Source organism: Mobula birostris, chromosome 3 (genome assembly GCF_030028105.1).
Source record: "Mobula birostris isolate sMobBir1 chromosome 3, sMobBir1.hap1, whole genome shotgun sequence".
Classification (NCBI taxonomy): Eukaryota; Metazoa; Chordata; class Chondrichthyes; order Myliobatiformes; family Myliobatidae; genus Mobula; species Mobula birostris.
The window spans coordinates 230,549,160-230,621,248 of record NC_092372.1 but is presented as its reverse complement, the minus strand read 5'-3'; the positions used below and the strand labels follow the sequence as shown (position 1 = coordinate 230,621,248).

General features: G+C 44.4%; 2 protein-coding genes across 5 annotated transcripts in view; one reads left to right on the top strand and one right to left on the bottom strand.

Moving 5' to 3' along the window:
* The window catches only part of LOC140195646 (fucolectin-4-like), a 26,066-nt gene extending 25,674 nt beyond the window's left edge, over window positions 1–392 (bottom strand). The window contains exon 1 of one of the 3 annotated variants that reach the window (XM_072254334.1): window positions 344–392. Coding sequence is in view for 1 of the 3 variants with exons in the window: in XM_072254337.1 (XP_072110438.1) it covers window positions 246–264 (19 nt within the window). In the remaining 2 variants the exon portion in view is untranslated. Of the gene's footprint in view, window positions 1–245; window positions 280–322 lie in introns of those variants that run through there. The other 2 variants (XM_072254336.1, XM_072254337.1) reach the window with 2 other exon arrangements.
* A 55,156-nt stretch (window positions 393–55,548) lies between these two features.
* LOC140195644 (fucolectin-1-like) lies at window positions 55,549–68,521 on the top strand. 2 transcript variants are annotated; one of them, XM_072254330.1, is made up of 5 exons: window positions 55,549–55,649; window positions 59,027–59,159; window positions 62,527–62,794; window positions 64,154–64,318; window positions 67,844–68,521. In XM_072254330.1, the coding sequence occupies exons 2-4, from the start codon at window positions 59,093–59,095 to the stop codon at window positions 64,311–64,313; spliced, it is 495 nt and encodes a 164-aa protein (XP_072110431.1). In that variant the 5' UTR covers window positions 55,549–55,649; window positions 59,027–59,092; the 3' UTR covers window positions 64,314–64,318; window positions 67,844–68,521. The 2 variants fall into 2 exon arrangements, with proteins under 2 accessions (XP_072110431.1, XP_072110432.1); XM_072254331.1 differs by lacking the exon at window positions 55,549–55,649 and having other exon boundaries at window positions 59,025–59,159.
* The last annotated feature ends 3,568 nt before the right edge of the window (window positions 68,522–72,089 follow it).

Here is a 72,089-nt window from a genome sequence, read left to right as displayed (position 1 = left end):
TCCATTCCAATTTCTCTCTTCTGAAGATGGTACAGGAGCTTGCAAGCCTGGATAACGGGTGAAAGAACATTTTTTTCTCTATTGCTATCAGACCTCTGAACCAGTGAACCCTTTCCATTCCCTTTCCTGCGCGTTTATCATCCCCATTACTGGTGCTCGAACTTCACTGATTTCCTGTGCAAGACATTGAAAGTGGACACTTTGAACCGTGCCCCCAACATACACACACAAACACAAACACATACACGACCACTTCTTGTCCATTCCACGCCACAGCCCAGCGCATTCGTCAGATACGGAGTTCCCGGAAAAGGAAACCTACAGAATATAGAATGTCGCTCACCTCCCAGCGGATCCTCGGAGGAGTGCGCAGTATCCAATTACTGCTAATTTTTGTAGGGAGGCCCAAATACGCCTCATAACACAACGGGTCATCGTCAGTCGTCTCAGTTTCCGGTTTGTCCGACGTCAGCCGTGCTGAGGGAGGTGCGATCACTTTTGGTCACACCATTGGTGGCTCCGGTTTAACTGCAGACACAGACTAAGGAAATACAAAACGAGAGAGAGAGAGAGAGAGAGAGAGAGACCCCAGTCTGTCTCCAACTTCAAGAGCCAAGACCCCAGCCTGTCTCCAAGGTCAAGAGCCAAGACCCCAGCCTCTCTCCAAGTTCAAGAGCCAAGACTCTAGCCACGCCCTGTCCGGTAGCCATGTCATGTCCTTGCCTAGTTCTGGGGTCCGAGCCTGAGGCAAGACCCAGGTCCTAGGTGCATGTCCAGTCTCTGGCTCGGAGTCCACGCCCAGGCTCCTAGTTCGTTATGATTATGATTATAAGGGCACGCAGTCCCCTTTTATTGTCATTTAGTAATGCATACATTAAGAAACGATAAAAACGTGTTACCAGAATGATGTCACGAAAACACATAACAAACCGACTTAAAAACTAACAAAAACACATAATTATAACATATAGTTACAACAGTGCAAAGCAATACCGTAATTTGATAAGAACAAACCATGGCACAGTAAACGTCTTAGAGTCTCTCAAAGTCCCATCATCTCACGCAGAGGGTAAACCCCCAGCCCCGCCAACTTGCCCATGCAGCATCCCGGCAGCATCCCGGAAGCATCCGACCCCAATCCGACTCCGAGTCCGTCTGAAAAACTCCGAGTCTCCGACCACCTATTCGACACCGAGCACCGAGCACCATCTCTGCCGAGCGTTTCGAACCCGGCCCCGACAACAGGCTATACGCAAAGCCGAGGATCTGGGGCCTTCGTCTCCGAAGATTCTCGATCGCACAGTAGCAGCGGCAGCGAAGCAGGCATTTCAGAAGTTGCTCCAGATGTTCCACTGCGCTTTCACGGCCGTCCCCATCAAATCCGGATTGATGCATGGCCCCCTAATTACATATACTAATATTCAAACGGAAAGCCGCGAGCGCTGCGTCGCGCCGCCATTTTCTCCTCCCTGCTTGTTCATAGTTCGTTGTCTGGGTTCCCTGTGTCTTGTCCATGTCCTAGCCCAAGTCTGCGTTCTTGTCCCTGCTCCTCGTCTGTATTCTGTAACGTTGCTACTCTAGTCGAGTCCTGTTCCTCGTACTTCAGTGTCTGTGTCTTGCATTTGGGACTGTTCCCAACGCCCCCATTGTGACACTCGTATTTTTCAGAATTCTAGACAACATACGCCCAGAGTCATCAAACGCTCTTCATATGACAAGCCAGTGAATCGTGAAATAATTTTCATGAACCTCCTTTGTACCATCTCCAGATACAGCACATGCTTCCCAAACTAAGAGGCCTAAACCTTCTCACAATACTCCAAATGCTTTACAAAGCCTCAAAATTACATCCTTGTTTTCAAATACTAGTCTTCCTGAAATGAATGCTAACATTGCATATGCCTTCCAAACTATAGACTCAACCTGTAAATTAAACTTTGGAGAATCCTGCACAAGGTCTCCCAAGTTCCTTTGCAGCTCAGTTTTAATTATATTTTCTCTACATTTAGAAAATAGTCAAACCTTTCATTTTTTCTACCAAAATGCATGACCACTTCCCAACACTCTACATAAAAAGAATCTGTCCTAATCCAGATCCCTTGGGAACACCGTTAGGTTTATTCACGACTACTTTATCCATGCTAGAATATTTCCTGGGCCCAGAGCTTGTAAAGCAGGCTCATGTGTTGCATATTGTCAAAGGCAATCTGAACATCCAAGTACGGAACGTCAATCGATTCTCCTTTGTCTATCCTGCGTGTTATTTCTACGAAGAATTCCAACAGATTTTTCAGACAAGATTTTCTCTTGAAAAAGTCCATGCTCAGTCGGCCAATTTTATCATGTGCCTCCAGGTACCCTGAGGCCTCATATCCTGAATAATTAATAATCGATTCCAACATCTTTCTAACTACTGAGGTCAGACTAACTGGTCTGTAGTTTCCTTTCTTCTGCCTCTCTCTCTTTTTGAAGCCTGGAGTGACATTCGCAATTTTCCAGTCTTCCGGAGCAATTCCAGAACCTAGTAATTATTGAAAGATCATTATTAATACTTCCACAATCTCTTTAGCAATCTACCTCTGAGCTCCGGGGTGTACACCATCTGATCCAGGTGACATATCTACCTTCAGACCATTCGGTTTTCCAATAGCCTTCTCTTTAGTGACGGTAACTTCACACACTTCATGTCTTCTGACACCAGGAACATCCACCATACTGCTAGTGGCGTTCATAGTGAAGACTGATGAAAAACACTTATTAAGCTCATCTGCCATATCGTTATCCCTTATTACTACCTCTCCCGATTCATTTTCCAGCGGTCTGATATCGACTCCCGACTCCCATTTACACTTTTTATATCTGAAGAAACTTTGATATTCCCTTTAATATTATTGATTGGCTGCTGGATTGGGTGTTGTGCAATGATCCAGAGGTAATAAGAGAGCTTAAGGTTAAAGAACCCTTAGGGAACAATGATCACAATGTGATCGAGTTCACTTTGAAATTTGAGAAGGAGAAACTAAATTTCGGCTTGTCGGTATCTCAATCGCATGAGAGGGAAACTGGCCAAGGTTAGATTAGATTAGATTAAGTTGACTGGAAAGGGACACTAGCAGCAAGGACGACAGAGCAGATATGGCTGGAATTTCTGCGAAAAATGAGGGAAGTGCAAGACATATATATTCTAAATAAGAAGATATTTTCGAATGGAAGAAGGACACTACCGTGGCTGACAAGTGAAGTCAGAGCCAAAGTAAAAGCAAAAGAGAGGGCACACAATAAAGCCAAAGCTAGTGGTAAGATAAAGGATTGGGAAGCTTTTAAAAACTTCCAGAAGGGAACTAAGAAAGTCATTAGGAAGGAAAAGATGAATTATGAGAGGAAGGTGGCGACTAATATCAAAGAAGATACTAAAGACTTTCTTAAGCATATAAAGTGTAATAGAGAGTTGAGGGTAGATATAGGACCAATAGAAAATGACACTGAAGATAGTGTAATAAGAGATGCAGAGATGGCAAGGGAACTGAATACGCATTTTGCATCAGTCTTCACAGTGGACAACGTCTGCAGTATACCGGACATTCAAGAGTGTGAGGGAAACATAGAAAACATACAGCACAATGCCGGCCTTTTGGCTCACAGAGCTGTGAACGCTTTGTGGAGTGAGGTACGTGCAGTGAAAATTACGACCTAGAACGTGCAAAGGAAACTTCATGCTCTGAGGGTGGACAAATCTCCTGGATCTGATGGAATGCACCCTTGGGTTCTGAAGGAAGTAGCTGGAAAACTGCGGAGGCACTAACAATGATCTTTCAAGAATTGGTAGATTCAGCATTGTACCAGATGACTGGAAAAATGCAAATGTTATTCTTCTATTTAAGAAGGGTGGGAGGCAGCAGAAAGGAAATTATAGATCTCTTAGCCTGACATCAGTGGTTGGAAAGTTGCTGGAATCGATAATTAGGGATGAGATTACGGAGTACCTGGAGGCACCTGACAAGATAGGCCAAAGACAGCATGATTTCCTGAAAGGAAAATCCTGCCTGACTAACCTACTGCAATTTTTTTGAGGAAGTTACAAGCAGGATAGACAATGCAGTGAATGTTGTATACTTGGATTTTCAGAAGGTCTTTGACAAAGTGCAGCACATGAGGCTGCTTAGCAAGACAAGGGCCCATGGAATTACAGGGAAGTTACGAGCATCCTTACAGCATTGGTTGATCGACAGAAAGCAGAGAGTGGGAATAAAGGGATCCTATTCTGGCTGGCTGTCGGTTACCAGTGGACTTCCACGGAGGTCTGTGTTGGGACAGCTGCTTTTTACGATGTAGGCCAATGATTTGGACTATGGAATTAATGGATTTGTGGCTAAATATGCCGATGGTACAAAGATAGGTGGAGGAGTGGGTAGTGTTTAGGAAACAGGGAGCCTTCAGAGAGACTTAGATAGTTTAGGTGAATGGACAAAGAAGTGGCAAATAAAATACAATGTTGGAAAGACATGAATGAAGGAACTGCCTGCATTATAGTCAGGTTTACAGACGATAAAATGAGAGGGAAGGACAGATCATTATGGTGGGAGGGAGTCTGCAGAAGGACTTGGAAAAGTTAGGGGAGTGGGCAAAGTCGCAGATAGCATACAGCTTCGTGCAGTGTAGGTGTCTTACTTTGGTAAAAAGAATGAATGAGTTAGAATTTAGACATCATAAATGTCAAGGGACTTGGAAGTTTTGGTTTTGGTTGAGTTGGTAGTAAGGAAGGCAAGTTCAACGTTAGCACTTCAAGATCTCTAGGAAGAGGTACAGTCGACGTTTCGGGCCGAGGCCCTTCGTCAGGACTAAATGAAAGAAGAGATGGTAAGAGATTTGAAAGTGGGAGGGGGAGGAGAAGATCCGAAAAAATAGAATGAGACAGGAGGTGGAGGGATGGAGTTAAGAGTTGGAAAGTTGATTGGCAAAAGTGATACGAGGCTGGAGAAGGGAGAGAATCATGGGACGGGAGTCTTAGGGAGAAAGGAAGGCGGGGGGGGCTCAGGGGATGGGTAAGGAGAGAGATAGAAGGACAAAAAAAAGAGAAAAAAGGGGGAAAGAGAAATAAATGGATACATACATAAACAAACAAACAAACAAACAAACAAATAAATAAATAAGGGATGGGATATGGAAGTTAGAGAAGTCAATTAACGGAAGTTAGAGAAGACAATGTTCATGCCATCAGGTTGGAGGCTACCCAGACGGAATGTAAGGTGTTGTTCCTCCAACCTGAGTGTGGCTTCATCTTTACAGTGAGGAGGCCGTGGATAGACATATTAGAATGGGAATGGGACGTGGAATTAAAATGTGTGGCAACTGGGAGATCCTACTTTCTCTGGCGGACAGAGCTGAACACCTGCACTATTTTTTTTCTCTTCCCCCCTTCTTTTCTCTCTTTTTTTCCTCCCTCTATCCCTCTCACTATAACTCGTTGCCCATCCTCTGGGCTTCCCCTCCCCATTTCTTTCTCCCTGGGCCTCCCGTCCCATGATCCTCTCCCTTCTCCAGCCTCGTATCACTTTTGCCAATCAACCTTCCAACTCTTGTCTCCATCCCTCCACCTCCTGTCTCATCCTATCATTTCGGATCTCCCCCTCCCCCTCCGACTTTCAAATCTCTTACTATCTCTTCTTTCATTTAGTCCTGACGAAGGGTCTCGGCCCGAAACGTCGACTGTACCTCTTCCTAGAGATTTTGAAGTGCTAACGTTGAACTTGCCTCGCTTACTACCAACTCAACCAAAACTTCCAAGTCCCTTGACATTTACGATGTCTAAATTCTAACTCATTGATTACTTATACCAAAGTAAAACACCTACACTGCACGAAGCTGTATTCTATCTGCTACTTTCCCCACTCTGCTAACTTGTCCAACTCCTTCTGCAGACTCCCTGCCTCCATAATGATCTTTCCCTTCCTACCATTTTATCGTCTGGTCTGCAAACCTGACTACAATGCAGGCAGTTCCTTCATTCATGCCTTTAATGTATAAAGTGAAAGGTGTGATGCCAAACTGAACGCCACTCACCACTGGCAGTCATATTAGAAAGCACCATTTATCCCCATTCCTTATCTTCTGTCACCTAGCCTGACTTATACTTGAGTTTAACATCGTGTATGCTTATCTTGGTAAGCAACCCTGTGTGAGAGAAAGGCTTTATGAAAATCCAAGGATATAGTGTCCATTGGTTGGTTTGCTTATTAGACCATAAGCCCAGTAAACCGTAAGACCATAAGATATAGGAGCAGAAGTAGGGTCCGCCATTGATCAAGTCTGCTCCGCCATTCAATCATGGCTGATCCAATTCTTCAAGTCTTCCCAACCCCCATCCCCTTACATGCTCCCTCGGCCTCTCGCCCCATGATCCTCTCCCTTCTCCAGCCTCGTATTCCTTTAGCCAATCAACTTTCCTGCTCTTAGTTCCATTCCTCCCCCACCCCCCGTCTTCTCCTATCATTTCCGATCCTCCTCTCCCCCTCCGACTTTCAAATCTCTTACTATCTCTTCCTTCAGTTAGTCCTTACGAAGGGTCTCGGCCCGAAACGTCGACTGTACCTCTTCCTAGAGGTGCTGCGTGGCCTGCTGCGTTCACCAGCATTTTTTGTGTGTTTTGCTTGAATTTCCAGCGTCTGCAGATTTCCTCGTGTTAGCATTTCAAGAGTTGGTTATTGACTTCAGTTTATATTCTATTTTATATTACACATATTTATAACATGAATAAGTGGACGGGTGGAAGAATTCTTAAGTTTACAAATGACACCATAACTGGTGGTATAGTGGACGTTGAATAATGTTTCCCTATGTTCCTGCAGGAGATGCATCAACTGACAACGTGGGAGAGGCACTGCAGATGTAGTTCAACATCATCACGTGCAATGTGATCATTTTTGGTAAGTTAAACCAGGACTAGGCATAGACAGTAAATGCCAGGCCCAGATGAGTCAATTTGAATGGAAGCACCGGGATGCCTCAACATGGCATCATCGTTGGACAGGCATGTGAAAAGGAATATGGCTTGCTTTATTCGTTGACCGTGGCACCGACTACAGTAGCTGGTTCATTAATGCACAAGTGTTCAAGAATTTGGCGTAGTCACACTTGGATTGTTGTATCCATGACTAGTCGCCAAGCTGTAAGAAGGTGTGATTAAGCTCTAGAGTTTGCAGAAAAGAATGGTAAGAATCTTCGTAGAATGGAGGGCTTGAAATCAAGGGGAAGACAGGAAAGGATGGGATTCTTTTCCCCGCCGTGAAGGAGGCTGAGACACGGGGTGGGGTCTGAGCGGTATTAGGACATCTTCTCCGAGCATCGTCACCTGTCGTGGTGGAGAGGCTTGTGAGTTCCAGAGATATCGTGAACGGAAGCACCTTTAGGTTTAGCCATCCGGAACTTAGCTCCCAGTCGGATCAGCCACAGGCACTAAGATCAATGGGGAGGTTCCAGACAAAGAGCGATCCAACTTCAACGGTGGAGCTAGTGGAAGATCACAGCGGCAGCAAAGCCGGAGGAAAGCTGCAGCAGTGAAACGACCCCAGTCGTGTTGCATTCAATGCCATTGGATCCTGACCATGATCTGCCAAGGACCGCGTGGTGGCTGCCCTTAGATCAGCCTCTCCCCACGATGAACAACACACGAACAGGCGTTCTCTGTTTAGGGACTGCACATAATTAGGATATTTTGTAGCTTTATTACGGGGTCATTATGTCAAGTATATTTGCCGATGGCTGAAGTTTGTTTAAAAGATTCAAAATAGTGGATTGTTAACAATTTGTGGAGGCTTCACTGATGTAATAGTACTATATTGTTTTACTGGCGTGACATTTAATCCAGTCGTATAGATATTGTTTTTAATATTCCGTGTTGGAATTGGCCAGGAATTATAGAAACATAGAAACATAGAAAATAGGTGCAGGAGTAGGCCATTCGGCCCTTCGAGCCTGCACCGCCATTTATTATGATCATGGCTGATCATCCAACTCAGAACCCCGCCCCAGCCTTCCCTCCATACCCACTGACCCCCATAGCCACAAGGGCCATATCTAACTCCCTCTTAAATATAGCCAATGAACTGGCCTCAACTGTTTCCTGTGGCAGAGAATTCCACAGATTCACCACTCTCTGTGTGAAGAAGTTTTTCCTAATCTCGGTCCTAAAAGGCTTCCCCTTTATCCTCAAACTGTGACCCCTTGTTCTGGACTTCCCCAACACCGGGAACAATCTTCCTACATCTAGCCTGTCCAATCCCTTAAGGATCTTATACGTTTCAATCAGATCCCCCCTCAATCTTCTAAATTCCAACGAGTACAAGCCCAGTTCATCCATTCTTTCTTCATATGAAAGTCCTGCCATCCCAGGAATCAATCTGGTGAACCTTCTCTGTACTCCCTCTATGGCAAGGATGTCTTTTCTCAGATTAGGGGACCAAAACTGCACACAATACTCCAGGTGCGGTCTCACCAAGGCCTTGTACAACTGCAGTAGTACCTCCCTGCTCCTGTACTCAAATCCTCTCGCTATAAATGCCAGCATACCATTCGCCTTTTTCACCGCCTGCTGTACCTGCATGCCCACTTTCAATGACTGGTGTATAATGACACCCAGGTCACGTTGCACCTCCCCTTTTCCTAATCGGCCACCATTCAGATAATAATCTGTTTTCCTATTTTTGCCACCAACTCACCCAGCCTATCCAAGTCACCCTGTATCCTCTTAGCATCCTCCTAGCATCCTCCTCACAGCTAACACTGCCACCCAGCTTCGTGTCATCCGCAAACTTGGAGATGCTGCATTTAATTTCCTCATCCAAGTCATTAATATATATTGGGGTCCCAGCACTGAGCCTTGCGGTACCCCACTAGTCACCGCCTGCCATTCTGCCATTATCCTATGTAAATTGCATGCTCCCAGCGATGTAATTACCGTTTACAGCGTTAATGCGAGGAAGTGAATTCCGAAGTGTGCTTTAATAAAGTTTTGTCAGGGTTGAGTGTATAATTTAATTATTGGTGTTTGCTCAATGAAATTGCTCATCGGCACATTTGTTTTCGTTTCAAGTATCTGAGTCAATATAATGGGTCCATTATAAGCTGATCCTTGAGAGGAGATGCTGGGGAAAATGTGAAATAGACAAATATGTTCGTGAAATTATGAATTGGCAGTGGTACAAGAATCTTGTGATTGAGTTTCAGCGACATTTGCTAATCTAATGGCAATGCTAAACTGGTGATCATTACTACGAGTACTCTCAGGTGAAGTAGATTTATAGAGTCATAGAACATGAGAATACAGAAACATGCTCTTCGTCCATCTACCTCCTGCCGAACTGTTATTGTGACTATTCACTTCGACAACACTTGGACCATGATCTTCAGAACCTACCCTCGAAAAGTGTCCGAAATATTGCAATTGAGCTCGCAGCCAACAGTTCGTTTCACACTCGCACCACTTTCTGAGTGAAAAAAGTTTCCCTTCAAGTTTTCCGTAGATATTTTACCTTTCACGCTAAGCCTCTAAGCTCTAGTTCTCTTAACACCCAATCTCAGTGGGAAAAAAGCCATCTTGTACTTACTCTATCTATATCCCTCATACTTTTTTATTCAGGCCTTTCGTTGCTCAGGGTTGACAATGGACGTTCTTTCCTAGCATCTACGTGAAACGCAGGCCCAGAGGAAGCAACGGAGAGCAAGCTGTTCCTCATGTAGAAGTTCCTCCTCTCCACGTAGCTGATGAATCCAAAGGAATGGCGTGACTTATATAGTTTGGCATGAGCGGATTCGCAAGAGTTACCAGTCAGCTTTGAACTCAAAATATGGACCGCCTTGGGGACTCCAGCTCCGGATTTTTCCTCGGAGTTTACTCCCGAATCTTTTACCATGAGTGGGTACAGCCATAACGTAGAGGAAATGTGAGATCAGAATTGTCTTTTTCCTAGATGCGCTGTCAACCATAGCTGACGAGCCCCAAGTGCCCGAAACGGCTGGTTTGAATGTGCCAGTACCTCGCATTTGCCATTTCTCCGGTCAGTAAAAACACCTCCGACGGTCTTAGTAGCTAAGCCACACGTGAAGGCCAGGACTTGGCTATCAGAGGCTACTTGAGATGCACGCTATTGGAAAAGTGTAGTACGTAGTAGGAGATAATCCTACTACCTTCCCCTCAGGACCTATACCATAAGGTTCAGGAACAGTTATTACCTCTCAACCATCAGGATCATAGAACTGGAGGGGATAACCCCACTCAACCCCACTCACCCTAACACTGAAATGTTCCCACAACTTATGGACTCACATTGAAATAGACAATAGACAATAGGTGCAGAAGTAGACCATTCGGCCGTTCGAGCCTGCACCGCCATTCTGAGATCATGGCTGATCATCTACTATCAATACCCGGTTCCTGCCTTGTTCCCATAACCCTTGATTCCCCTATCTATAAGATACCTATCTAGCTCCTTCTTGAAAGCATCCAGAGAATTGGCCTCCACTGCCTTCTGAGGCAGCACGTTCCACACCTCCACAACTCTCTGGGAGAAGAAGTTCCTCCTCAACTCTGTCCTAAATGACCTACCCCTTATTCTTAAACCATGCCCTCTGGTACTGGACTCTCCTAGCATCTGGAACATACTTCCTGTCTCTGTCTTGTCCAATCCCTTAATAATCTTATATGTCTCAATCAGATCCCCCCTCAATCTCCTTAATTCCAGCGTGTACAAGCCCAGTCTCTCTAACCTCTCTGCGTAAGACAGTCCAGACATCCAAGGAATTAACCTAGTGAACCTACGCTGCACCTCCTCCACAGCCAGGATGTCCTTCTTTAACCCTGGAGACCAAAACTGCACACAATAGTCCAGGTGTGGTCTCACCAGGGCCCTGTACAAATACAAAAGGATTTCCTTGCTCTTGTACTCAATTCCCTTTGTAATAAAGGCCAACATTCCATTAGCCTTCTTCACTGCCTGCTGCACTTGCTCACTCACCTTCAGAGACTGATGAACAAGTACTCCTAGATCTCTTTGTATTTCTCCCTTACCTAACTCTACACCGTTCAGATAATAATCTGCCTTCCTGTTCTTGCTCCCAAAGAGAATAACCTCACACTTATTCACATTAAACGCCATCTGCCAAGTTTCTTCCCACTCACCCAGCCTATCCAAGTCACCTTGAATTCTCCTAACATCCTCATCACATGTCACACCGCCACCCAGCTTAGTATCATCAGCAAACTTGCTGATGCTATTCACAATGCCTTCCGCTAAATCACTGACGTAAATCGTAAACAGCTGTGGTCCCAATACCGAGCTCTGTGGCACCCCACTAGTCACCACCTGCCATTCCGAGAAACACCCATTCACTGCTACCCTTTGCTTTCTATCTGCCAACCAGTTTTCTATCCATGTCAATATCCACCCCCCAATGCCATGAGCTGTGATTTTACCCACCAATCTGCTATGTGGTACCTTATCGAATGCCTTCTGAAAGTCAAGGTACACCACATCCACTGGATCTCCCGCGTCTATCTGCCTGGTTACATCCTCGAAAAAATCCAATATATTAGTCAAGCATGATTTGCCTTTGGTAAATCCATGCTGGCTCGGCCCAGTCCTATCACTGTTATCAAGATATGCCGCTATTTCATCTTTAATAATGGACTCTAGCATCTTCCCCACTACTGATACTACTAAAGATTCCTCATTTAATGTTTTTGACATTTATGTCTATTTATATTTGCTAAGCTTGTTGTCTTTGGCACACTGGCTCTTTGACCTTCTTGAGAACGGTTTTACTGGACCATTATTGCCGCTCCTTCCCATTTAATGCCTCCCGTTCTATCATTTCTAAATCAAAGGAATTTCTGAGAGTAACTATTATCATATTGGATAAAATGCTGAATGAAAATTATTGTGGATTAGGTCAAAAGGCAAATCCAGCGATGGATTATATGAAATAAACAGAAACAGAGGTGAACATGTTGATGTGTTGACGTTACGTGTTCCGATATTATTTAAGTTTCAGTTTGTTGTGGTAGATGCTAGGTCTTGACAGAGAATATTGAGTATGGAGCAAGGCTAAGGAAAAACGATTTTTAAACTGTGGTTCTTTGGATACGTTGAGATCAGCGGAGGTTAGCGTACTCCGTTAGTGCGAAAGAGGAAGAAACGAACGGGTAAAGGAGAAGGACGAAGATAAGCAAAAGCTGTGTTTAAGGTTATAAAGTTGAGAGTTCTTGCTCTGAGTTGCAGCAAGAGCTATTGGTTCTGAAGGTCAATAGATAAGGACTATTTTTTTCCAAGTTCAAATGAGCCATATCATGAACCATGAGTGAGAATATTAGCGACATTTTCTATACAGGAACTTTGTTAATTTTAAAAAAAATAACTTTTATTTTCAAGACAGAAATTAACGTTTTTGCAAAACTGCAATTACAAGATGTCTATCGTGAGTTAAATTCAGGGTCGAGAATAAAGAGGAGGGTTGGTATCAGCAGAAGGTAATTGGAATTAAAATTGGTTTATTATCGTCAGGCATACCAAAATATTCTGAAGCGTTTGTCATGCATAATGTCATACAGAACGAATCACTGCACGGGCCTTTGGGGTGGCTAATGGAGGTACTATGTAAAACATTAACAATGCAGAATGAAGTGTCATAGCAATAGAGAAAATAAATAAATGTTCCCCATAAGACCAGAATACCTAGGAGAAAGTTAGATAATTTGATCCACCGAAGTTTTTCCGCCTATCCACCATGGCTGATTCATTATACCTCTAAATCATGTTCTCCTGTGTTCTCCCCGTGCCCTTTGACGCCTTATAAAACCTCAACCATACTTTCTTACTTTAATATTATAGCCCTCTCGAAACGGACGCTGAAATTTCATTTGCCTTCCTATCCACCGAGTCAACCTGCTGGTTAACCTTCAGAGAACTCTGTACGACGTTCCTAAATCCCACTGTGCCTCTGACTACTGTATTTTCGTCCTGTTTAGAAAATAGTCTATGCATTTTCCACCAACATGATTATCATATATGCCCATACACTATATCCCACTTGGCATTTCTTTGCCCATTTTCCAGATCTGCATTTCCCTGCATTATATTGCATCGACCACTTCTTTGCCCATTCTGCTCATCCATCTAAGCCCTCCCGTAGCCTCTTTGCTTCCTCAAAACTGCCTGTCCCTCCACCTTTCTTCATATCGTCCTCAAATGTGGCCACATAGTCATCAATTCCGTCATCGATATCATTGACATATAACTTAAAAAGAAACGGTCCCAACACAGATAACTGTGATACACCACTAGTCACCTGTAGCTAACCAGAAAGGGATCCCTTTATTCCTATTCTTTGCCCCCTGCTAATCTGCTAGTGTTCTATACATGCTAGCATCTTTCCTGTAATTTCACTGGCTCTTAACTTGTTAAGCATCCTCGTCTGTAGCACCTTATGAAAGGCCCACTGATAAACCAACAGCCGCTGGTTCTCGTTTCTATCCTACTTGGTGTTTCTTCAAAGAATTCCAACAGATTTGCTATGGAATATTTTCCTTTATGGAAACCATACTGACATTGGCGGATTTTATTGTGTACCTCCAAAAACCCCAAAACTGCATCCTTAACAATCGACTCCAACACCCTCACACGCATTGAGGTCAGATTAACTGGACTATAGTTTACTTTCTTCTGCCTCTCTCCCCTTTTGAACAGTGGAACGACATTTGCAATTTTCCAGTTTTCTGGAACTATTCCAGAATCTAGTGATTCCTAAAAGATCATTACTAGTGCCTCCACAATCTCTTCGACCACCTCTTTCTGAACTCTGGGATGTAGGCCATCTAGTCCAATTGACTTATTTGCCTTCAGACCTTTCAGTTTCCCAAGAACATTTTCCCTCGTAATGACAACTTCACACAGGTCCTCCCTCCCCTGACACTCTCGAACTTCCAGCAGTGAACTGTGATGAACTCTTCCACAGTGAACTCTGATGCAAAGTGCTTATTCAGTTTGTCCTTGTACCCATTAGTGTTTGTCCAGCATCATTTTCTAGCGGTCCAATGTTAGCTATAGGCTCTCTTTTATACTTAATATATATGAAAAGAAAGTTTGGTATCCTCTTCAATGTTATTGGCCCATTTAACTTCGTATCCTATCTTTTTCCTTCTTTATGACCTTTGAAGATGCCTTCTGCTGGTTTTTAAAAGCTTCCTAAACCATTAATTTCCCACTTTTTGTTGCTCCATTATATGTCCTCTCTTTGGCTTATTTTGTTTTGCTTCGAATTCTTGTCAGCCGCTGTTGCGTCATATGTCTTTAGAATTTTGAATTTCTCCCAGCAATTCCAACCATTGTCGTTATGCCGTGATTTCTGCTAGCGTTCCCTTCCAAGTAATTTTGGCTAGCACTTCTGTCATGCAACTGTAATTCCCCTTTCTCCAGTCTCATACTGACACATCTGATTTTAGCTTCTCGTTAAATCGCAGTGAGTATCCTGTCATATATAATCGTTATCTCCTGAGGATTCCACTTTCCGTATCTTGGAAGTCATCTCTCCCCCAGTGTCGACCTTAATGTCGACATCCAACATGGCGGCGCGACGCAGCGCGCCGCGGACACTCCGGTGGTGAATATCTGCTATTTGTCAAGTAGGATGCCGTGCACAATCCTGATTTGATGGAGAGGGACATGAGAAGCACGGAGGAACATCTGGTGAAACTTCTGAAATGCCTGTTTCGCTCCCGCTGCTACTGTGTGATCCAGAATCTCCGGAGGGGGAGGCCCCGAATCCTCGGCTTTGCCTGTTGCTTGGCGGCCGGGACCGGGGTCAAAGCGCTCGGCAGAGACGGTGCTCGGTACTCGGTGTCGGAGGCCCGGTCGGAGGCCCGAAGTTTTCGGACAGACTCAGAGTCGGCTATGGTCCGGTGCTTCCAGGGTGCTGCATCGGCAAGTTTGCGGCGCTGGAGGTTCATGGCAGGGAGCGTTTCTTCCTGCTACCATTTGCGTGAGATGATGGGGCTATCGGGACTTTGAGATTTTGTCTTACAGTGCCCATGGTCTGCTCTTTATCAAATTACGGTATTGTTTTGCACTTGTATAACTATATGTTATGTTGTCAGTTTTAGTCTTGGTCTGTCTTGCGTTTCTGTGATAGCATATTGGAGAAACATTGTATCATTTCTTAAGACATGTATTACTAAATGACAATAAACAGGGACTGAGTATCCTCATAATCTAAGAAAAAACATCATCTTAAATGCGCTGGAACAGCTTTTGGACGTCTCTGAACAAGAGTCTTTCATGATCGTGACATCCGAACAGACACCAAAATGTTAGTGTACAAAGCAGTGATGATCCCAACGCTCCTGTATGCATCGAAACCTGGACAACATACCGATGACATCAGAAGGCACTTGAAAAGTTCTATCAACGCTGTCTTCGAAACATCTTAAATATCAGCTGGGAAGATAGAAGAACCAACGTCAGCTTGCTAAATGAAACAAAAACAACAAGCATTGAAGCCTACGTCATCAAGAACCAACTAAGATGGAGCGGTCATGTTGTTCGGATGAAAGCTGAACGTTTGCCGAAACGAATCTTCTACTCCCATCTTAAAGAAGGTAAACGTAAAAGAGGTGGACAACACAAGAGATTCAAAGGCGTCTTAAAAACCAACATGAAGAAATGTAACATCGACTTCAACAATTGGGAAACCAATACCAAGGACAGGAAACTCTGGCAAGCCATCATCAGAGAAGGAACAGCAACTTTCGAAGCCAACGGCTGTGCAGGATTAGAAGAAAAGAGAAGAAAATGGAAAGAGAGGCAGCAACAACCAAAGCCCAATCTGCCATCTGGAACTGCCTGTCCTGAATGCGGAAGAGCTTTCAAAGCCAAGGTTGGACTCATAAGCCACTTGAGAGCCGATAAATAGATCAACAGAACGAAGACAATCATCCTTGACCTTGAGGGATAGCCACGACCATGATGACCTCAGTTAACTCCTGCTCATTGCACAACAGCCAATCCAGAATAGCTGAGCCATCAGTGGGCTCAACGAGGAGCTGCTCTAAAAAGCCATCTGATAGGAATTCTAGAAATTACCCTTATTGGGATCCAGCACCAACATAATTTTCCCAATCTACCTGCATGTTAAACTCTTCCATGACTACCGTAACGTTGACCTTTTGACATGCATTTCACATTTCCCGTTGTAATTTGTACACCACATCTTTACTACTGTTTGGGGGGTCCGTATTTAGCTTCCATCTGGGTTTTTTTTTACCTTGCAGTGTCCTTCCTCTACCACTACAATCCACAACTTCCGATTCTATGTCACCTCTTCCTAATAATTTGATTTCACTTTTTACTAATAGAGCCACCACTCCCCCACTGTCTACCCACTTGTCCTTCGAGACAATGTGTATTCTTTGACGTTAAGCTGCCAGTTGTAGTCATCTTTCAGCCACAATTCAGTGATGCAAAAAATGCCATACATGCCGATCTGTAACTTTGCGAGAAGTACGTCTCCTTGTTCCGTACAGTGCGTGCATTTAAATATAACATCTTCAGTCCTGTATTCGCTCTTTTAAATTTATCCACTCTTTACATTTCAACTCATTCCGCTGACTGTCATTTTGCTTAATCAGCAGCGCCTCCTTGTTGGCAGTCTCACTCTGTATTTGTAAACCAACCATCCCTTCATCAGCACCATCACTCCGGTCCTCCACCACCCCCTCCCCCCCCCCCCATCGTATCCATGGGTCCATATCCTTCCATTTCTGTGCCTATCTAAACATCTCTTGAAAGTCCCCAACAAAGTCAATGAGTCCATAAGACCATAGGACCATAGGATATAGGAGCAGAAATAGGCCATTCGGCCCATCGAGTCTGCTCCACCATTCAATAATGGGCTCATCGAATTCTTCTAGTCACTCCCACTCCCCTGCTTTCACCCCATACCCTTGGATGCCCTGGCTAATCAAGAACCAATCTATTTCTACCTTAAATACACCCAAAGACTTGGCCTCCACAGCCACTCGGGGCAACAGATTCCACAGATTTACCAACATAGAAAACAACAGCACATAATCGGGCCCTTTGTCCAACTACAATGTCGAAATCATATAAACTGCTTACTCCCATCGATCTGCATTGGGACCATATCCCTCCAGATCCCTACTATCCACGCACTGATACAAACCTCTCTTAACTGTTGAAAGCTAGTCCGTAAGCATCACTTGTGCTGGCAGCTCATTCTATACTCTCACGACCTTTCGTGTGAAGAAGTTTCTCCTCATGTTCCCCTTAAATCTCCCAGTTTTTACCCTGAAGCCTTGACTTCTGGTTGTAGTCCCACCCAACCTCAGTGGGAAAAGACTGCTTGCATTTACACTATCTATACACCACCATATAATTTTGTAGACCTCAATCAAATCTCCATAAGACCATAAGACATAGGAGCAGAAGTAGGCCATTCGGTCCATCGAGTCTGCTCCGCCATTCAATCATGGGCTGATTCAATTGTTCCAGTAATCTATACTCCCCTGCTTTCACCCCATACCCTTTGATGCCCTGGCTAATCTCCCCTTAAACTTACACATTCCAAGGAATACAGTCCTAACCTATTCCATCTTTCCTTATAACTGAGGTCCTCCAGTCTCGGAAACATGCTTGTAAATTTTCTCTGCACTCAGTCAACCTTGTTTACCTCATTATATAGGTAGGTGACTAAAACAGTATACAATATTCCAAATAAGGCCTCACCAACGTCTTATACAACTTTAATATTACATCACAACGACTGTATTCAAAACCTTGATGAATAACGGCAATGTGCCCAAAGCGTTCTTTACGATCTTATCTATCTGTAACGCCACCTTCAACAAATTATGGACCTGTATTCGCAGATCCCTTTGTTCCACATTCCTCAGTGCCCTACTATGCACAGTGTTAGACTTACCTTCGTTGGTCACACCGAAGTGCAAATACTCGCACTTGTCTTATTAAATCTCGTCTGCAATTTTTCAGCCTATTGTTCCAGCTGATGCAGATCCCCCCTGAAAGCCATGACAGCCTTCCTCACTGTCAACTACATCCCTAATTTTGGTTTCATCCGCAAATTTGCTCATCCAGTTAATCAAATTATCATCTAGATAATTGATATAGATGTCAAATAATGGAGGAATCAGCAGCGATCTCTGCAGCACACCGCTAGCCTCAGGCCTCCAGTCAGAGAGGCAGCCCTTTACTACCACTCTCTGGGTTCTCCCACACAGCTATTGTCTAATTCAAGTTACTACCTCGTCCTGAATGCGGAGTGACTGAACCTTCTTTACCAGCCTCCCATGCTGGACCTTGTCAAATGCCTTACTAAATTACACGTAGACAACATGCACTATCTTGCTTTCATCCACTTTCATGTTTCTTTGTACAAAACTCTGTAAGATTGGTTAGACATGACCTACCACGCACGAGGTCATACTGACTAACCTTAATCCGTCCATTTCTATGCATATACCTTTATAACCTGCACCTTAGAATACCTTCCAATAACTTTTCCTCAACTGATGTCAAACTCGCCGGCCTATAATTTCCTGCTTTCTGTTTAGAGCACTTTTAAAACAGCAGAACGGCACTGGCTATCGTCCTATCCCCAGGTCCCTCTCCTGTCTATCTGTAAGGATATTACAAATATCTCTGCTAGGGCTCCAGCTATTTTTGCACTTGCCTCCCGTAGGGTCCGAGGGAAAGCTTTGTCAGGCACTGGGAATTTATCCACTCTCTTTTGCCTTACAGCAACGACACCTCCTCCTCTGTAATCTGTACAGGGTCTATGACGTTGATGCCCCTTTGCCTCAGTTCAATAGATTCTCTATCCATCTCCCGAGTGCATACAGATGCAAAGAATACACTTAAGTTCTCTCCCACCTGTTTTACTGATTCTGATCTTCCAACGGTCCACGTTTGTCCCTTGCAATCCTTTTGCTCTTAACAGATCTGTAGAGAGCCTTAGTATTCTCCTTCACGTTGTCTGCGAGAATAATGTCATGTCTTCTTTTATCCTTCTCGATTTCTTTCCTAAGTGTTGCCTTGCATTTTTGTACTCCATAAGTACCTCATTTGTTCCTACTTGCCTATACCTGCTGTGCATCTCCTTTTTCTGTCTTAACCATGGCCTCAATATCTCTTGCTGACAAACTCTTGACAGGCACATACAAGCCTGGTACTCTCAACATTTTGTTTTTGAAGACCTCCCACTTTCTATGTACACCTTTGCTAGAATATTGCTTGTCCCAGTCCACATTTGTCAGATTATTTCTAATACCATCAACAATGGCCTTTCTCCAAGCTTAGAATCTCAGCACGCGGACCTTATCTGTCTTTTTGCATATTGACTTTGAAGCTAATAGTATTATGGTTATTGGATGCAAAGCCTTTCCCCACACAAACGTCTGTCACCCGCCGTGCTTCATTCCCTAATAGCAGATCCTGCTGTAACACCAAGCCAGGCAGCGCATTGCAGGCACTCACCACTCTGTATAAAAACCTTCCCCTCACATCTCACCTGAAATCCATGCACTCTGGTTTAAAACATTTCAACCCTGGCAAGTGGATACTGTTTTCGTACTCTGTCTACGGCTCTCCTGATGCTATAAACCTCTATCAGTCTCCTCTGCCCCAGAGAAAACATCCCAGACTTGTCCACTCTTTGGTTATAGCACGTGGCCCTAACCCAAACACTGGTTCAAGAACAGCTAGTCCCTTCAACACTTCCGTTCTTTAACCAAACGGCAAAATCCCATTCACTACAGCTTAACAAAACCATGATCAGATTGATAATTTTGCACTAAAATGGCTTCATATTTTTGAGTATGATTCGTGTTTTACTTGTGAATGCTGCCTGGGTGATGCTACGTCATAGAGCTACAGTAACATCTAACATAACAACATGCCCTTCGATAATCTAGTCGGTGCCGAACTATTATTCTGACTAGTCCGATGGAACTGCACCTGGAGAAAGCTTCCCACGCCTCTCCCCTCTGAGTAGTTATTGAAATTTCTTTTAAATATTGAAATCGAACACGCATACACCACTAATTCTAGTATTGCCCAACCTCAGTGGAGAAAGCTAACTTGCATTTTCCTATATAGACCCGTCATAATTTTATATAGCTCTATCAAATCCCCCCTCATTCCATTATTGTACAGGGAATAAAGTGCTAAACTATTCGACTATTCCCTTATAAGGCAGTTACTCAAGATTCGGCAACATCCTTGTAAGTTTTCTCTGCACTCTTTCAATCTTATCGATGTTAGTCCTGTAGGTAGGTGACTAGAGCTGCACACTATACTATAAGGTGAGCCTATCCAATGTCTTATAAACCTTCAAAATAACATCTCAGCTCCTGTGCTGAATAAAATTATATATGACCCCCAATGTGCCTGAAGATCTCTTTACGACCCCATCTATCTGTGGAGACACTTGCAAAGAATAGTGGATCTCTGTTTGTAGGTCCCTCTGTTCTACCACACTACTCAATGCCCTAACTTTCACTGTAGAAGTCCTACCCTGGTTTGTCCTCCCAAAGTGTGTCATCTCATACTTGCCTGCCATTTGGTTTTTCTGTCCACTTTTCCAGCTGGGCCAAATCTAACTGCAAGCGTTGATAGTGCTGTCCACTACGCCCCAATGTTTGTGTCATCCACAAATCCATTAATCCGGTTTAGCGCACTATCATCCAAATTATTGATAAAGATGACTAGCAACAACTGAATCTACACGGAGACCTGCGGCACACAGGTCATAGTCATAGGAATCTAGTCAGATCGTGCCCTGATCCTCCTGCAGGGAAGTTGTTAATTGCAACAGTGCACACGAGTACTTGTGTGTGTGACAATAAAATGGACTCATTAATTTCTAATCTGTCGGGAATGTGTGATAACCTCAATTGCTATTGGATGTAAAAAGGTGATTAGATCCGTTCGTGAACCGGTGAAGAATTTATACAGCCTATTCAAGGATCTCGAAATTCTGACAGTTTGCAGTTTATTCTATTGGGTACCTACATATCAAGTTATTTCTCTTATGAACGACTTGTTATAGCAATATGCCGTCGTGCGATGGAGTGTGATCACTGGATTATGCTCTAGCTACTCATGCGTGATAACCTCATTCGTGCATATGACTGACATGGCTTTGGAGCATCTCATGTGCTGTGACCATGGCCGAGTTATTGCGTTTCTGGAAAATAGAACATAATTCGTAGATGCAGATCAGTTGACCCAACTGCGCCGAGTTTACTAAACCAAGTCGTTCTATGATTTAATCACAAACAAGAGATTATCTGCAGATTCTGGAAATCCAAGCAACATACACACACATGCTGTAAGAACTCAGCAGACCAGGCAGCATCTGTGGAAAACAGTACAGTCGACGTTTTGGGCCGAAACACATCGGCAGGACTGAAGGGAAAAAATCTGAGAGTAGATTTAAAAGGTTGTTGGAAGGAAGAGAGAAACACAAGGTGATAGGTGAAACCTGAAGGGGGAGGGAGTAATTAAAGAGCTGCGAAGTTGGTTTGTAAAACGAACAAAATGTCATGGAAGAAAGAGAAGGGGCAGGAGCACCAGACGTAGGCGATGGGCGGGCAAGAAGGTGAGAGAGGGAACTGGAGAAGGGAAACAGTAAATGCGAACACGAGGAAAGCTGCAGGTGCTGGAAATTGAAGCAACTCACACAAAATGCTGGTGGAACGCAGCAGGCCAGGCAGCATCTATAGGAAGAGGTACACTCGACGTTTCGGGCCGAGAACCTTCGTCAGGAAATTATGGGAAATAGTAAAGGTGTGGGGAGGGGGGGGGAGTTGGGTCATTACCGGAAGTTCGAGAAATCGTTGTTCATGTCATCAGGTTGGAGGCTTTCTAAACGGAATATAACGTGTTGTTCCTCCAACCCAAGTGTGGTTTCATCACAACAGTGGAGGAGGTCATGGATAGACATATCGGAATGGAAATGGGAAGTGGATTTAAAATAGGTGGCCACTGGATGATCCCGTTTTTCGCTGGCGGACTGACCGGAGGTCCTTCGCCAAGCAGTCTCTCCACCTGCGTCGGGTCTCACCGATATATAGGAGGACACATCGGGAGCATCGGGCGCAGAATATGACACCAACAGACACACAGGTGAAATGTCGCCTCACCTGTCACGACTGTTTAGGGTCCTGAATGGTAGTGTAGTGGAAGAGGAGCTGTAGGGACAGGTGCAGCAATTGTCCGCGTTCAAGGATAAGTGCCGGGAGGGAGATTGGTGGGGATGGACGAATGGACAAGAGAGTCACATAGGGAGCGTTCCATGCGGAAAGCAGAAAGTGGGTGGGGGTGGGGGAAGATGTGCTTGGTGGTGGGATCCCGTTTGAGGTGGCGGAAGTTTTGGAGAATTATAAATTGTGTGCTGGACCCGGAGGATAGTGGGGTAGTAGGTGAGGGCAAGAGGAACTCCTTCCCTGCTAGGGTGGCGAGAGGAAGGGGTAAGAACAGATGTGTGTGAGATGGAAGAGATGCGTTGAGGTCAGCGTTGATAGTGGAGGAAGGGAATCCCCTTTCTTTGAAAAAGGTGGACATCATTTCACCAATCGACTTCCCTGCTCTTTACTTCATCCATCCCCCTTCAGGTTTCACCTATCACCTTGTGTTTCCTAAAGGGATTGGACAGGCTAGACGCAGGGAGATTGTTCCCCCAGTTGGGGAAGTCCAGAACGAGGGGTCACAGTTTGAGGATAAAGGGGAAGCCTTTTAGGACCGAGATGAGGAAAAACTTCTTCACACAGAGAGTGGTGAATCTGTGGAATTCTCTGCCACAGGAAACAGTTGAGGCCGGTTCATTGGCTATATTTAAGAGGGAGTTAGATATGGCCTTTGTGGGTAAAGGGATCGGGGGTATGGAGGGAAGGCTGGTACAGGGTTCTGAGTTGGATGATCAGCCATGATCATACTGAATGGCGGCGCAGGCTCGAAGGGCCGAATGGCCTACGCCTGCACCTATTTTCTATGTTTCTATGTTTCTGTCTCTCCTCCCCCACATTTTAAAGATACTGTTCAGCTTTTTTTCTCCAGTCTTGCCGAAGGGTTTCGGCCCGAAACGTCGATTACAGTCATTTGTATTGCTGCTGCCTAGCCTACTGAGTTCCTCCAGCATTTTATGTGTGTTGTTCTATGATTTAGTTTAGGTTGGTAGTAGTCAACAATTGTTCGCCCACCTTGTTTTGTCTTATTACACCAACATGCTGACGATACTATATCGATTGGACTAATCGCAAATAAGAACGACGCAGGCTGCAGAGAAGAAGTCATTTCCCTCAACGTCGCAAAGACAAAGGAGCTGGTTATGGATTACAGGAGCAGTGGACACAGGCTAACCCCTGTTGTCATCAATGGATCTGGGGTTGAGAGGGTGACCAGCTTTAAGTACCTTGGTGTACAAATCGCCGAGGAGCTCACATTGTCTGTACGTACCTACTGTGCGGTGAAGAAAAAGCACAACAGCGCCTCTTTCGTCTCAGACAGTTGAAGAAGTTTGGTATGAGCCTCCAGATATTAAGGACTTTCTACAAGGGCACAACTGAGGGCATCCTGACTGGCTGCATCACTACCTGGTATGGGAACTGTACTTCCCTCAATCTCAGGACTCTGCAGAGAGTGGGGCGGACAGCCCAGCGCATGTGTAGATAAGAACCTCCCACTTTTCAGGATATTCACAGAAACAGGTGTGTAAAAAGGGCCCGAAGGATCATTGGAGACCTATGTCACCCCAACCACAAACTGTTCCAGCTGCTACCATCCGGAAACGGTACCGCAGCATAGAAGCCAGAACCAGCAGGATCAGGGATAGTTTCTTCCACCAGGCCAACAGACTGATTAATTCATGCGGATACAATTGTATTTCTAATCTATATTGACTGTTCTGTAGCACATAGTATTTATTACAAATTACTATAAATTGCGCATTGCACATTTAGACGGAGATGTAACGTATATTACCTCCTCATGTATGTGAAGGATGTAAGTAATAAAGTCAATTCAATCCATTTGCTTAAATTAAACGTTATTGAGTCATAGGTTCATAGCGTAATAGAGCACAGGAAAAAGCCCTTCGGACCAAACTGTCTGTGTCAATTAGTGTGCCCACCTATGCTGCTCCGTTTTTGCCTACATTTGGCTCATAACCCTTTAAACATTCCCTAAACTCTATTTATCAAAATGCCTTCTCAATGTGTTATTGTCCCATACTTGGCGCTGGAATCTCATCCAATATACGCACCACCACCTGCGTCAAGAAATATTAGTGTATTCTCGCTACGCAGCTAAAAATAATTCACACTGTGTATATTGTCAGGTAAACTACTGACGTCATATAGCGGAACATTTGTGTCAGTATCAGCTTTATGTTACAGCAGGTGACCATTGTGGTCAGCGTTTACTGTCCATCCGTCGTTACTCGCAATATATCAATGCTGCGCAGACTTTTACCACTGCAATCCTTTCAGTGGAAATGGTTCCTCTTTGTTCGGGAGCACCAGGTTTCTAATCCAGTAAAGGCAATGATCAAATTTTAATGTGACATAGAAGAGAACACAGAAATGGTGTTTCCTATGAGACGCTGCTCATATTCTCCTTGATCTTAGAGGCTGTGCTTCTTTAGTAGATGGTTTCTGAAGAAAGTTTGTATGTTGCGGCATTGCATTATTTGACGGTGATAATATTGCCGCGCACTAGCGGCGAGAATGGGGTGAATCTGAAGATTTTCGGTGAAGATTGGTGTGGTTCCTGGTGGCCGAGTCTAAACCTATAACCGAGATAAACTGAAGAGTCTTGTAAAACCATTTCAGAAGGCAACCGAATTGTTACACGCAGACATTACAAATTCCAAAATCAGAATCAAAACCAAGTTTATTATCATGGACTTCAATGGCGTGAAATTTGTTATTTAATGGCAGCGGTACAATATAAAATTATGAAATTACTGTGAATTAAAATCATTGGCTCTTCACTTAGCTGTGGAGATCTGGACAGTGAAGATGCATAAGTCAGGATGTTCTTCACTAATTTCAGCTCTACATTCAACACCTTTATCCCCTCAAAACTAATCAATAAGCCCCAAGACTCAGGTCTCAATACCTCCTTGTTCAACTGGATCCTCGGTTTCTTCACTTGCAGACCCCAGTCAGTTCGGCTTAGCAGCAACATCTCCTCCACAGTCACCATCAGCATAGGTGCACCACAGGGCTGTGTGCTTGGCCCCCTGCTCTACACTCTTCACACTCACGACTGCGGCTAAGCAGAGCTCCAGTGCCATGTTTAGGTTTACTGAAGACACCATTGTTTTGGCCCAAACAAAGGTGGTGATGAATCTGACTATAGGAAGGAGATTGCAAATCTGGCTGCATAGTGTCACTACAACAACCTCTCACTTAACGTCAGCAAACCCAAAAAGCTGGTCTTTGAGTACAGGAGGAGGAAACCGGAAGAACCGGAACAATCAGGGGATCAGAGGAAGAACGGGTCAATAATTTAAAATTCCTCGGTGTTATCATTTCACAGGATCTGTCCTGCGGCCAGCACATGTTCCACTAGAAAGATGGCATGATAATTCATCTACTTTCTGAGAGGTTTGCAAAGGGTTGGCATGTCGTTTCAGAATTTGACAAACTTCTATAGCTGCGCGGTGTAGAGTCTACAGATTTGTTGCATTACTGTCGGGTACGGAAACACTAATGTCATTGAACGGAAAAGCCTACAAACAGTAGTGGACACAGCCGCGTTCATCACAGTCTGTCTTTGATTGCGTAGTTTTTCATTTATTTTATTATTTTTCTTTGAATTTATTAAGAATTCCAACAAGAAAGCGAATCGCAGATGGGATATGGTGACGTGTATGTACTTTCATAATGCATTTACTTTAAACTTTTCAATTACAGAGTTATAAATTCATAGAACATAGAAATATACAGCACGGGCCCTTCGGACCACAATGGTGTGCCGACCATATAACCTTCTCTAGGAACTGCCTAGAATTTCCAGAGCGCATAGCCGTCTATATTTCCAAGCTCCATGTAACTACCTAAGAGGCTCTTAAAACACCCTAGTGCACTCGCTTCCACCACTGCCGCCGGCAGTGCATTCCACGCACCCACCACTCTCTGTACGAAACACTAAGCCCTGACATCCCCTCGGTACCTATTTCCAAGCACCTTAAAACTACGCCCCATTTTGTTAGCTATTTCAGCCCTGGGAAAAACCTCTGGCTCTCCACACGATCAATGCCTTTCGTCACCTTATATACCTCTTTCAGGTCATCTCTCATCCTCCGTCGCTCCAAGGAGAGAAGGCCAAGTTCCCTCAAGATATTCTCATCAGGTAGCCCTCCATTCTAGGCAAAATCCTTTTAAATCTACACTGCATGCTCTCTATTGTATCCACATCCTTCCAGTAGTGAGGTGACCAGAACTGAACACAGCACTGCAAATGGGGTCGAACCAAGGTCTTATATAGCTGTAACATTACCTCACAGCTCTAAAATTTAATCCCAGGATTAATCAATGCCACACACCATACGTCTTCTTAACAACACTGTCAACCTATGCAGAAGCTTTGAGTGTCCTATCAACGCGGATTCCAAGATCACTTCGATCCTCCACGCTGCCAAGAGTTTACCATTAATATTATGCTTTGTTCTCAAATTTGATCTACCAAAATGAACCACTCACAATCATCTTGGTTGAAGGCCATCTGCCACTTCTATCAATACCCCCCCGTAACCTCTGACAACTCTCCAGAGCATCCACAACTGCCCCGACCTTCTTCATTCAGGTCATTTATAAAAATCACAAAGAGGTGGGGTCTCAGAACAGATCTCTGCGGGACACTACTGGTCACTGACCTCCATGTAGAATACGAATCATTTACAGCCACAATTTGCCTTCTTTGGTCAAGTCAATTCTAACTCATTCAGTACTACATCGCAGAAAAAAGACCTTCATCCTTTTTAGCCCATGCCGACCTGATATTCTGACCAGTCCCGTCTATCTGTACATGGGCAACATCCCACTAAACTTCTTTCATTCATGTACTTACCTAAATTTCCATGAAATGTTACAATTGAGTCCGCATCTATCGTTTCCACTGGTAGCTCGTTCAATAATCTTTCCGCCCTTTCAGTGAAAAAGTTTATAAGGAGAGTCACAAGGAGAGGCTGCAATGGCATAGATTATTGGCCAGGCCTACAGTGTTTTTCTGTGATCTTACTCAAACTCGTACAATCATGAGGGCCAAATATAGTCAAGGTCAAAGCAAATGTATCATCATCGTGCGAATATGTCACCGAGGTTCACTTTCTTACAGGCATTTACATGAAAATAAAGAAATTCAACACCATTTATGAAAAACTATAAATTATTTTAAGCCTGCCAAAATGTACAAAGTGGCATATTGTGCAAATAAATACTATGTAAAAATAATAGTGTGTCTATAGGTTGTAGAGACCTTGAACGTGAGTCTATACATAGAAACATAGAAAATAGGTGCAGGAGTAGGCCATTCAGCCCTTCGAGCCTGCACCGCCATTCAGTATGATCATGGCTGATCATCCAACTCAGAACCCTGTACGAGCCTTCCCTCCATGCCCCCTGATCCCTTTAGCCACAAGGGCCATATCTAACTCCCTATTAAATATAGCCAATGAACTGGCCTCAACTGTTTCCTGTGGCAGAGAGTTCCACAGATTCAGCACTCTCTGTGTGAAGAAGTTTTTCCTCATCTCGGTCCTAAAAGGCTTCCCCTTTATCTTCAAACTGTGACCCCTCGTTCTGGACTTCCCCAACATCGGGAACAATTTTCCTGCATCGAGCCTGTCCAATCCTTTTAGGATTTTATATGTTTCAATAAGATCCCCCCTCAACCTTCTAAAGTGCAACGGGTATAAGCCTAGGCGATCCAGTCTTTCATCATATGATAGTCCTGCCATCCCAGGAATCAATCTGGTGAACCTTCTTTGTATGCTCTCTATGGCAAGAATGTCTTTCCTCAGATTAGGGGACCAAAACTGCACACAATACTCCAGCTGTGGTCTCACCAAGGCCCTGTACAACTACATTGTAGAATCATTTCAGAATTGAGGTGAGTGACGTTATGTACAAAGATTCCGGAGGTTGATAATTGGAGGGTAAAGCATGAACCTGAATACAGGGATCAGGGGATCTACTGTCGGCGTCACGTCTCTCATACCCGATGGCTGTAGCGAGAAGATAGTACGATCTACACCGCGGGGATAGTTGATGACGGACATTCACCATTTAGGCTGTGCGCTCTTGTCCCAATGCTCCTTGCAAATATTCTGAATAGTGGGGAACGCTTAGACTGCGATGGCCTGGGCTATATCAATCACTTTCTGAAGACTTTTTCTTTCCTGGGCATTGAGTTCTCCAAATGAAGCTGTGATAAAACAGTAAGACCATAAGATATAAGAACAGAAGTAGGCCATTCGGCCCATCAAGTCTGCTCCGCAATTCAATCATGGGCTGATCCAATTCTTCCAGTCATCCATACCCCTCTGCCTTCTCCCCAACCCCTTTGATGTCCGTACCAATCAGGAACATATCTACCTCTGCAGGAAATACACCCAATGACTCGGCATCCACAGCCGCTCGTGGCAACAAATTCCACAGATTTACCGGCCTCTGATTAAAGTAATTGCTCCGCATCTCAGTTCTAATCGGACGCCCTCTTGTCCTAGAATCCCCAACCATGGAAAATAACTTTGCCATATCTAATCTGTTCAGGCCTTTTATATTCGGAATGTTTCTATGAGACCTCTCATTCTCCTGAACTCCAGGGAATACAGCTCAAGAGCTGTCAGATGTTTCTCATACAGTAACCCATTTATTCCTGGAATCTTCTTGTGAATCTTCTCTGAACCCTCTCCAGTGTTAGTATATTCTTTCTAAAATAAGGAGCCCAAAACTGCACACAGTACTCCACCTGTGGTCTCACGAGTGCCCCATAGAGCCTCAACATCACATCCCTGATCTTATATTCTATACCTCTAGAAATGAATGCCAACATTGCATTCGCCTTCTTCACAACCGACTCAATCTGGAAGTTAACCTTTAGGGTATCCTGCACAAGGATTCCATGGTGCCTTTGCATCTCTGCATTCAGAATTCTCTCCCCATCTAAATAATAACCTGCCCATTTACTTCTTCCACCAAAGTGCCTGACCATACACTTTCCAACATTGTATTTCATTTGCCACTTCTTTGCCCATTCCCCTAAACTATCTAAGTCTTTCTGCAGGCTCTCTGTTTCCTCAAAACTACCCGCTCCTCCACCCATCTTTCTATCATGGGCAAATGTAGTCACATATCTATTAACACCGTAGTCCAAATGATTGACATACATTGTAAAAAGCAGAAAGCAGCAGTCCCAACAACGACTCCTGTGGAACTCCACTGGTAACTGGCAGCCATCCAGAATAGGATCCCTCTATTCCCATTCTCCGTTTTCTGCCGACCAGCTAATGCTCCACCATGCTGGTAGCTTATCTGTAATTCCATGGGCTCTTATCTTGCAGTGCAGCCTCATGTGCGGCACCTCGTCAAATGCCTTCTGGAAATCCAAGTACACCACGGCTACTGCATCTCCTTTGTCTATCCTGCATGTGATTTCCTCAAAGCATTGCAGTAGGATTGTCAGGCAGGATTTCCCTTTCAGGAAACCATGCTGGGTTTGGCCTATCTTGTCATGTACCTTTAGGTACTCCGTAATCTCATCCCTAACAATCGATTCCAATAACTTCCCAACAACTGATATCAAGCTAACAGGTCTATAATTTCCTTTCTGCTGTCTCCCACCTTTCTTACATAGCGGAATAACATTTGCAATTTTCCTGTCATCCGGTACAATGCCAGAATCTATCGATTCTTGAAAGATCATCGTTAATCCCTCAATTTTTCCAGCTACTGTACTTCAGAACCCAAGGGTGCACTCCACGCTCAGACCATTAAGCTTTCTGAGCACCTTCTCCATCGTCATTTTCACTGCACAAACTTCACTTCCCCGACACTCATGAATGTGCGGTATACTGCAGATGTCTTCCACTGTGAATACTGATGCAAAATACACATTCAGTTCCTCCGCCGTCTCTGCATCTTTCATTACAATATTTCTAGTGTCTTTTTAGCTTGGTACTGTACCTACCCTCGACTCTCTTTTACCCTTTATATACTTAAAATGCTTTCAGCATCTTCTTTGATATTAATCGCCAACTTCTTCTCATAATTCATCTTTTCCTTCCGAATGACCTTCTTTGTTTCCTTCTGCAGGTTTTCAAAAGCTTCCCGATCCTCTATCTCACCACTAGCTCTGGCTTCCTTGTATGTCCTCTCTTTTGCATTTGTTTGGCTCTGACTTCACTTGTCAGCCATGGAAGTGTCCTTCTTCCTTTTGAAAATTTCTTCTTATTTGGAATATATCTGTCTTGCAATTCCCTCATTTTTTCTCAGAAACTCCAGCCATCGCTGCTCTGCTGTCCTTCCTGCAAATGTCCCTTTCCAGTCAACCTTGGTCAGTTCCCCTCTCATGCCATTGTAATTTCCTTTATTCCACTGAAATACCGACACGTTGGATTTTCTTTTTTCCCTCTCTAACTTCAATGTGAACTCGATCATATTGTGATCACTGGTCCCGAAGGGTTCCATAACCTTAAGCTCTTTTATCACCTCCGGTTAATTGCACAACATCCAATCCACCACAGCCGATCCCCTCGGAGGCTCAACAACTGTTCTAAAAAGCCATCCCTTAGACGTTCTACAAATTTTCTCTCTTGAGGTCCAGTACTGACCTAGATTTCCCAATCCACTTCCATGTTAAAATCACCAATGACTATCAAAACATCGCCTTTCTGACACGCCTTTTTATCTCCTGCTGTAATTTGTAATCCATATCCCCGTGATGCAACCGGTTAGAATATTACCGATCGACAGTATCTAGTAGGGAAACCGAAAGTAGAGGACTAGGGTTCAAAGTGAGAGGGAAAATATTCAAAGTGGATCTTCTGGGGAAGCTTTTCTTCACACAGCGGGTAGTGGTATCTGTAAGGAGCAGTCGGAGGAAGCTGCATATATGTAAGGATGCTTTATTGGTATCTGGGCGAAAAGCATTCAAGAGGGTTGAGTGTAGTTAGGCATTTAGGTTACATGGACGAGTTGGGCTGAAAGGCCTGTTTAGCCCTGTTTAAATGTAGAATTGCTGAATCTAACGGTTTAGATTGGAGGAATTTTATCGTACTCCGCTTGGGCTGGCGGTACGGTGCGAGATATCGTTTAATTTCTGGCAGTGGGGTGTGGAACAGCTGGTGGGACCCACGGGCAAAGCGTGCGTTGCTGCCAGCATCCAGCACCCTTTCGTTTAGATTCTTGTGGTTGTGTGAAGTGGAGGAGAGCCTCGCCTTGCTCTGGAAGCCTCATGACGTTGCCTGCAGTACCTTCTTTCTTTGCAGTCCCGTTGCCGTCAAACACAGGTTGAGCAGGTGGTGGCGCTGTTGACCTGAGGTAAAAGTCTGCTGTCCCGAAAGCGAAAGACAGATAGAATTAAATCAGGACTATTTTGAGGTGTTGCTTTTTGGGAGGGCAGATGTAAGAAAGCAGAGGTTGGGGCTCTAGTCTGAGAGTCATAAAGTCACAGAGTCATCAGCACAGAAACAGGCCGTTCAGTCTATCTGTTCCATGCCGAAACCATATACATTGCCTACTACCATCGATATGCACCGGGACCATAGCCTCCATATTCGTGCTTTCCATGTATCTATCCAAATTTCTCTTACACACTGAAATCGAGCACGCATGCCCACTTGTGCTGGCAGCTCGTTCCACACTCTGTCGACCATCTGAGTGAAGTGGTTTCCTCTCACATTCCCCTTAAACATCTCAACTTTCGCCCTGAAACCGTGTCCTCTGGTTGTAGTCCCACAGAGTCTCTGTGGAAAAACCCTGCTTGCATTAACCTTATGTTTACCCCTCATAATTTTGGAGACATTTATCAAATTTCCTCTCAATCTTCTATGTTCTAGAGAACAAAAACCTCATCTACTCAATCTTTCCGCATAACTCAAGTTCCCCAACGAAGGTTCCCTGCACTTGCTATACTTACCTTTCATTCTGAAGAACATACACGCTTTGTAGTCACAACATCTCGGATCTGAATACTTACTTTCCACTTTCTAAGTACACCTCTGCCAGAAAACTGCCTATCTCAATTCACACTTCCCTGATCCTTTTTCATACCATCAAAATTGGCCTTTCTCCGATTTAAAATCTCAACCCGTGGATCAGACCTACCCTTTTTCACATTTACTTTGAAGCAAATGCCATTATAGTCACTGGATGCAAAATGTTTCCCTACACAAGCCTGTGTCACATGTAGGCCTCATTCCCCAATATCAGATCGAGTATCGCATACTTTCCCGTTGGAACATCCACATACTGCTGAAGGAAACTTTCCTGAGCACATTTGACAAACTCTATCTTAGATGATACAAAAGTTGGGGGCGTTGTGGATAGTCTGGAGGGTTGTCAGAGGTTACAGCGGGACATCGATAGAATGCAGAACTGACTGGACTGAGGAGTGGCAGATAGAATTCATCCCAGATAAGTGTGAAGTGGGTAATTTTGGTAGGTCAAATTTGAAGACAGGATATAATATAAGTGGTAAGATTCTTGGCAGTGTGGAAGATCTAAGAGATCCTGGGGTTCGTGTCGATAGAACATTCAAACCTGCTGCACAGGTTGACAGTGTTGTTAAGAGGGCGTCTGGTGTGTTGGCGTTCATCAAACTTGGGACTGAGTTCAAGAGCCGTGAGGTATGTTACGGCTATATAAGATCTTGGTCAGACCCCATTTGAAGTACTGCGTTCAGTTCTGATCACCTCACAACAGGAAGGATGTGGATACTATACAGAGAGTGCAGAGTAGATTTACAAGGATGGTGCCTGGATTGGAGGGTGTACCTGATGAGAATAGAACATAGAACATAGAATAGTACAGCACAGTACAGGCCCTTCGGCCCACAATGTTGTGCCGACCCTCAAACCCTGCCTCCCATATAAACCTCCACCTTAGATTCCTCCATATACTTGTCTAGTAGTTTCTTAAACTTCACTAGTGTATCTGCCTCCACCACTGACTCAGGCAGTGCATTCCACACACCAACCACTCTCTGAGTTAAAAACCTTCCTCTAATATCCCCCTTGAACTTCCCACCCCTTACCTTAAAGCCATGTCCTCTTGTATTGAGCAGTGGTGCCCTGGGGAAGAGGCGCTGGCTATCCACTCTATCTATTCCTCTTATTATCTTGTACACCTCTATCATGTCTCCTCTCATCCTCCTTCTCTCCAAAGAGTAAAGCCCTAGCCCCCTTAATCTCTGATCATAATGCATACTTTCTAAACCAGGCAGCATCCTGGTAAATCTCCTCTGTACCCTTTCCAATGCTTCCACATCCTTCCTATAGTGAGGTGACCAGAACTGAACACAGTACTCCAAGTGTGGCCTAACCAGAGTTTTATAGAGCTGTATCATTACATCGCGACTCTTAAACTCTATCCCTCGACTTATGAAAGCTAACACCCTATAAACTTTCTTAACTACCCTATCCAACTGTGAGGCAACGTTCAGGGATCTGTGGACATGTACCCCGAGATCCCTCTGCTCCTCCACACTACCAAGTATCCTGCCATTTACTTTGTACTCTGCCTTGGAGTTTATCCTTCCAAAGTGTACCACCTCACACTTCTCCGGGTTGAACTCCATCTGCCACTTCTCAGCCCACTTCTGCATCCTATCTGCAATGTCTCTCTGCAATCTTTGACAATCCTCTACACTATCTACAACACCACCAACCTTTGTTTCGCCTGCAAACTTGCCAACCCACCCTTCTACCCCGACATACAGGTCGTTAATAAAAATCACAAAAGTGGAGGTCCCAGAACAGATCCTTGTGGGACACCACTAGTCACAATCCTCCAATCTGAATGTACTCCCTCCACCACCACCCTCTGCCTTCTGTAGGCAAGCCAATTCTGAATCCACCTGGACAAACTTCCCTAGATCCCATGCCTTCTAACTTTCTGAATAAGCCTACCATGTGGAACCTTGTCAAATACCTTACTAAAATCCATATAGATCACATCCACTGCACTACCCTCATCTATTTGCCTGGTCACCTCCTCAAAGAACTCTATCAGGCTTGTTAGACACGATCTACCCTTCACAAAGACATGCTGACTGTCCGTGATCAGACCATGTTTCTCTAAACGCCTATAAGTCCTATCTCTAAGAATCTTTTCCAACAGCTTTCCCACCACAGATGTAAGGTTCACTGGTCTACAATTACCCGGACTATCCCTACTACCTTTTTTGAACAAGGGAACAACATTCACCTCCCTCCGATCCTCCGGTACCATTCCCGTGGACAACAAGGACATAAGGATCCTAGCCAGAGGCTCAGCAATCTCTTCTCTCGCCTCGTGGAGAAGCCTGGGGAATATTCCGTCAGGCCCCGGGGACTTATCTGTCCTAATGTATTTTAACAACTCCAACACCTCCTCTCGCTTAATATCAACATGCTTCAGAACATCAACCTCACTGATATTGTCCTCTCCATCATCAAGTTCCCTCTCATTGGTGAATACCGAAGAGAAGTATTCATTGAGGACCTCGCTCACTTCCACAGCCTCCAGGCACATCTTCCCACCTTTATCTCTAATCGGTCCTACCTTCAGTCCTATCATCCTTTTTTTTCTTCACATAATTGAAGAATGCCTTGGAGTTTTCCTTTACCCTACTCGCCAAGGCCTTCTCATGCCCACTTCTTGCTCTTCTCAGCCCCTTCTTAAGCTCCTTTCTTGCTTCCCAATATTCCTCAATAGACTGATCTGATCCTTGCTTCCTAAACCTCATGTATGCTGCCTTCTTCCACCCGACTAGATTTTCCACCTCACTTGTCACCCATGGTTCCTTCACCCTACCATTCTTTATCTTCCTCACCGGGACAAATTTATCCCTTACATCCCGCAAGAGATCTCTAAACATCAACCACATGTCCATAGTACATTTCCCTGCAAAAACATCATCCCAATTCACACCCGCAAGTTCTAGCCGTATAGCCTCATAATTTGCCTTTCCCCAGTTAAAAATTTTCCTGTTCTCTTTGATTCTATCCTTTTCCATGATAATTATAAGGGCCAGGGAGCGGTGGTCACTGTCCCCCAGATGCTCACCCACTGAGAGATCTGTGACCTGACCCGGTTCATTACCTAGTACTAGATCTAGTATGGCATTCCCCCTGGTCGGCCTGTCCACATACTGTGACCGGAATCCATCCTGGACACACTTAACAAATTCTGCCCCATCTGAACCCTTGGAACTAATCAGGTGCCAATCAATATTAGGGAAGTTAAAGTCACCCATGATAACAACCCTGTTATTTTTGCACCTTTCCAAAATCTGCCTCCCAATCTGCTCCTCTGTATCTCTGCTGCTACCAGGGGGCCTATAAAATAACCCCAGTAGAGTAACTGCTCCCTTCCTGTTCCTGACTTCCACCCATATTGACTCAAAAGAGGATCCTGCTACATTACCCACCCTTTCTGTAGCTGTAATAGTATCCCTGACCAGTAATACCACCCCTCCTCCCCTTTTTCCACCCTCTCTATCCCTTTTAAAGCACTGAAATCCAGGAATATTGAGCATCCATTCCTGCCCTGGTGCCAGCCAAGTCTCTGTAATGGCCACTACATCATAATTCCATGATTGTATCCAAGCTCTCAGTTCATCACCTTTGTTCCTGATGCTTCTTGCATTGAGGTACACACGTTTCAACCCTTCTACCTTACTGTCTTTACACCGTTTATTCTGCTTCTCTTTCCTCAAAGCCTCTCTGTATGTTAGATCTGGCTTTACTCCATGCACTTCTTTCACTGCTCTATCGCTCTGGGTCCCATCCCCCTCGCAAATTAGTTTAAACCCTCCCGAACCATGCTAGCAAACCTACCTGCAAGGATACTGCTCCCCCTCGAGTTCAGGTGCAACCCATCCAATCTGTACAGTTCCCACCTTCCCCAGAAGAGATCCCAATGATCTAAAAATCTAAAACCCTGCTCCCTGCACCAACTCCTCAGCCACGCATTCAACTGCCATCTCCTCCAATTCTTACCATCTCTGTCACATAGCACTGGCAGCAATCCTGAGAACGTCACCCTTGAGGTCCTGTTCTTCAGCCTTCTGCCTAATTCCCGAAACTCACATTTCGGGACCTCATCCCTCTTCCTACCTATGTCATTGGTCCCAACATGTATGCCAATAGGTTGAGTGAACTTGGCCTTTTCTCCTTGGAGCGACAGAGAATGAGAGATGACCTGATAGAGGGGTGCAGGGAGATGAGATGCATTGATCGTGTGGATAGTCAGAGGCTTTTTCCCAGGGCTGAAATGTCTAACACAAGGTGGCATAGTTTTAAGGTGCTTGGAAATAGGTACCAAGGGGATGTCGGGGGCAAGTTTTTCGCACAGAATGTGGTGGGTTCGTGGAATGCACTGCCAGTGGCGGTGGTGGAAGCAGATCCAATAGGGTCTTTTAAGGGCCTCTTAGGTAAGTACCTGGACTTAGAAAATTAGAGGGCTATGCGCTAGGAAAATTCTACGTAAGTCTTTGGTTCGGTTCCATGGTCAGCGCAACATTGTGGGCTGGAGAGCCTGAAATGTGCAGTAAATCTCTATGTTCTATCCCATTTTGTCCTTCTGCAGTATGGGATTCCCAGTCAATACGTGAAATGCTAAAATCACATACTTTGTAACATAGAACATAGAACATAAAACTTAGAATAGTACAGCACAGTACAGGCCCTTCGGCCCACGTTGTTGTGCCGACCCTGAAACGCTGCCTCCCATATAACCCTCCGTACCTTAAATTCCTCCATATACCTGTCTAGTAGTCTCTTAAATTTCGTCTAAAAAGTTCATCTGTTTGGCGAGGTAAGTAGGTGAGAAGACTTATTTTTCCTGTTTCATTCCTGTAGAATTAGACAGCATGCCTGCAGGGTTAGTGCTTTGTTCAAGGTGTCAGATGTGGGAATCCTGGGAGATATCCAGCCTCCCTGATGGTCACATCTGCGCCAGGTGCACCGAGTTGCAGCTCCTCAGAGACCGTGTTAGGGATCTGGAGCTGCAGCTTGATGACCTACTGCTTATCAGGGAAAGTGAAGAGGTGGTAGACAGGAGCTACAGGGAGGTAGTCATCCCTAGGCTACAGAGGTCAGAACACTGGGTCACTGTCAAGAGAGGGAAGGGAAATGCCCGGATAGTGGAGAGCACACCTGTGGCTGTCCCCTTCAGCAACAAATATCTTGTTCTGAATGCTGTTGAGGGGTATGACTTGACAGGGGACGCCCACGGTGACCGGGTGTCTGGCACTAAGCCTGGCGCTGTTGTGCAGGAGAGAAGGAGGGAGAAGAGAAATGCGGTAGACGTGGGGGATTCCATAGTCAGGGAAACAGACAGGAGACTCTGTGAGCCTGACAGAGATACCCGCATGGTGTGTTGCCCCCCAGGTGCCAGGGCACGGGATGTCTCGGATCGGGTCCTGAATATTCTAAAGGGGAGGGTGAGCAGCCAGTTGTCTTGGTACATGTTGGTACCAATGACATAGATAGGACAAAGGAGGAGGTCCTGAAGAAAGATTTCCAGGAGTTAGGAAGGAAGCTGAGAAGCAGGACCTCCAGGGTAGTAATCTCGGGATTGCTACCTGTGTCAAGTGCTAGCGAGGGCAAGAGTAGTTGGATCAGGCAGATGAATGCGTGGCTGAGAGATTGGTGTAGGGGGCATGGCTTCAGATTCTTGGACAATTGGGATCTCTTCTTGGGGAAGTATGACCTGTTCAAAAAGGACAGGTTACACCTGAACCCGAAGGGGAACAATATCCTGGCGGGAAAGTTTAATAGAGCTGTTAGGGAGGGTTTAAACTAATTCAGCAGGGGGATGGGAACCGGAATGATAGAGCAGAGGAAGGGGAAAACAGAAATAAATCTAAGATAGTGAGCAGTAAAGATGTCAGGAAAGACAGGCAGGTGATGGGGCAAATTTGTAGCCATTGGGATGAGTTGCAGTGCAATAAAGTTGCAGTGAAATCAAAGCAAAAAGTATCAAATATTGGTCTTAAGGTGTTGTACTTAAATGCACGCAGCATAAGGAATAAGGTGGATGATCTTGTTGTACAGCTACAGATTGGCAGGTATGATATTGTGGCCATCACTGAGACCTGGCTAAAGGATGCATGTCTCTGGGAGCTGAACGTCCAAGGATACACGGTGTATCAGAAGGATAGGAAGGTAGGCAGAGGGGGAGGCGTGGCTTTATTGGTAAGAAATGATATTAAATCATTAGAACGAGGTGATATAGGATTGGAAGGTGCAGAATCTTTATGGGTCAAGCTAAGAAATCGCAGGGGTAAAAGGACCCTGATGGCAGTTATTTATAGGCCTCCAAACAGCTGCAGGGATGTGGACTACAAATTACAACTGGAAATAGAAAAGGCTTGTCAGAAGGGCAGTGTCATGATAATTGTGGGCGATTTTAACATGCGAGTAGATTGGGAAAATCAGCTCAGCACTGGATCTCAAGAGAGAGGATTTGTAGAATATCTGCGAGATGGCTTTTTAGAACAGCTTGTTGTTGAGCCCACTAGGGGATCGGCTGTACTGGATTGGGTATTGTGTAATGAACCGGAGGTGATTGGAGAGATTGAGGTGAAGGAACCCTTAGGAGGCAGTGATCATAACATGATTCCGTTCAATGTGAAATTAGAAAAAGAGAAGCCGAAATCTGATGTGTCGGTAAATCAGTGGAGTAAAGGAAAGTACAGTGGCTTGCGAGAGGAACTGGCCAAAGTTGACTGGAAAGGGACACTGGCGGGAAAGACAGCAGGGCAGCAGTGGCTGGAGTCTCTGAGAGAAATGAGGAATGTGCAAGACAGGTATATTCCAAAAAAGAAGAAATTTTCGAGTGGAAAAAGGATGCAGCCATGGTTGACAAGAGAAGTCAAAGCCAAACTTAAAGCAAAGGAGAGGGCATACAAGGAAGCAAAAATTAGTGGGAAGACAGAGGATTGGGAAGTTTTTAAAACCTTACAAAAGGAAACCAAGAAGGTCATTAAGAGAGAAAAGATTAACTATGAAAGGAAGCTAGCAAATAATATCAAAGAGGATACTAAAAGCTTTTTCAAGTATATAAAGAGTAAAAGACAGGTGAGGGTAGATATAGGACCGATAGAAAATGATGCTGGAGAAATTGTAGTGGGAGATGAGGAGATGGCGGAGAAACTGAATGAGTACTTTGCATTAGTCTTCACTGAGGAAGACATCAGCAGTATACCGGACACTCAGGGGTGGCAGGGAAGTGAAGTGTGCGCAGTCACAATTACGACAGAGAAAGTACTCAGGAAGCTGAATAGTCTAATGGTAGTTAAATTTCCTGGACCAGATGGAATGCACCCTTGTGTTCTGAAGGAAATAGCTGTGGAGATTGTGGAGGCATTAGCGATGATCTTTCAAAAGTCGATAGATTCTGGCATGGTTCCGGAGGACTGGAAGATTGCAAATGTCAATCTGCTATTTAAGAAGGGGGCAATGAAGCAAAAAGGAAATTATAGAACTGTTGGCTTGACATCGGTGGTTGGGAAGTTGTTGGAGTCGATTGTCAAGGATGAGGTTACAGAGTACCTGGAGGCATATGACAAGATAGGCAGAGCTCAGCTTGGAGTCCTTAAAGGAAAATCCTGCCCGACAAACCTATTACAATTTTTTGAGGAAATTACCAGTAGGCTAGACAAGGGAGATGCAGTGGATGTTGTATATTTGGATTTTCAGAAGGCCCTTGACAAGGTGCCACACAAGGCTACTTAACAAGGTAAGAGCCCATGGAATTACGGGAAAGTTACATACGTGGATAGAGCGTTGGCTAATTGGCAGGGAACAGAGAGTGGGAATAAAGGGATCCTATTCTGGTTGGTTGCCGGTTACCAGTGGTGTTCCACAGGGGTCCATGTTGGGGCAGCTTCTTTTTACATTGTACATCAACGATTTGGATTATGGAATAGATGGCTTTGTGACTAAGTTTGCTGATGATACGAAGATAGGTGGAGGGGCCGGTAGTGCTGAGGAAACAGAGAGTCTGCAGAGAGACTTGGATAGATTGGAAGAATGGGCAGAGAAGTGGCAAATGAAGTACAATGTTGGAAAGTGTATGGTTATGCACTTTGGCAGAAAAAAATAAACGGGCAGGCTATTATTTAAATGGGGAATGAATTCAAAGTTCTGAGATGTAACGGGACTTGGGAGTCCTCATACAGCATACCCTTAAAGTTAACCTCCGGGTTGAGTCGGTGGTGAAGAAGGCGAATGCAATGTTGGCATTCATTTCTAGAGGAATAGAGTATAGGAGCAGGGATGTAATGTTGAGGCTCTATAAGGCGCTGGTGAGACCTCACTGAGTGCTGTGGGCAGGTTTGGTCTCCTTATTTAAGAAAGGATGTGCTGACGTTGGAGAGGGTACAGAGAAGATTCACTAGAATGATTCCGGGAATGAGAGGGTTAACATATGAGCAACGTTTGTCCGCTCTTGGACTGTATTCCTTCGAGTTGAGAAGAATGAGGGGAGACCTCATAGAAACATTTCGAATGTTGAAAGGCATGGACGGAGTGGATGTGGCAAAGTTGTTTCCCATGATGGGGGAGTCTAGTACGAGAGGGCATGACTTAGGGACTGAAGGGCGCCCATTCAGAACAGAAATGCGAAGAAATTTTTTTAGTCAGAGGATGGTGAATCTATGGAACTTGTTGCCACGGGCAGCAGTGGAGGCCAAGTCATTGGGTGTATTGCAGGCAGAGATTGATAGGTATCTGAGTAGCCAGGGCATCAAAGGTTATGGTGAGAAGGCGGGGGAGTGGGACTAATTGGGAGAATCGATCAACTCATGATAAAATGGCGGGACAGACTCGATGGGCCGAATGGCCGACTTCTGCTCCTTTGTCTTATGACCTTATTGTCTTATGGACTTTATCATTTTCTGCAGCCGTGACACTATCTCCGATCATCAGTTTTTGCGCTCCCTCCTCTTTGGCCTCCATCCCTGTCCTTTCTGAAACATCTAAAGTCTGGCACTTGAAGTAGCCATTCCTGCCCCTGCACCATCCAAGTCTCTGTAATGGCCACAACATCACAGCTCCAAGTGCCGAACGGAGCTCTAAGCTTATCTGCTTTATACAGATATTATTTCGAGGTTTAGTATTTATTTCGAGAGGACTCAAATACAACAGCAAGAATGTGATGCTGGGGCTTTATAAGGCATTGGCAAGACCATACTAGCAGTGCTGCCAGTAGTCCTGGGCCCTTTTCTAAGAAATTCCTAGAATGAAAGGGTTTACAAATGAGGAGCGTTTGACAGCTCTCTGCCTGCACTCGATGGATTTAGAAGAATGAGGCGTTATCCCATTGAAACCTATAGATTATTGAAAGGCCTAGAAAGAACATACCTGGAGAGGATATTTCCTACAGTAGGGAAGTCTAGAGCCCTAGGGAACTGCTTCAGAATGTAAGGCCATTCCTCTCGAACAGAGGTGTGAAGGGATTTCTTCGGCAAGATGGTGGTGAATCTGTGGAATTAAATTCCACCGACGGTTGTGGAGGCAAGGGGATTGGATATACAGTATTAAAAGCGGATGGAGGTATGTTCTTTAAAATTCAGCATGCCAAGGAATACCGGAAGAAAGCACGAAAACAGAGTTGAGATGGATAATAAATAAGCCATGATGGAATGCCAGAACACACACGATATACGGAATGACCTCCTTTCTGCTCACATATCTTATGGTCTTATATTCTTTCTCTTGAATCACTGACGTTCCGGCCCCATGGCTGTATTTCCCTAGCTTGTCCTTGTAGCTCTTCTTTAGTAACGTACAACATTTTCTACCCTCCATAAGAACATACGAACTAGGAGCACGAGTAGGTCATTTGGCCTGTCAAGCCTGCCCTGCCTTTCAACAAGATCCTCGCTGATTTGTCCGTGGACTCAGCTCCAGCTACTAGCCTTTTCAGAATTACGGCTAATTCCCCTGCTATGCAAATAGTTATCCAACTTTGTCTTAAATATATTTAATGAGGGGACACCTAGTGCTATCCTGGGTAGTGAATTCCAGATACACTAATCTTTGGAAAATGAGTTTCTCCGCATCTCTCTCTTAAATCTATTACCCAGAATCATAATTCTCCCTTAGTTCTTGTCTCATTTATCTTTGTATTAAATTTCTTGCCTTTATCTTAATTTTCATAATTTTATGTTTCCAACAGATCTATTCTCATTATCCCCAAATGATTAAATTTCGCCTTATAGATTAACCCACATATCTCCGGTATCAACATAATAAACCTCCCCTGTACCACTTGCGGATCCAATATATTGTTCTTCAATAAAGAGACCAGAACTGTTGGCAGTACTCCAGATGTGTGCTCACCGGTACTCTGTACAGATGCAGCATAATCTCCTTGTTCGTCCTTGTTCAAATCCAATTTCTCCAGCAACGAAGGTAAACATTCCACTTAACTTCGTCATAACATGCTGCACCTGCATAATAACTTATTCTTGTGAAGGTATCCCTGGTCCTCTGCAAAAGAGCATGATGTAATCTCTCATCAGTTAAAGAACAATCGGATCTTCGTTTCCTTCCAAAGTGGCTGATCTCACATTTACCAACTGAGTACTCCAAGTAGACCCTTGCCCTCTCTCGTAAACTATCGTTATATCTCTGTAAACACTCCGCATCCTCTGCACAACTTACTTCCCCCCCTCAATATCATGTGATCATCAATCGTAGATATGGAATTCCCCAACCCTCTTCCAAGTAGTTGGTGTGTAGTGCAAACTTTTGCGGGCCCATTGCTGACCCCTACCGCACTCCGCACAACACGTTTTATTGGTTAACCAGTCCTCCATCCATGAACCTAGGCTCATTAGGAGAACTGAGGTGGAAAGGGTCGATAACGTTAAATCCTATGGAGTTAACATATCCGAGGATCGTTCTTCGAACAGGCACATAAGTGTCATCTAAAGCAAGGCACAGCAGAGGCTGTAGTTTCTCAGAACTTTGCGTAGATACGGCACATCACCAAAAACTCTGATAAATTTCTATAGATGCACCTTGGAGCATATCCTGCCTGGTTGCACCGCAGCCTGGTATAGAATAACGAATGAGCAGGTACAGAAGGACTACAGTAGGTGGCGGATACAGCCCACTTATACCATAGGACCTGAGTTAGACCATGACACATGAGCAGAATTAGGCCATTCAGACCATCGAGGCGGCTCCTCCAGTTCATCATGGCTGATCTCAGATCCCACTCAACCCCTTACACCTGCCTTCTCGCCATATCCATTGATGCCCTGACCGATTAGGAAACTATCAGCTTCCACCTTAAATATACCCACAAACTTAACCTACACCACAATCTGTGGCAGAAACTTCCACAAATTCACTACACTCTGGCTAAAAAATTCTTCTTTACCTCTGCTGTAAAATGCCGCCCCTAAAATTTGAGGCTATGCACACTAATGGTAGATACTCCTACCATAGAAAACATCCTCTCCACCTCCAGCATATCGAGTCCTTTTAAAATTCGCTAGGCTACAGTGAAAATCCACCCTTTCCGCTACCCCCCGTATACTTCAAATTCCAGTGAGTATAGGCCCAAAACTGCCAAGTGCTCCTTATTTATTAATCTCTTCGCTCCTAAGTCCCTCTAAACATCTGATGTTTGATCATTCTCAACATTTAGATAATAGTTCGCACTATTGTTCATTTTACCAAAAGCATTATCATACATTTCCCAACACTGTATTCCATCTTCCACATATTCCCGTTCTTCTAACTTGTCTAATTCTTGCTACAATCACATTGCTTCCTCAGCACTACCTACCCATCCACCGATCTTGGTATCATCCGCAAAATTTGCCACAAAATCATGAATTCTATTTCAGTTCTAAACTGGAAAAGAGGTTCCAAACTGGAAAAAGGCCAAATTTGAAGAAATGAGAAAGGATCTAAAAAGCGTGGATTGGGACAGGTTGTTCTCTGGCAAGGATATGATTGGCAAGTGAGACGCCTTCAAAGGAGAAATTTTGAGAGTGCAGAGTTTGTATGTTCCTGTCAGGATTAAAGGCAAAGTGAATAAGAATAAGGATCCTTGATTCTCAAGGGATATTGCAACTCTGATAAAGAAGAAGAGAGAGATGTTTGACATGTATAGGAAACAGGGAGCAAATAAGGTCCTTGAGGAGTATAAAAAGTGCAAAAATACTGAAGAAAGAAATCAGGAGGGCTAAACGAAGAAATGAGGTTGCTTTGGCAGTCAAGGTGAAGGATAATCCAAAGAGCTTCCACAGGTATATTAAGAGCAAAACGATATTAAGGGATAAAACTGATCCTCTTGAAGATCAGCGTGGTTGGCTATGTTGGAAACAAAAGAAATGGGGGAGATGTTAAATGTTCTTTTGTGTCTGTATTTACTAAGGAAACTGGCATGGAGTCAATGGAAGTAAAGCAACCAAGTAGTGAGTTCATGGAACCTATACAGATTGAGGAGGAGGAGGTGCTTGCTATCTTGAGGCAAGTCAGAGTAGATAAATCCCCAGGACATGATAGGGTATTCCCTCGGACCTTGAAGGAGACTAGTGTTGAAATTGGCAGATATATTTAAAATGTTGGTATCTACGGGTGAGGTGCCATAGGATTGGAGGATAGCTCATGTTGTTCCGTTATTTAAAAAGTCTCTAAAAGTAGTCCGGGAAATTATAGGCCAGTAAATTTGACGTCGGTAGTCGGTAAATTATTGGAAGGTGTACTAACAGATAGGAGCTACAAGTATTTGAATAGACAGGGACTTATTAGGGAGAGTCAACATGGCGGTGTGCGGGGTAGGTCATGCTTAACCAATCTATTAGAGTTTTTAGATGAGGTTACCAGGAAAGTGGACGAAGAGAAAGCAGTGGATGTTGTCTACATGGATTTCAGTAAGGCCTTTGACAAGGTCCCGCACGGGAGGTTAGTTAGGAAAATTCAGTCGCTCGGTATACATGGAGAGGTGGTAAATTGGATTAGACATTGGCTCAATGGAAGAAGCCAAAGAGTGGTGGTAGAGAATTGCTTCTCTGAGTGGAGGCCTGTGACTAGTGGTGTGCCACAGGGCTCAGTGCTGGGTCCATTGTTATTTGTCATCTATATCAATGACCTGGATGATAATGTGGTAAATTGGATCAGCAAATTTGCTGATGATACAAAGATTGGAGGTGTAGTAGACAGTGAGGAAGGTTTTCAGAGCCTGCAGAGGGACTTGGACCAGCTGGAAAAATGGGCTGAAAACTGACAGATGGAGTTTAATACAGACAAGTGTGAGATATTGCACTTTGGAATGCCGAGTTCACTCAACCTATTCTCATAAGGCATGATTCCCAATCCATGCAGATTACCTGCAAATTTCCTCTGCACCCTCTCTATGGTTTCCGCGTCCTTTCTGTAGTGAGGCGACCAGAATTGAGCATGGCACTGCAAGTGAAGTCTGACCAGGTCCTATATACCTGCAACATTACTTCTCGGCTCCTAAACTCAATCCCAAGATTAATGAAGTCCAATGCACCGTATTGGCCTTCTTAACCACAGAGTCAACCTGCTTAGCAGCTTTGTTTGTCCTGTGGACTCGGATCCCAAGATCCCTCTGATCCTCCACACTGCCAAGAGTCATGCTATTAATTATATATTCTGCCATTATATTCGACCTACGAAAATGAACTACCTTACACTTAACTGAGTTGAACTCCAGCTGCCACTTCTCAACACATTTTCCATTTTATCAACGTCCCAGTACAACCTCTGACAGCCATCCACACTCTTTGCAACACCCCAACCTTTGTGTCATCAGCAAATAATTTACTAACCCATCCCTCCCCTTCCTCGTCCAGGTAATTTATAAAAATAACAAAGAGTAGGGGTCCCAGAACAGGTCCCTAAGGCACACCACTGGTCACCGGCCTCTATGCAGAATATGATCCGTTCACAGCCACTCTTTGCCTTCTGTGGGCAAGCCAGTGCTAGATCCAAAAAGCAATGTCCCTTTGGTTCCCATGCTTCCTAACTATCTCAAAAAGCCTTGCATGTGGTACCTTATCAAATACCTTGCTAAAATCCATATATACTACATCTATGGTTCTACTTTCATCAATGTGTTTAGTCACATTCTCAAAAAATTCAATCAGGCTGGCAAGGCACGACCTGCCTTTGATAAAGCCACGCTCACTTTTCCTAATCATATTATGCCTCTCCAAATGTTCGTAAATCCTGCCTCTCAGGACTTTCTCTATCAACTTACCAACCACTGAAGTAAGACTCACTGGTCTATAATTTCCTGCACCATCCCTACTCCCTTTCTTCAATACGGGAACAATATACACAATCCTCCAATGCTCCGGAAGCCCTCCCATCCCTATTGATGATGCAAAGATCATTGACAGAGGCTCAGCAATCTCTTCCCTCGCTTCCCACAGTAGCCTGGGTTAGATCCCGTGCTTTCCCGGTGAATTATCCAACTTGATGCTTTCCAAAAGTTCCAGCACATCCTCTTCTTTCATATCTACATGCTCAAGAGTTTCATTCTGATTCAAGTCATCCCTGCAATCACCAATGTTTTTCTACAGTGAATACTGAAGCGAAGAGTTCATTAGAATTCTTTAGAAGAATTCATTAGAAGAATAGGACCTCTGCCATCTTCTCCTGTTCCAGACACACTTTTCCACTGGCACACTTGATTGTTCCTATTTTCTCACATCTTATCCTCTTGTTCTTCACATACTTGTAGAATGCCTTGGGGTTTTCCTTAATCCTGTCCACCAAGGCCTTCCCATGGCCCCTTCTGTCTCTCCTAATTTCATACTTAAGCTCCTTCCTGCTAGCCTTATCTTCTAGCTCTCTATCATTCCCTAGTTTTTCTTTATCCTTTTGTAAGCTCTTCTTTTCTTCTTGACTAAATTCAAAACAGCCTTTGTACACCACGGTTCCTGTACCCTACACTCCTTTCTCTGTCTCACTGGAACGTACCTATGCAGAACGCCACGCAAATATCCCCTGTACATTTGCCACATTTCTTCCGTATGCTTCCAAGTTCCTGCCTGATAGCCTCATATTTCTCCTTATTCCAATTAAACGTTTCCCTAACTTATCTGCTCCTATCCCTCTCCAATGCTATGGTAAAGGAGAGAGAATTGTGATCACTATCTCCAATATGCTCTCCCATTGAGAGACCTGACACCACAGAATCTATCATCAAAGACACCAACGATCCATGTAATGTTCTGTTCTCCCTGCTGCTTTCAGACAGGACACAGAGTAGTCCTGTGTCCAGGTTCAGGAACGGATTTTACCCTCTAACCTGAACGAGCGCGGACAACTTTTTTATCACTAGCCTCAACTAATTATACAACCGTTAAGTCTCTCTTTTAAAGATACTGCAACCCATGTTCTCACTGCTAATTTTATTATCAGGGTCTGTCTTCTTTTGCACATTACTTTTATCAGCCTTTGTCTCAAACAGTCTGTGTCCTCCGACAGTACGAATCTCATTCCGCAACTCTCCTCCCATTTTGCAATACGATCCAGTACTGCTTCTCCAATGGTATGACAATCTCTCAGTGAAGCCCCTTCCAGCCTGGGTCCTGTGCTGGGTATCAGGCTGCATTGTAGACACAGCTCACCTTTTCGACCCTTCCAGGGAGAAAGGACGTTCTATTGAGCCACCGTGGTCTCGCATTGAGAAACTTTTGCTTCATCTCCAACAGAACTTGTCTCCCAAGTGACAATTGGGGAAGGACTTGATGGCTCAACAAGCAAACCGTTAGTTTGGCCAAGGTTTGTGTATTGTGGAACAGCAGAGCTTCCTCATGGAAATGGCGGTTGTCCCGAGGGTCGCAGAGAGACCTTCGTCTGCAAACACAGACTAGGGTTATTGAAGCTGGTACTTGCAGTAGTTACTCCCAGACAATGGTGAAAATTAGGCATTGTTTGTGTGCAAATTGTAACAGTCCTCTTCAGTCCCAGTGAAGAATCAGTCTCATTGCGACCTATTTACCTTCTGCTAGTCTGTGATCCAGCTCATGTTCGTCTGATTCGGGTTACCTGGTTTGTGATCCAATCGCTGGTCCCCACCTCATTAGGGTTTCCTGATGTTCTGTCACTCGCTGTTTCTGGTACAATTTGCCACTAACTTGAGCATTTCGCACTCTCTGGCTAAAAAAAATCCTCCCTACCTCTGTACTAAAGAGTCGCCCCTCAATTCTGAATGCGTGTCCTCTTGTTCTGGATACAACCAATATAGGAAACATCCTCTCCACCTCCATCCTATCGACTCCTTTCAATATTCCGTAGGTTTCAATGAGATCCCCACTCATTCTTCCAAATTCCCCTAACTACAGGCCCAAAGTTCCAAATGCTCCGCGTATGTTAACCCCTTCATTTTCAGAATCATCCTCGTGAACCTCTTCTGGACTCTTTCCAATGATGACACACTCTTCTGAGATATGGGGCCCAAATTTTTGACAATAGTCTAACTGTGGCCTGACAAGTGTCTAATAAAGGTTCAGCATTATCTCCTTGCTTTTATATTCTGTTCCACTTGAAATTAATGCCAACATTGCATTTGCCTTCTTTACCACGGGCGCAACCTGTAAGTTAACGTTCTGGCTTTCACGAGGACTCCCAAGATCCTCTGCAGCTCTGCTCTTTGATCCTTCTTCCCATTTAGACAATATCCCACACTATTGTTCATTTTACCCAAAACGATTATTATACATTTCCCAACACTGTATTCCTTCTGCCACTGTTCCGCCCATTCTTCTACCATGTCTAAGTCCTGCTGCAATCACATTGCTTCCTCGGCACCTTCTACCATAGAAACCATAGAAACTACAGCACAGAAACAGGCCTTTTGGCCCTTCTTGGCTGTGCCGAACCATTTTCTGCCTAGTCCCACTGACCTGCACACGGACCATATCTCTCCATACACCTCCCATCCATGTATCTGTAACAGATGGTAAGTAACAGATGGGGTAAGAGGGGGAGATGAAAGCAGGATCTCCCAGTGGCCACACATTTTAATTCCACATCCCATTCCCATTCTGACATGTCTATCCACGGCCTCCTCTACTGTAAAGATGAAGCCACACTCAGGTTGGAGGAACAACACCTTATATTCCGTTTGGGTAGCCTCCAGCCTGATGGCATGAACATCGACTTCTCTAACTTCCGCTAATGCCCCACCTCCCCCTCGTACCCCATCTGTTACTTATTTTTATACACACATTCTTTCTCTCACTCTCCTTTTTCTCCCTCTGTCCCTCTGAATATACGCCTTGCCCATCCTCTGGGTCCCCCCCACTGTCTTTCTTCCCGGACCTCCTGTCCCATGATCCTCTCGTATCCCCTTTGCCAATCACCTGTCCAGCTCTTGGCTCCATCCCTCCCCCTCCTGTCTTCTCCTATCATTTCAGATCTCCCTCTCCCCCTCCAACTTTCAAATCCCTTACTCACTCTTCCTTCAGTTAGTCCTGACGAAGGGTCTCGGCCTGAAACGTCGACTGCACCTCTTCCTACAGATGCTGCCTGGCCTGCTGCGTTCACCAGCAACTTTGATGTGTGTTGCTTGAATTTACAGCATCTGCAGAATTCCTGTTGTTTACATAAGGAAAACAGAACCTCAACTACTAGAAAAAAAAACAATAACTACAAGAGAAAGAAAAAGAAAAAAAAAAGGAAAAGAATTTAGGAACCAACTTTCGGTGCAATACGTCTTACAATCATTTATATGTATAAAGAAGAAAAATCATCAACAGCCAATTCACATTTATATAAAATAAGATTGGAAGGAAACCATACAAATTAATTCAAATTAAATGATAATAATTTGCAAAGGAGTCATCTTCTCTCAAAATCGAATCGAGGATCAAAAGTTCTACTTCTAATTTTTTCCAAGCTAAGACACAACATTACTTGAGAAAACCATTGAATTAATGTGGGGACAGAGGTATCTTTCCATTTCAATAAAATAGCCCTTCTTGCCAACAATGTGATAAATGCAACACACATCAAAGTTGCTGGTGAATGCAGCAGGCCAGGCAGCATCTCTAGGAAGAGGTACAGTCGACGTTTCGGGCCGAGATCCTTCGTCAGGACTAACTGCCCTCTGCCACCACTTTCTAAAGATGTAATTCCATCTCTTACCAATGGAGCCACACCACCGCCTATGGCTTCCTGTCTGTCCTTTCGCTACAAAGTATATCCTTTGATGTTAAGATCCCAACCTTGGTCATCTTTCAGCCACGACTCAGTGACGCCCACAAAGTCAAACCGACCAATTTCTAACTGTGCCGCGAGTTGGTCTACCTTACTCAGCACAGAAATACGCCCTGCAGTACATAATGTCAGCATCGATTACAATATCGAATTAAACTATATCACCCCTGTCAGTACGTGATCGATAACCCTTATTCCCTGAGCATTCATGTGCTTCTCAAACAGCCCTTTAAATCCAGCTGACGTGTCTAGTTACCTATGGAAGCCTGTACTGGGCAACAACTACTTTTTGTGTAAAAATATTTTCCTCGTGCATCGTATTTAATACCCCCCCCCCCCAACCTAAATGCATGCCCTCTAGCATTCAGCACATCTATCCCGGTGAAACAATATTCTATGTATCTATGCCTGTCTTAGTTTTATACTGTAAAATTTTATTTTGTGTTACGTCAGTTTACTGAATACCGACAAAACAAGCCGGGTTTGTCCAGGCACAAGCCACTGTGCAAATGGTGGAAATCTTGAGTAACAGATACACAACTCTGGAAGGATCCGGGGCAAATGTTCTCAGTATGGAACGTCGATGTTTCTTTCCCTCCTTCATGCTGCCTGACCTGACGAGTTCCTGCGGCATGCTCTATGGTGAAATGATCTGTGTGGACAGCGATCCCCCAGAGTTTTGCCTGTTGTTGCCCGGGTTTGTCCAATTTCCCCTGATAGAACTCACCGTCTAATCCAGGCAGCATTATTGTAAACCGCTTCTGCACTCTTTCCAAACCTTCCGCAAGAAATGCACACATTACTCCAACTGTGACCTAATATACTGCATTGTATATGCATCCTATCCAGTCACGTCACAGCTTGTCCCGAAACTGCAAACACCTTCATCAAATTATTATGACAAAAATGATAAAGGTAGAGCGGTGGATGTGATGGATATGGACAGAATTCTCCATGGAATGGTCACCAAGAAAATCATTAGAAAAACACGCAAAATGCTGAAAGAACACAGTACGTCAGGAACAATCTATGCAAAAGTGTAAACAATCGACGATTCGGGCCAACAAGACTGCAAATTTCCTCCTGTTTAAGAAAATTCTTAGTTCTAGGATCCATGGAAACTTGGCAACTTGGACTCGGAATTTTCGTGTCACACAAAGTGGAGACTGGTAGCTGATGGAGAGTTTTCTGTCTGGGATAGGTGATCAGCGGTGTTCCGCAGGGATCTGTACCACCCCCTGCTTTTTTATTGTTATCAATGAATGGGAAGAAGATATTTCTGAATCGCTGAGTGCGTGCCTCCAGGCGCCTGTACCTCCTACCTGATGGTAACAGTGAGAAAACGGCGTGCTTGCCATCCGATTCCTAAATGGACATTTAAACCGTGAACAACCTCAGTTTTTAAGTATATATTATTTCTCGTTTGGCACGATTTTTAATTCATTTAGTATACGTATACTGTACTGTAATTGATTTACTTATTTATTATTTTTTCTTCTTATTCTTCTATAATATGTATTGCATTGAACTGCGGCTAAGTTAACAAATTTCATTACACATGCCGGCGATAGTAAACGTAATACTGATTCTGATTCTGAAGTGGGAGGGTGGCTTAGTAAGTCTGCAGATGTCACGAAAGTTGTAGGCGTTGGGGATAGTGTAGAAAGTTGCCGTAGGTTACAGCAGGACATAGACAGGATGCAAGGCTGAACTGAGATGTAGCAGATGGACTTCATTTTGGAGAAGTGTGAAGCGCGAAACACTTTGGAAGGTCAAACGAAGTCAGAGTGCTAAGGTAATAGGAGGATTCCTAGCAGTGCAGAGGAGCAGAGGGATCATTAGGTGCAAGATCCATAAATCCCTCAAATTTGCCCCGCGTTTTGGCGAGCTTTTTAATAAGGCATATGTTGTGATCACCTTCGTTAGTTGGGGGAATTTAGTTGAAGAGTCGTGAGGCAATGTTTGGCCACACCTGGTGTATACTGTTCATTTCAGGTTGTCTGATTATAGCAAGGGTGTGGAAAATTTACAGCCGGAGTAGAGGAGATTGACCTGATGCTGCTTGATTAGAAAACATTTCTGATGACGAAGGTTTTGAGTGATCTCAGGCTTTTCCATTTGGAGCGAAGGAGGACGCAAAGAGATTTGATAGAAGTACACAAGTTGATAAGAGGCATATACGGAATGGATAGCTTACGACATCTTTCACCCAGGGAGGCAATTCTACTACCAGAGCAGAGCTTTTCAACACGAGTGAATGACAGTTTAGGGAAGATGTCGAGGTTGTGTGCTTAACACAGGGAGTGGTAAGCGACCGGGTGGTGGTAGAGGCTGATACATCAGGAGCATTTGAGGTTTCTGACTGGGCATATAGAGAAAGAGTAATGGTGGTTTATGGGCTGTATAGGAGGGAAGGACTAGACTGATGGTGTACCCTAATATACGTCAGCTGTAAGGTCTATACTCTGCTGTAGTGTTCCCATTTTCTATTGAACTGCAGTGAATTGGGGACACAGCTCATTGCAGCACAGAAGCCAGCTTCCCCTGCATGTACTCTATCCACAGTTCTTCCTGCCTCGGTAAAGCAGCTAGCAAAATCAATCACCACAGCAACACCGGACATTCTTTCTCCCCTCTCCCAGCGGACAGAACGTACAAAAACCACAAAACATGTACACAACCAAGCTCCAAGAAATCTTAAATCTCACTGATGTAGGAGTATTAAACTGTCTCCTTGTGTGACCAGATGGATCTTGTCCTCATAATCCAGCCCGCATTGACCAGGGCCACAATAATCCGTCTGCTCTGCACTTTCGCTTTTACTGCAACACTTTATTCTGCATTCTGCTACTGCTTTCCCCTCATAATACATCGATATATGTGACGGAACAATCTTTATCGATGGCCAGGAAAGCAATTTTTCACCGTATATCAGTGCATGTGATAATAAACTAAATCACTATCGCTAAGAAGATGGCGGCGCGACAACAGCGCGCGCGGCCTCACCGGTGATGAATATCTGTTATCTCTCAAGTAGGGGACCGTGCACAATTTCTGATTTGATGGAGACAGACGTGAGTGCATAGCGGAACATCTGGAAAACTTCTGAAATGTCTGGTTTGCTACCGCTGCTGCTGTGTGGTAACCGGGATCTCTGGCGCTGTAGGCCTCGAAATCCTCGGCTTTGCGTGTTTCGGCGGCCGGGGAGAGATCGAAGACGCTCGTCAGAGGATGGCGTTAGCGAGGCTGTATCGGAGAGGCTGGTCGGAAGCTCGAAGTTTTCGGACAGATGGACTCAGGGTCGGCTGCTTCCAAGGCATCGGTAAGTTGACGGTGCCTGAAGGTTTATGGCAGGGAGTTTCTCCCTTTTGCCGCCGCTATCGGAGACTCGGGAGTCGATCGACTCGGGGACATTGAGACATTTTTTTATTGTGCCTCTGGACTGTTCGTCATCAAATTATGGTATTGCTTTGCACTGCTGTAACTATATGGTATAACCATGTGGTTTTGTCAGTGTTAGTCTTTGGTCTGTCTTGTTTTCTGTGATATCACGCCGGAGAAACATTGTATCATTTCTTAATGTATGTTTGCATTTCTAAATGACAATAAAAGAGGACTGAGTGTTCTCATAATCTAAATTATCCCAGTTTCATGTACCTACAATATGTATCCTGACAGCAATACCAAGATCAATGAAGTTGAGCACGCCACGTACCTTCCAACCATACTATCTAGATGTATTTCCACGTATCCTCTATTAGACCAGCAGCTCAATATCCCTCTTTACATTGCAATTGTAAAGGGCTCAGATACTGTATATGCTGAGTATTTTGCCCTTATGCATTCACCCTGAAATTTGAGAGGAAAAGCTAAGGTCAAATGTATCAGTATTACAGTGGAGTGAAAGGAATTAAAGAGGCATGGGAGAGGAGTTGGATGCGATTGATTGGAAAATAACGCTGCAGGGATGACAGTAGAGAAGCAATGGGCAGAATTTCTGGAAGTATTTAGGAAGGCAGAGAATATACAGTATTCTTTACAAAGAGGAAGACGTATTATAAAGACCAGGTGTCACAACCGTGAATAATAAAAGAAGTCAAACCAAACATAAAAGCCAAAGAGGGCCATATAATTAGTTGGGAAGTTAGACGATTGGAAATTAACCAACAGAAGGCAACCAAATAGGTCAGTAAGAAGGTAGAGATAGAATACGACTGTAAGCTAACTAGCAATATTAAACAGGATACCAAAAATTTCTTCAGATACATAAGTGTTAAAAAGAGACGAGAGTAAATATTGGACCGGTGGGAAACGAGGCTGGAGAGGTAGTAACAGGGAACAACGAAATGGCGGAGGAACTGAGTAAGTATGTGGAGGACATCAGCAGTATGGTGGAAGTTCCAGGCATCGGCGTCATGAAGTGTGTGAAGTTACCATCGCTGGAGAGAAGGTTCTGGGAAACGGATAGATCTGAAGGTACATCACCTGGACCAGATAGTGTACACCCCAAGATTGTGAAAGAGGTGGCTGAGTCTGTGGAGGAGTTAGTAATATGAAGATAGGTGGAGGAGCAGACATTTTGAGGAAGTAAAGAGGCTACAGAAGGACTTAAACAAATTACGAGAATAGGCAAAGAAAAGGCATATGGAATACAGCGGCAGGACGTGTATGCTCATGCACTTATGTAGAAGAAATGAAAGGGTTGATTATTTTCTCAGTTAAGAAACTATACGAGCAAACTGTGACGGAAAGGGACTTGGTAGCCCTTGTGTCAGATTCTCGAAAGGTTAACTTACACGTTTAGTCTGCTTATGTCTGATTTTTCTATTGGTTCTCTGCTCTAACTCCTCAGTCCCCAAACTCTCCACTCTTCCCCTTTCCAGTGGACCGTTGCCTCTTTCCTCACAGTGAGCAAGAAACAGTTGGCACGCATTGCACATCCCCTATCCTAACATTCACATCTTGCTCAATGTTTCAGTTGCTCACTGGTAACCAATCGCAATCTCCTTTCTGCCAATAGAAAGGCAGCGCTGCCCGACATGTGACCAATCCGATAGTATGCCATCCATGGGCTGTCCTGATATAAACCGGAATGACAGTAGGCCTCCTCAGCTCCCGTGGAGACCTTGCGGAAGGTGAGCAACTTTTCTTAAGCTCTGAATGTAGAGTGGAATTCAGAAAGTGATTTCCACTGACTGATTCCTAGCATCTCTGTCCCTCAGTGGATGAGAGATTATAGTCATGAGAAAAAGCAGAGACTGACGAGTAATGTCTGACTTTGCAGTGCTTAGAATAAGGGGTAATCTCCGAGCTAGTGAGGTAAGGTCAGATGGTCCTGTCATGGGAATGTGGAGGGAAAAACAGTCCGTGCCTGACGGACCCTGTTCCTACATAGCGAGTGTGCTACTGGACGGTGCAGAGGAAGCTTAACTCCATGTCACCTGCTATCCCTTCTCGTAGATAGATAGATAGTTCATTGATCCCAAAAGAAATTGCTGTGTCACAGTAGCATTACGAGTGTACGGATATAAATATTAGAAAAGAGGTAGAAAGCATAAAAATACCTCAAACAGTCTAACGGTAGGGGCCATCATTTCCTCGGCAATAGGTGGACTCTTGGAGCCCAGTGGCCGAGGGTAGGAATGATCTCACATAGCGCTCCTTTGAGTAGCGCAGTTGTCCTAGTCTATTCTGGAAAGTTCTTCTCGGTTCAGCCAAGGTGGGATGCAGAGGATGCGAATCATTATCCAGAATAGCCAGGATTTTCCATAGGGTTCTTTGTTCGACAACAGTTTCCAGTTTGTCCAGTTTGACTCCAATAATAGAGTGTGTGCTGGGACGGTGTAAAGATTTGGAGGCTATTAAAGAAACTGCAGGATGGTGCCTCACCTATGGGTGCCAGGGTAATGCTGTCAAATTGTCTCCGAGCTATTGCAGAATACGCGAAGGTGCAGTGCGAACAAATAGAGATCGTTGAGCGCTTTGGCTCCAACGATATAGATAAATCGATGAGATCCCTGGTAATGGATATGGGGTGTTAAGCAAGAAGTTAAAAAGCAGAGACACGATTCTGGAGGATCTAAACCTCAAACAGCATTTGTAGGTGGAAAGAGGTTGATTTAGTTCTGATGGAGAACTTCGACTGATACTTGATAGGCTCGACCGTTCCTCGGCAGGTAAGAAAATTAGATCTCAAGGACCTCTGGGTTAGTACTGATTCCGGATTTTAGTGAAGTTCTAAATAGAGTGACAGGGCAGAGGAATGCGTGACTGAAGAACTTGTACAGAAGGGAGGGCTCACTTCCTCGGTTGGATCTAGGGATATCTGCTGATTCAGAGACGACTTGTATAAGAGGGATGTGTTGCATCTGGAGTACGAACATCCTCGGTGAAGATTTACTGGAGCTATTCGCGAGACTCGGATCTCGTCTGGCAGATGGCAGATAAAGCAAATATGGAAGTGAAAGCAAGTCAAGTAGGCAGGGCAGATGGGGACACGAGGAGTTGCTAGGCAGGTCCAATAGGCTAAATTGTATGCAATGATGGATATCCTCACTGATAAGGCAGATTAACTCAAAACAACTGTATAGAGACTAGTTGAGGGTGGGTCTCGACAGTCTGTGATGTAGTTTCTACAGATGGCAGACAGGTGGAGATAAGAGTGGAGGGAAATTTCCATTAAGGGAAAATCATGGTAGAGAGCATATCCCAATGATAGAGGCGTCCGTTGTGGGGGAGGTTGCTGGAAATGGTTCTGAGGGGCAGGAACTATTTGCATTTGGAAAGACAAGGACTCATTAATGACAGGAAGCCCAGCAGCACTAATTTAGCGAGTCTCACGTGATCCGTCATTCCAGGAAGTTAGATTAATATGGCATCAAGAATGATATAGCAAAATGAATATAATTAACTTGAGTGGTAGGCGTCAGAATGTGGTGGCGGAAGGTTGTTTTGCACATCGGACACAAAGTATAACGAGCGGTATGTCGTAGGGATTCAGCATAGAACATAAAGCACTACAGCTGAAGAACAGGGTTCTTCGATCCACGGAGTCTCCAGCAACCATAATATCAACTTAAACTTGTGCACGTTCGATTCCACTAATTACCTACCTGTTCTTTTATATGCGATAAACGGGCTACTATTTCAACCGTTCCGCATGACCTCTTTTCCTTTTTTTTTGCTGTATACCGCTTGATACATGGGCAAAGTGGGCCGGGTTTGACTCAGGATGGCGCGTTGATTGTCATAGACAAATTGTCCACAGGAACCGGTTTTGTGTTAACGTCTAAGACCCTATAATGAGAAGTGATTTAGAGGAAGACGTGAACCAGCACAATGTGCGTGGGACTGATAAACAGAATCCCAACACTGATGGATATGTGCTGTTAAACACACAAACCACAACCCAGGGTTAGACAGGATATACTGCTCGCTTCCTGTTTTCCCATTTCCCTCTGAACAAATTCTCGCAAATTCTGACGTTTGTACTTTCATGTACAGATTTAAATATGTCGTTTCTGGGCAGTACAGAGGGGCAGCGGATCACAGCTTCACAACGTCGTTTCCAATCCTGACCTCCGGGGCGGTTGCTCGATTTGGTGCTTCCACGTTATCCTTACCGCTTCCCGGTTTATTTCCATTTCCCAACGACGTGCATGCAGGACTATTGATTTGGAGGAGGGGTGGGAGAGGTTGTTATGGGATATGGAAGAGTAAAATAGGATAATTATTTTGTGACTGTAGTAGTGTGCATGTCCGTTGCCGTAGATTTGATGGGCCTATTTCCATGATGGATGAATGCATGGGTCTAGATGTGGTTCAAATTCGACAACTTTCGTGGGGTGAGGACCTCTTATCAGCATTCCAAAATCCAGATTCACACGGAGTGCAAATAGACTCTTGAGACCAAATTAGTCATGCCGACTGTACTGTTCAGCTGCTAGTCCTGTCTGCCCGCGCTTGGCCCATAGCGCTCTAAACCTGTCCTGCCCAATTACCTATCTGGACAAGCTTTAAATCTTGATAACGTGCCTGCCTCAATCACTATTTCTGGCAACTGATGCCAAATACCCACCACCCTTTACCTGAATAAGCTGCTCCCTACTTTTCAAAATACATTGCTCCTGGTCTTATTCTTATATCCTCATGTGTATACAACAGGACATTAAGCCATACCAATACTGGTGCATTCAGTAAATAACTCAACAAGGACACGAGGAGCTGGAATGGGTTCAGTGGAAAAGTGCATTTTACAACCGCAGATTGGGATACTTATGCAAAGAAACAGGGGGCACAAAAGGGGAACAAACGGAAGAAGGGTTGATGAAGCTGCAGATGTGGAGCATTATAAATAGAATTGATGTAAAGATGTGCTGAATGGCCTATTCCTTAGCTGGGCCGTCTTTGTACCCATCTCCCAACTAGTCTGACATGTTTCAATTGAGGGGACGGTCAACAGGGAAAGAAGTAGTTCCAGAACAGTGACACTCCACCATTAATATTACTCTAGGTATCAATCTACCTGGGAATTGGAAGTGCCTCCTGGACTACAGGAACTCTCTCTGTGCATCACAGGATGGAGACCCGTTACCTGCTCGTGTTTGTCTGTCTCTTCGCCATGGCTCGAGCTCATCACTCACGAGGTAAGGTTTCATTGTTTTTCCGCTTCCGCAAGTTCCAAAGGTGGTGAGGGAAATGGCGTCGGGTGCACAATGCAGTTTACTCCCGGTTGAAATGACAAACCCGCGGAAGTCAGAAGATCATACGTCGAGCATAGAACATAGAACATCATAGTGCAGTACACACTCTTCAGCCCACGATGTTGTGCTGACCGTTCAACCTGCTATAAGATCAGTCTAACCATTCATCCTCCGCGTCCAGCACATAATTCTCCGGAACTTCTGCCATCTCCCAGGGGATCCTTCTTTACCACAGACTCAACCTGTGAATTAATATTCTGGGAGTCTTGCACCAGAACTCCTAAGTTGCTCTACACCTCTGATGTTTGAACCTTGTCCCGATTCGCATTACTAGTCTTTTTTACCAAACTATGTGATTGTATATTTCTCAACACTGCATTTCATCTGCCACAGTTTTGCCCACATTTTTCAATTTGTCTATGTCCTGCGGCATGGGCATTGCATCCTCAGCACTACAAACCGTTCCACCTATCATCGTATCATCTGCAGTATTTGCCACACAGCCATAAATTTCATTATCTAAACCATTGAAAAACAATGTGAAAAATAGCGGTCCCTTTACCGACCCTTGAGGAACATCACTAGTCACTGGCAACCCTTTTATTCCCATTTGCTGTCCCCTGCTTGTCAGTCATTTGGCTATCCATGCCAACATCTTTCCTGTAACACTATTGGATTTTATCTTGTTAAGCAGCCTCATGCTTGGCACCTTATCAACTGCCTTCTGAAAACCTAAGTAAATGACATCCACTTCCTCTCCTTTGTCCACCCTGCTTGTTACTTCCTCAAATAACTTTAAATAGATTCGTCAGGCGACTTTTCCCTTCAAAGAAACCATGTTGACTTTGCCTTATCTTATCATTAGTCTCCGAGTACCTCGAAACCTCATCCTTACTAATAGACTTCAACACTTTACCAACCACTGAGGTGAGGCTAACTGGCTTATAATTTCCTTTCTTTTGCCTTTCTCCCATCTTAAAGAGTAGATTGACATTTGCAATCTTCCATTCTCCGGAACCATGCAAGAATCAAGTGGCTCACGAAAGATTATGACCAATATATCCGTTATGTCTTCAGCAACCACTCTCAAGACTCCGGGTTGTAGTCTATCTGTTCAGGAGAACTTATCCACCTTAAGACCTTTGATTTTGCCTAGCACATTATTCTTTGAAATTTCGATGGCACCTGCTCCTGCTCCCTTACACTCATGGACGTCTGGCACACAGCTACTGCCTTCGCAGTGAAGACAGATGCAAAGTACCCATTACATTCATCTGCCATTTCTTTGTCCCCCATTACTATCTCACCAGCATCATTTTCCAATGGTCCAATATCAACTTTCATCTTCCCTTTACTCTTTATATAACTGAAACAAACTTTTGGTATCCTGCTTTGTATTATTGGGTAGACTGCCGTCATATTTCATCCTTTCCCTTCTTATAGCTTTTTTAGTTTCCTTTTGTTGGATTCTGAGAGCTTCCCAATCATTCAGCTTTCCACTAACTTTTTCTAACTTTTATGGCCTTTCCTTCACTTTTATGCACTCCATAACTTCCCCTTTCAGCCACGGTTGCGTACCCATTCCATTTAGAATTTACTCTTCTCTGGGCCGTATTCATCCTGCGCCTTGTGATCTATTCCCAGAAACCTGAGTCATCTCAGCTCTAACATTATCACCGCAGAATCCTCCTCCATTCCACCTGGGCAAGTTCCTCTCTCATGCCCCTGTAATTCCCTTTATTCCATTGCAATACTGATACATGTGAGCTATGCTTGCATATTGGTGAGACCCAACATAGATTGGGAGACTGCTTCACCGACAACTGCCCTCCAACTGCCAATAAAGCGAGATCTCCTAGTGGCCACTTATTCTAATTCCACTTCCAGTTCCTATTCTGAAATGTCCATCCATGGCTTCCACCACTGTTGCGATGAGGCCACTCTCAGGTTGGAGGACAACACCTTATATTCTGTCTGAGTACCTTCGAACGTGATGGCATGAACATTGATAGCCGAAATTCCTGTAATGATCTCCCCCTCCACCTTCTTATTCCCCTTCTCCTTTTCCACATCTCACTTAGTCTCTCTTTGCCAGTTCATTTCCTCCCTCTGGTGTTCCTCACCTTTTTTCTTTCTTCCATGGTCTTCAGGTCGCCCCTTGGGCCTGAAACGTCGACTGTACTCTTTTCCATAGATGCTGCCTGGCCTGCTGAATTCTTCCAGCATTTTGTGTGTTTTGCTTGGGTTTCCTGCATGTGCAGATTTTCTCTTCGTTGTGTTTGCGTCTGGATGTCCAGACTTCCATATTCGATCCAAAAATTTGCCATCTCTACCAGAGAGAGAGAGAACATTAACAGTGGCAACAGACCACACGGCAGAGAACCGTGTCCACAAAAGTACTGCGGCAGTTAATGTCGGTCCAAAAGGCCATCAAGGCTGGACGTTACAGTCATACTGTCGAATAAATAACAGCACGGAAAAAGGCCCTTCTGCTCATCTTGTCCGTGACTAACTATTTTAGCTGCCTTCTTCCATCGACCTGCGCCTGGAACATAAGCCCTACATAACCCTATCATTGATGTAACTATCCAAACATTTCTGAAACTTTGAAATCAAGGTTGAATGCACCACTCGTGCTGGCAGCTCGTTCCACATTCTCACGATCCTCTGAGTGAAGAAGTTTCCCCTCATGGTCCTCTTGAATTTTTCACATCTCACCCTTAACCTATGACCTCTAGTTGTAGTCGCACCAAATCGCATTTGGAAAAAGCCTGCTTGCATTCACCCGATCTGCAGCTCTTAGAGTTTTCTATATATCTAACAAATCTCCTTTCAATCCTCTACATTCCAAGGAATGAAGTACTAACTTATTCTAATTCTGCTGATAACTCAGTTCCTCCAGTGCGGGCAACATCCTTGTAATTTCTTTCTCTACTCTTTCAATCTTATGTACATCTTTCTTGTTGGTAGGTGACAAAACTGCACACAATACTCCGAATTAGGCCCCACTAACGTCTTATACAATTTCAACATAACATTCCATCTCCTGTACCTAATACTTTGCTTTTTGAGGCCAAAGTAACATAAAATTTCTTTCCGACCCTATCGACCTGTGCGGACACTTCCAATGAATTATGAACCTATGTTTCCAGGTCTCTGTTCTACGACCCTCCTCAGTGCCCTATGTTCACTGTGTAAAGCCTTTGTGGAGCTGCGTTGTTTCAGACTAACTCGTTGTCGTGATTTTATTCATTGAAAAGCGTGCGAGGACAGGACAAGGTCTGATACAAGCTGATCCATGTGATTTCAGGCAATCTATGTGATACCATTCGCGCCACGCAGTCGAGCATAGGGGATTTCAAAGGATATGCCCTCAACGCCATCGACAGGAACCATGACACCACCTACGAGCACGGGTCGTGCAGCAAAACAACCACGGAGAACTCGCCCTGGTGGAGCGTCGATTTCTTCTACCATTACATGGTCTACGTTGTGAAAATCACCGCGGGCACTAGCATTAATAATGCGGAAATCCGCATCGGAGACTCCATGGATTCCAAAAGCAAGCAGAACACTGTGTAATCCTCAAATTTCCTGGATACTATTCCGCGGGATATGCAACAATGATACACTTAACAAGTATCTCCTCGGTCATGAATTCCGAAATAAGCAACCTCCCCCACCTCTGAATATTCTTAAAACCCATGAAAAAACAAAACTTCAGAAAAGTGCACACACACGTGCGTGCCCACCTCCGCCCTTATTTCTAACTTCCAGTGCAAGGAAACTCCGAGGCGCGCAAGACCGGGACACGTAATATTTTGTAGCAGGGAGGCATGCTGTAACTATATAGGGTATTGGTGAGGCCGCACCTGGAGTACTGTGTGCAGTTCTGGTCTCCATACTTGAGGAAGGATATACTGACTTTGGAGGCAGTGCAGAGGAGGTTCACCAGTTTGATTCCAGGGATGAAGGGGTTAGATTAGTTTAGATTATGAGGACACGCAGTTCTCGTTTATTGTCATTTAGTAATGCATAGGTTAACCCATGAGGAGAGATTGAGTTGCCTGGGACTGTACTCTCTGGAGTTCAGAAGAATGAGAGGGGATACAAAATTTTGAAAGGGACAGATAAGATAGAAGTAGGAAAGTTGTTTTCATTGGTAGGTGAGACTAGAACTAGGGGACATTGCCTCAAGATTCAGGGGAGAAGATTTAGGATGGAGATGAGGAGAAGCTGTTTTTCCCAGAGAATGGTAAATCTGTGGAATTCTCTGCCCAGGTAAGCATTTGAAGCTTCTTCACTAAATATATTTAAGAAACAGTTAGATATGTTTTTACATACTAAAGGAATTAAGGGTTATGGGGAAAAGGCAGGTAGATGGAGCTGAGTTTACGGACAGATCAGCCGGAATCTTATTTAATGGCTCGTATTTCTAATGTTCATAAGTATACCCCGGGATATGCCATCTCCGGGAACGAGACAGCACACAATACATGTAAACTCCTGTAATATTCAATCCTAGAAATATTCAAACTGTAATAAGTACATGTCCTACCATACTAACCCATTGAAATTCGCAACCTTCGTAATCTGCAGACCCTGTAGTTGCAATCAGCGGAACAGGTATGCCCTTTAAACGCCATACAACATGGTAAACAACATTTACATTACACGGTTCTTTAATGTCCAGTTCCTGTGATAGTCAGGAGGCCCACTACAGTAAGCCTGTGATATGCCGGCTCTGAGACGCAGTTTGAAGCCACTGTTGACATAAAAAAACCTCTGATATAGATTTTGCAGTAAATCCCTAAGTTTCATTTGTTCTCAATGTAGCAAACGAATTAGAGTTTGTGGCTGTGTTTTTGCATCACTTGTATGCCAGTGATATGAAACCTCACTCTGATTCTACTCTCAATCTGACTCTCTTCCCATAGTTGTGCAAATGATGTATCCGTGCCTGCGGGACAGACTAAGTACTTTTTCTGTAAACCAAAAGGACTACATGGACGTTACATGACCATCAGCATCCCCGGGAGGACAACATCCCTGTCACTATGTGAGGTGGAAGCCTACGGAGCGCACGATCCTCACTAACTGAGGTAAGAATTATTTTGAGTGGCTGTCCAAGATTCTGATTCCTGCTCTTTCTGCTCTCTCAGACTCGATGATCTGGTTACTGAAGGTTCGCTGTAGAATCTTGTAGGATTGACAGCGCAGGAAGACATTTGCCCTGATCTGCACTGGATCAGTAGACCTTCCAGTACTGAACAATCAAGTGCGCACTCACATAGCATTATCACATGTGAATAGCACTCTACCAATTTCTAGCAGTTTTAGGGAGATAAGATTTCGTCAATATTCGTTGCAACTAATGTGTTCAGGTGACAACTATAATATATAATTTAATCTTTGAAAATGTATCTGTTTCTGACAGTTCGTTCCATATATCCACTGCTCATTGTGTGAAGGGTTTATCCCTCAGGCCTCCTCTAAGTCGTCGTCCCGTCGCACGATAACCGTGTGCCTTGTACTTTTAGACTTTCTGCACAGGGAAAAGAGACCATGAAACCCTTATCTTCTTCACTGATACTTTCTAAACTTTATTCACGGTCCACTCTACATTCAATATTTCCCTCATCTGCAAACTTACTAATCATGCCACCCATGACCTCTTCGAAATCATTAATATACATGATGATCCATTAGTAGAGTATAGACCGATTTCCAATGCAAATTAGTATTACAGCCTCCATTCTCAACAAAAACGCGTCGTTACCTCCCCCTGTCTTTTGTCATCAAGCTAATTTTATATCCAAATATCTATCCAGGCTCGATCCCATGTAGTTAACCTTCTGAATCAGACCATCACTGGAAGCCTAACTAAAATCCATTTAGACAATATCTGCTCCCTTTGTCCCTAGCAGTTGTCTTCGTTCTATTCACAAGGCAACTCAAGCAAATTTGTGAAAATGATTTTCCCACGAATAAATCCGTGCTGATAGTCACTGGTCAGCACCCGTCTTTCTAAATGATTTTAAATCCTGTTCCTCATAATCTTTTCTACAACATGTTATGGTCTCGGACCTGTGCTGTCATTGCAGTCTTTTTTTCAATAATCCACCATCAAGACCTCTTGTACCCCAACTGGGTAAGCGTGCTGCACAAATCTCTGTACGGCTCTCGCAATAGTCTGCTTGGCTGTGACCAACTTCTTAGTATATACACAAACACATATGCATATGTGTATATACACATTCTGCAAATGGCGGAAATCAGGAATAACACGCATAAACAATGATGGACGAACTCAGCAGATCAGGAAATATTTATAGGGAGGAATGAAATGTGGATGTCTGGCGCCGAAATACTCTATGTGGACTGGAAGGGAAGAGGGCAGAAGCCATAACAAAAATCACCAAGAAGAGAAAATCTACAGATGCTGGAAATTAATTGCTAGAATAAGGTGGTGTTTAGTTCTGGCTAATCCAGTTACAAGAATGAACAGTCGTAGCTTCTAATAAATGGTCTCCGCCCAAAACATCGGCTGTTTCTTCCTGCCAATGGCTGCTGCCTGAACTGCTGATTTCCTCCAGCATTTTGTTTCTTCTTGATATATGTCCTGTCACCTATATCCTACCCACTTTATCCGGCATAGCTCCTCCTTCAGGACGTCACCGTTCGCATTCTGGACCTCACCAGCTGCCTTTTCCTTTTTCTACGGTAGAAACGAAAAATATACATTTAAGTGCTCGTCCTTCTTACACATTATACTGGTTATATCTCTGACGACTGTCTCTGTACCTGCGTCGATGATTTTATTATTTTACTGTACATAAACTCACAACTTGCACCGTTTATTTTACAGAACTCTACCTGCTAGCATTAAAACTTTAGACAAAATCTTATGTGTGAACCTGAGGAGTGTAAGCATAAGAAAGCACTGATGAAGCCTTAAATTAACTTAAAGAGTTAATTAAAGAGTGGGAAATCTGTGGAGTCAGAAAGCAGAAAAATAATCAAAACATTGATAAAGGGCACAATTCGACTGAGGTTAGATTCAAAGGATCGTACAGCAATACAGAAAGGAAATAGGACCTTCGGGTCAACTGGTCCTTGCCGACCACAGCATCGCCCTGCTAGTAGAAATTGCCCGTATTAGGCCCATAACCCCCCAGTCTGTGCCCATCCGTGTACCAATCGAAATGCCTCAAATTATTGCAACACCTGCCTCAATAACATCCCTTGGCAGCACATTCCAGGTATTCGTCGCCCTCTATGTAAAGGGTTAACTGTCAGGTTTCATTTAAATCTCTCTCCTCCTGTTATCCTGAATATCTAAGTTCTGGTGTTGTATACTCCAGTCTTGGGGAAACGATTATGACCATCGTCCTTATCCAGACCGTTCACGATTCTGTAAACATTTGTGAGGTCAGCATTCATTCACCTTTGCTCCAAGGTGTAAAGATCCAGAGTGGCCAACTTATCCACGAAATACAGGCCCTATAGTCTGGACAGAATCCTTGTAAATCTCTTCTGCGCCCTCTTCAGCTGGACAGCGTAATCCCTATAACTGAGCGACTAAATCTGTGGACAATATTCCAAGTACGACCTCAGCAATTTCCCACAGCATGGTGTAACTGCCACCATACTTCACGGTCCGGTTGGTGTGTTTTTGATGTGCGCCGTTTGACTTACACCAAACATAGCATTTAGTCTGATGGCCGGAAAGCTCAAATTTGGTTTCATCTGACCATAAAACCTTCTTGCAGCCGCTTTTAGAGTCTCTGACTTGCCTACTGGCAAGCTCTAGCCGAGATGTCATGTGAGTTTTTTTTTCAACAGTGGCTTTCTCTTTTGCACTCTCCCATAAAGCTGCGACTGGTGAAGCACCCGGGCAGCACCTGTTGTACGCGCTGTCTCTCCCATCTCAGCCACTGAAGCTTGTAACCCCTCCAGACAGAGGGTGCGGAGGAGATTTACAGCCAGGATTGGAGAGTATGTTTTACGAGGAAAGGTTAAACGAGCTATAATTTTTCTCAATGGAGTGAAGGAGGAAGAGAGATAGCTTAAAAGAGGTGTGCAAGATGAGAGCCAGAAGTGTATAGATAGCTAGAGGCTGCTTCCCAGGGTGGAAATGGCTAAGATGAACAGGTGTAACTTTAAAGTGGTCGAAGGAACGTACAGGGGGATTTAAGAGGAGGGTTATTTTAAACAGAGTGTGTGGGTGTGTGCAATTTTCTGCTAGGCTGGTGGCAGGGGTGGATACTTCAGGCGCATTTAACAAACTTAAATAGGAACATGGATGATGGAAAAATAGAGGATTGTGTGGAAAGGAAGGGTTAGACTATTCAGGGAGGAGGTTAAAAGCTCGGCATATCATGGTGGGCCGAAAGACATGTACAGTGCTGCAACGTTCTATGCTCTTTGCTTTATATTCTACCAGATGGGTATGAGTGATGGGACAGAGGAGGTCCGGATGCTGGCAGTGGCGAGTAAAATTAAAACTCAGAGTCTAGAAGACAATTTTAGACCCAGAAGGCGTTCGACAAAACGGTCGATAAGTCTGCATTTGGGTCTCATCAATCAGCTCACAGATCTACGTATCACTATGTCTTGTTTTGCAGTTTCCCTCACATGGAAAATAGCGCAGATCTTCCCTTGCGCTTCCGGCTTCCACGACTGATCCGATGGAAAAAGAACCCAGCTTCGCAGCCAAAGCCATTCCAGTCTAACCCAGCTTCAAGCAGCAAGTTTCACAGTGAGACAGTCTTCAAGGATTCTGCAGCCAAGCGTGGAGCGAAAGACAGCGGCTGTTGGTGGAGAGGGACAAACCAGGTTGGGAGGGGAGGAAGCACAGCATCAAGGATAGACAGAGAGCAAGAATGGACACTACAGAGCCTGGGGCTCTCTGCCAAACAGAGGGAAAATCCTCTGCCCAACCATCGCCTGCTCTGCAACGCTACACTGGCTACCCCAGTGGACTCTAAAGCCTCCCATCCATACCAGCAAGAATCACTCTTAGATAGGTGTGGCACTCCCGTCAGAGCCTACGTGCGGGCTGGGGTCCGGTTTCCGGTGACTGGATCAACACCCAATGAATACGCCGAACATCTCTCTCTCTCTCTGAGCTTGTCTGTAAACCCTAATCTGTGGCATGTCTGCCTGAATAAATCAGCAAAACAGTTTCTGCAAATCTCTCTCTCAAGTCAGTCTGTATTTGTGCACTAGATGTTAACAAACAAATGATGGGGATCTGTGCTAAATATCATGACAAATTAAATTTGCTTTATTTTCAAAGGTTATTTTTTTGGAGAGTAATTGAAAGCTATGCCACAAACCTACCAAGTACATTAAAAACAATGTCTTAAATTGGCATACATTATTCAGGAGTTCGAAATATAGAACCATAGAAAGACAACAACACAATACAGGCCCCTCAGCCCATAAAAAGGAGCCAAACATGTCCTTACTATAGAAACTAACTAGTGATACACATAGCCCTTTAGTTTTCTAAGCTCCATGTGCCTCTCCAGGAGTCTCTTAAAAGACCCTATCGTATCTGCCACCACCACCATTGCTGGTCGCCCATTCCACGCACTCACCACTCTCTGAGTAAAAAACTTACCCTTGACGTCTCCTCTGTACCTACTCCCAAGCACCTTAAAACTGTGCCCTCATGGTGTTATCCATTTCAGCCCTGGGGAAACCCTCTGACTATCGACAAGAACAATGCCTCTCATCATCTTATACACCTCTATCAGGTCACCTTTCATCTCCCGTCGCTCCAAAGTGAAAAGGCCGAGTTAATTTAACCTATTCTCATAAGGCATGCTCCCCAATCCAGGCAACGTTCTTGTAAGCTCTGCACCATTTCTATGGTTTCCACATCCTTCCTGTAGTGAGGCGACCAGAACTCAGCACAGTACTCCAAAAGGGGTCTGACCAGGGTCCTATATAGCTGTAACATTAGCTCTCGGCTCCTAAATTCATTCCCACGATTGATGAAGGCCAATGCACCGTCTGCCTTCTTAACTGCAGAGTAAACCTACGTAGCAATGCTCAGTGTCCTATGGACTCGGACTCCAACATCCCTTCTATCCTCAACACTGCCAAGAGTCTTACCATTAATACTATATTCCACCATCATATTTGACCTACCATATAGAACCACCAGGCGTATCTGAGTTGAACTCCATCTGTCACTTCTCAGCCCAGTTTTGCATCCTATCCACGTGCCGGTGTAACATCTGACAGCCCCCCCCACACTATCCACAACATCCCCAACCTTTGTGTGGTCAGCAAATTTACTAGCCCATCCCTCCACTTCCTCACCCAGGTCATTTATAAAAATCACGAAGGGTAGGGATCCCAGAACAGATCCCTGAGGCACACCACTGGTCACCAGCCTCCATGAGGAATATGGCCCATCTACAACCACTCTTTGCCTTCTGTGGGCAAGCCAGTTCTGGATCCAGAAAGCAATGTCCCATTGGATCCCATGCCTCCTTAATCCCTCAATAAGCCTTGCATGGGGTACCTTATCACATGTGTTGCTGAGATCCATATGCACTACATTTACAACTCTATCTTGATCAATGTGTTCAGACACAACCTCAAAAAACTCAATCAGGCTCATAATGTACGACCTGCCTTTGACAAAGCCATGCTGACTCTTCCTAACCATATTATGCCTCTCTAAATGTTCATAAATCCTGCCTCTCATGATCCTTTCTATCAACTTGCCAGCCACTGAAGTAAGACTCAGGGATCTATAATTTCCTGGGCTATCTCTACACCCTTTCTTGAATAGGGGAATAACATCCGCAACCCTCCACACCTCCGGAACCTCTCCCGTCACTATTGATGATGCAAAGATCATCGCCAGAATCTCAGCAATCTCCTCCCTCGCCTCCCATAGTAGCCTAGGGTACATCTCGTCTGGACCCGGTGACTTATCCAACTTGATGCTTTCCAAAAGCTCCTGCACCTCCTCTTTCTTACTATCTATATACTCAAGCATTTCAGTCTGCTTTAAGTTATCCATAGCATTGCCAAGATCTTTTTCCATAGTGAATAATGAAGCAAAGAATTAATTAAGTACTGTTACTATCTTCTCCAGTTCCATGCACCCTTTTCCACTGTCACGCCTGATTTTGCTCCTCACATACCTGTAGAATGACTTTGGGTTTTCCTTAATCCTGAACGGGAAGGCCTCCTCATGCCCTCCTCTGGCTCTCCTAATTTCATTTTTAAGCTCCTTCCTGCTCGCCTTAAAATTTTAAGGATCTCTATCATTACCTAGTTTTTGAACCTTTTGTGAGCTCTTCTTTTCTTCTTGACTAGTCTTTGTAAACCATGGTTCCTGTACCCTACCATCTTTTCCCTGTACCCTACCATCTTTTCCCTGTCTCATTGGAACGTACTTATGCAGAATTCCACGCAAGTATCTCCTGAACATTTGCCACATTCCTGTCATACATTTCCCTGAGAACAACTGCTCCCAATTTATGCTTCCAAGTTCCTGCCTGATAGCCTCATATTTCCCCTTACTTCAGTTAAACGCATCCCTAACTTGAATGTCCCTATCCCTCTCCTACGCTATGATAAAGGAGATAGAATTGTGATCACTATCAAAATGCTCTGCCACTGAGAGATCTGACACCTGACCAGTTTCATTTCCCAATACCAGATCAAATACAGCTCTCCTCCTGTAAGCTTATTTGCATATTGTGTCAGGTAACAGTCCAGAACACACCGAACAATCTCCACCCCATCTAAACCCATTGCTCCAGGGAGATGACAATCAATATTGGGGAATTTAAAATCTCCCACCACGACAACACTGTTATTTTTACAACTTTCCAGAATCTGCCTGCAGATTTGCTCCTCGAAGGCCCTTTTACTATTGGTTGGTTTATAAAATACACCCAGTAGAGGTAATGATTCCTTCCTTTTTCTAACTTCCACCCACAGAGACTCCGTAGACAATCCCTCCTCTTTTTCTGCAGCCATGACGCTATCTTTGATCAACAGTGCCACGCTGCCACCTCTTTAGTCCCCTTCCTTGTCCTTTCTGAAACATCTAAACCTTGCACTTTAGGTAACCATTCCTGCCCCTGAGCCATCCAATTGTCTGTAATGGCCACAACATCATAGCTCCAAGTACAGATCCACGCTCTAAGATCATCCGCTTTGTTCGTGATGCTTCTTACATTAAAATAGGCACATCTCAAACCAACAGTCTGAGCGTGTCCCTTCTCTATCACCTGCCTATCCTCCCTCTTGCACTGCCTCCAAGCTTTCTCTATTTGTGACCCAAATATCTCTTCCTCCATCTCTTAAATTCCCAACCCTCAGCAATTCTAGTTTAAACTCTCCCCAATAGCTGTAGCAAACCTCCCCGCCAGGATATTGATCCCCCTCGGATTCAAGTGCAATCCGTCTTTTTTGTACAGGTCACACCTGCTCTAAGAGATATCCTAACGATCCAGAAATCTGAATCCCTGCCACCTGCTCCAATCCCTCAGCCACGCATTTGTCCTCCACTTCATTTTATTTCCTACACTTCCTGTCACGTGACACAGGCAGTAATCCCCAGATTACTACCTTTGCGGTCCTGCTTCTCAATTTCCATCCTAACTCCCTGTAGTCTACTTTAAGGACCACCTCCCTTTCCCGACCTGTGCTGTTTTGTACCAATATGTACCACGACCTCTGACAGTCCTGCTTCCCGCTTCAGGATATCGTGGACGGGATCAGAAATATCCTGGACCCTGGCAACTGGAGGCAAACTACCATCCGCGTTTCTTTCCTGCGTCCACAGAATCACCTGTCTAACTATAGTCCCCTGTCACTGCTGCCATTATATTC

Excerpts from the sequence above, each read along its gene's own strand:
- LOC140195644 (XM_072254330.1), top strand. The coding sequence starts at position 59,093 with ATGGAGACCCGTTACCTGCTCGTGTTTGTCTGTCTCTTCGCCATGGCT. Across the intron at positions 59,160-62,526 it reads TCGAGCTCATCACTCACGAG|GCAATCTATGTGATACCATT; the intron begins GTAAGGTTTCAT and ends ATGTGATTTCAG. Across the intron at positions 62,795-64,153 it reads AAAAGCAAGCAGAACACTGT|TTGTGCAAATGATGTATCCG; the intron begins GTAATCCTCAAA and ends CTCTTCCCATAG.